Below are 72,089 nucleotides of genomic sequence, written 5' to 3'. Positions count from 1 at the left end.
CTTGGATTATGTGGAAGGAAACCTGGGTGGCTCTGATCTGCTCACCATGATAAGCAATGAATAGGAAAGAAGTTGGAGGTTGGAGGGCATTGGGTTGGCTTTGCAACCATGAGGCCTTGGGTGTGAGTTCTCCCACATGGCTGCCTTTCCTGATTCTGTGTTGTGGGTATCCCTCCAGAACTTCCAGGACCACAGGCTGTCTCCCTTTTCTGTTGCAGTCTCCACTATGGCCTGGGCTCCTAAATCCTGGCCAGATCCTCAGTTCAGCCCCACTGGGAGCAGCTGAGTTCTGGCCATGTGGTTAGACCCTCCCAGTATCTTAGTTTACTCATCTATAAAATGGGGATAAAAATGGTGCCTACTTTGCTCGGTTATTGGCAGAATCAAGTGACCCACTTTTGTTAAAGCAATTAGAACAGTACCTGAGACACAATAAATGCTGCCTATTATTTAATATTACTTTAATGGAAGGGAAGGAGACCACTTGATTAATAGGAGTCCTGTGCCCCTAGGTTGTCCCATCCATCTTTCGGTTTGGTTCTTATTGTCAGAGGTAGTTCTGTGTCTCTAGCAACTTCTAACCCCAGCCACTCTTGGGTTTCTTTTGTGCTATACTATGCCTCCCAAAGAGACCAGCCAGGGCCAAGTTCTAAAAAGGTTTCCTTTAATCGCTCTGATATAGTCCAATTCTAATTTTTTTGAATGTGTTAGTTTTGATCTCTCAAACCTCTGTGGGCTTCTTGGGGCAAGCAATTCTGTCTTCTGTAATTTATCTCCCAACTATGCCTAGCACAGTTCTAGGCACTGGTTGAGTGATACATTAGAACCTGGGAGAACTCAAAAGCAATTTTCTACCCTTGTTGCCAAGTGTCCATGAGACCAGAGAGAACACTGAAGGGAGTCCCCTACCCTGCCCTCTTACAACTTCATCTGGAACAGGCTGGTTAACACCTGCCTTGGACTTGGGTAAGTGGGAATTATGGAGCAACAATTAGGAGAACTTCCAGTCCTAGCCTCTGTCTACTCCCTGAGGTTTAGAATAAGCCAAAATAGTTGTATTGGGAGGCAGACAGGGAAGAGGCAGCCAAAGTCAATAAATAGACATCCTCTCACCCTCATTTTTATTTCCTCAGCAGTGCACTGTAATAATGCTGAGCTGAGAGTCTGCGGTAATAAAACAGACATGGGCCAGGAAGGGGCAATAATTCTAGGCTACAGGGAAAGCCCCCCAGGCTCTGCTGTTGTCCTCCATGCCACCCTCCATGGTCATGGCGTCTCTCAGGTCCTTCTGGCATTTTAGAGCCTTTGTTGGAAAATGCTTGTATATTAGCATTAAGTCTGTGTTATCCTTGAAAAGTCTGGCTGAGTAATAAGTGAGCTAACCTATTTTCCATAAAGAACTCTAAATTCTCCCTCTTGTCTGAACAAAATATCTATATTCCCACCCACACTCTCCACTACCTGCTGCAGAGGCTGAAACCCCAGGTTTTACTTTAGCACTACTGCTCCTGGGGATGCCGGCTGGTGCCCCATTCCAGCCAGGGTCCTCCTCTCTCTCAGTACTTGCTCTGCTCTGGTACAGATACAGGTGTGTCAATGGGGCCAAGAATTCCTCTGCCAGATGCGATGAAACACTATAGACGTACAGTCAGCAACCCTTAGAGGAGAGTCCAGACATTAAATGCTTTGCTGTGCAGAAACTGTCAGCAAACAGCAAGGCAGACCAGCCCCAGCCCGCCATGCACATCGTATTCCTGCCTGGGTGTCCAGGCTCAGCCCGTCCCTTGCCTGAAAGGCACTCCCTTCTCCTAGGCACCAGACAATCCTATTATCTTTCAACACTCAGCCCTAGCTCCTCCCTCTCTTCTGTCCATTCATTCAGGATGCATTTATTGAACACCTGCTGAATTCCAGGGAGTTAGCTAGGGATGGGGATACCAACTCATAGGACCTACCTGCAAGGAGCTCCCAACCTAGGAAGCCTTCTCTAACAACTCCAACCAACAAGCACATGCCCCTTTTTGAACTTCTTTGAACATCATCTGATTGGTCCAGCCTTGGCTTTCACTAATATTATCCCCAACTTACAGATGGATTAAATGTGTCCCTGGGAGGTTAAGAGCATTGTCTAAAGTCACTGAGTCAGTTGGTAGTCCTTAAGCACTCCACCTGTCTCTGTGTTGGTCTTATTTCCCCAACTGGCCTCTAAGCTTCCAAGGAGGTGGACAAGACACTTTAGATTCTCTACCCACAGCCTTTCAATCAATTCCTTTGCACACATGGAGAGCCCAATAAAGGCTGATGACTTGGTGACTGCTCTTGGGCCAGCTCAAGGTCACGGGGCTTCTCTGCCTGGGACAACACAAACTCTGCATCTTGAGAGGCTGAGTTTGTTCTCCACTGCTCTGGCCTCGTATTCACATTCCGTGGTGCGGCCTCCTTTTGACAAGCAGTAGCTTTCAGCCTCTTGTAGAGTATGTGCATCTCGCTGTTTACAAACACCTTTTGCTTGTTTACAAGTGCTATTCTCAAGACAGGCAAGAAGCCCTTAGGACAGGAGAGGTTTGCTTAAATAGGGGTTTTGGTTGCAGTCTTCTTCCTCAGAGAAAGTCACATAACCCTGGTCTCTTTTTTCCCCATGAGCCATTTGTGGGGAACAGGAGATAAAGAAGAAAGCTGAATTGTCCTCCTGAGGAAACTTCCAGGGCAGCTCCTCATGAGGGGCTGTGGTCTGGCCAGGAGAACACAATGTGAGGGAGGAATTGCTGGAACTGTGTAGGAAGCTCAAGTGGACCCCCCCCCCAACGGTGGGCCAGCCACGGTCAGGTCACCGAGGACCCTGTGGGCTGGGCCTCTGACCAAGACGGGTAAGCCTCGTCGTCATCCAGCCAAAGCCTGCTGCACCCATGAAAATGTTCATCTGTAGACACAGGCTCACTTGAAATCCACAGGCTGTAGACCAAAGTCTGCCTGTGGGTGTTTGTCCCTCCAAGGGCGGCCAGAGCAGGCCAAGGGATTTTGGAAGCAGGAAGTGAGGACTCTGCACAGGAATGTTTAGATTTCAGGATTCAGGTCAGAACCTCACTGAAGATTTGTTTGTTGTCTTTGTGGAAACGTAAGGGTCCATCTCTCCAGAGCCAGCTCTAGAATCTGGTGAGCTGGGAGAGAGGCCTCAGGGCCTTGAAATTAAATCCTGGGCATAGAGAATCAGGGAGGGAAATGCTCAGAGACAAAAGTGCCCCCCACCCAGAGGTGGTCAGTGTGGTGGAAGAATCTGACTAATAAGACCTAATTATGCCGAAGGGAAACAAACCAACTGTAGGGGCATCCTCCTAGAGCTCGGAGACCAGGGAGAAGGAGCAACCCACAAAGTGACCTTGTTTTAGGGGGATTGAGAGGACACACTCTGGAAGAGTATATTCAAGGCCCTGAGAACATCAGGATACAAAGGTGGAGGTCTAAGGGCTGGGCTAGGGATGGGCTTTCTCAAGGGCAGGGGACGGGAAAGACATAGGACATCTTGAGACAGACTCATAGCCAGTCAGCAGGACCCAGACTGGCTGGGTGGCTGACAGCCAGGAGACAGCCTGCTTCTAGGGCACCAGACACTGCCTCTTCCCAAAGACCATGAAGTGTCAGCCAACAGAAAATCCACCTGGGCCTTCTTGTGCATTTCCCTATTCTCAGGAGCCAGGAATGTGCCACTTCCTTCTGTTTCCCTGACCTCATCAACTACACTCAGCAGAACAGCTGGATATCCTCCAGAAGCTATTTGCCTCCCATCACGTGGCAACAGGCAGACTGAGTAACCATCACCTTTAATTTTTGTTTTCTTGAAGTGAAATTCCTTAGAAAGAGCTCTGAAAATGAGAAGAAATCCTAATTTGGTAACACCGTTGAACGTTTCCATATTTCAGAGCAATTCAATCTCTGGATTTTTAGAGAAAGAAAGGAAGGAAGGAGGGAGAAAGGGAGAGAGAGAAGGAAGGAAGGAAGTAACTGAAAAAGACTTTCACAAGAAACTAAATTAGCCCATGCAGTTTGATAATGAAGACGAAAGCCTTAGCAAAGTTCTCACTTCCCCAGATCACACATGTGACAGGGCCAGGTGGCATCCCAGCCTCGCTCACCACATCACCTGACTCTGGGCCCATTTTGAGGGAAGAAGAGCTTAGCAGTCTCTCTAAGCCCTACCACTGCTATTGGGCCTAGCCTGAGGCTGGAATATGCCACTCACCAATTCGGGGAAGTTCACTCTTGTATATTAAAAGTTGCCTATATGGCATATGCAAATTAAAAACGAAGTATGCTTGAAATAACAAAGCGCATTTATACATTTCCTGGAAAAATAAAGGTATTCTTTGGCTTGGCCCTCCAGGGCTGCCTGCTATGGCTGACCCCAGGGTCCACATCCAGAGATGGGGTGTGGGGCTCCTAGGTTACCACCTACCCTGTTCCAAGGAGAACACCTAGTTCTGTCAGACTCTCCTTGCCACCCCCGGCAAGTCCCCTCCCACCCCCGACTGCTCCTTGATTCAGCTCTCGAACAGCCACATTCCATGAACTCCTGTCCTGTAGGTCAGATGGCTGGCACACAAGAACATAAGCATCTTTGGATCTCCCCATGTGTACATGCCTGTTCTGCCTCATCAGCTGGACTGGAAGGTTCTCGTAGTGAGGGATTTTACTCTCCAGTTCTCCCTGTTTATAGGTGTGTCTGGGATGAACAGTCTCCACTCTGACAACCCTCCACCCCCAACACCCATCCATACACACACCAGTTCCACACCCAGGAACTTGGAGATTTAAACATGGAGGTGACAAACACAGGAACAGCCTAAGTCAGGGCCCCACTTGGAGTTCTGCTGGAAGCTACTGGTTTTTTAAGGTGACAAATGACTATGCTTTGGACTTTTGACTAAATGTCAAAGATGTAGAGTTCCTGATTCTTTCGTTTGGGGGATTCTTTTGCCCCGGACCTTGAGCCTCTGACAGGGTGAAGGCCGGTGTGACAATGTGCGTCACCTCCCACCCCATACGGTCTCAGCCCCCACAGCAGCTTCTTCAGGAAGAGCACCCCAGCCAGGGATGACATGGAAGGGACCTTTCATAAAAGGAAAAGAGATAACTGTAGCCCCTGCATGTTGACCAGGGCCACTTCAAGTCCAGGCTCTCCTCAGCTCTCAGGCTGTGGTGACCACGAGTGACCCCAAGCCTTCAGAGCTAGACCTGGCCGACCACCGTACTGAGGGTGCTGACAATTTGTTTCCTCTCAAAGAGGTCCCAGGTCATACACACCTGGTTTCACCACGAGCACGTGCTCTCTGGATGGAAAAGAAAGACAACAGACAAGGCACGTAAAAGCCCAGCAGCGGACAGGACAGGCACACCTGTCACTCACTATCTGAGGCCCTGCCTCCTGGTCCTTGGGGAGCATGAAGCTCTGGGAACATGTGGCCTCTGTGCCTCCAGAGCTGAGGGAGCCACGTGGGCCAGAAACCACCCCTCTCCCAGCCCTGAGCCATCATCGTCCCACCTGGTCCCGCAGGCAGAGAAGAGAACCACTGAATTTCAACCAAAGTGCAGAGAGCTTGAGAGGCTCCAAGCAGGGCTATTAATGAGCAGTCTTGCAATGAGATGAAGCAGAACTCTGCCAGGAACCAGAAGAAAATACACCTTCAGCTGGCACCTGGGGCAGAGGCCCATTCTGCCTCTGGGAGTCGTTGGCCTGGCACCAGGGTGAGGCTTCCCAGAAGTGTTTTGACAAGAATACACCAAAGGTCTCTGGAGTGCTGCCAAGTTCACATGTCCGTAGATTGTTAACATAGGACGGGACCTCTTGTGGAATGTTTGCAAGTCCTTTCTCCTCTCTGGGCCACAATTTGCTTATCTGTGCAATGAAGTCCTTGGACTAGGTCCATGGGTCTCAACTCTGTCTGTATACGGGAACCACCTGGGTGCCACAACCATGAGCTTGTGATTTCTGAGATTGCTTCCAAGTAATCTGGGGAGGGGGGATAGGTGTGAGGGCAGTCACTGGAGGGAGTGCGGTCACAAAACTGGCCAAGACTTGTAAATTGTTTAAGCAGGAAGGTGGGCAAATGGAGGGGGGACATTATTCTGTACACTCTATTGTTTCCAAGAATAAAAAAGTTAAAAAAAACAAAACTACTGACTGGTGTCCTCAAACTGTCTATTCCTGATTCTCACCTGGAATCTTTTAAATTAGAATGTCTAGAGGCTGAGCCCCAGGCATCAGGGTTTTAAAACGGAGTCCCCAGGTGATCCTAGTGTGCAGCCAGGTTGAGAGCATTAGCTACACACTCTCTGTGGTTCCCACATGCACCTAAGCAGCTGAGCCACCCACACCTTCCACCGGACCTAGCAAGTCACATTCAGATCTCATTTGCTCTAAATGTCCACTGCTGGAGCCCTTCCTCTCAGAGAGAACAAGATGGGAAGGCTTCAAGCAAAGGCCCCCAACTGTACTTCGAGCAGGGAGCCCCTGTTAGGCTGTAACCTCACGTCCTCTAGTCCACTCTGCCCTCAGCCTCAAATTGGCTGCTCCCTGAGACCTGCAGAGCCACCTGTATCAGCTCAGGGAAGGTGGAGAGCTGTGCCTCCCAGTGCACCAGGAAGTTCTGGACAGGTCCAATGCCTCTCACTCATGCAAGCGAGCTTGACTTGGAACTTCATTTTCAGTCTCCTCGTGTGGCCGAACGGCCAGGCCTCCCGCCTCTCTGAACACAGCAAGTCACATTCCTATCGCATTTGGTTTGACTTCCCAGCAGACACTGAATGAATGTTCCTGAACTGCCTCCCAGCATCCTTTCTTTCCCTGTTGCACTGCAGCATCTGGGACAGGAAGCAGCAAACAGGCTCAGTTTGGATTTCCCTTCAGGATGCTCAGATTCCTGGGGCTCCTGAAAGGTTCCACCTGCTTTCCTTGCCACCCCCCACCACCACCACCACCTCACTCCAGAGCACCAGCTATAGCCCCCTGGGCCTCCCTAATCCTATGCTATAGGCTGGATTTTCCTTCACTCTCTCCACTGGTACAGACCTTTACATTCCACACTTAGCAAACTTCTCAGAAGCTTCCCTCTCTCTGTTGGATCCTTTGTCCTTTGTTCATGACCAATCAGCTCCGCAAGGCAGTGGGACCCCCTTTTTGGGCCTTTCTGAAATGTGGGAACTTCTTAGGGTATATTGCTACTTTTTTACATAGGTACTTCCTACTGCCTTTTGTCTAGCTGAAGTTGTTTCTCCAGTTTGGCATTTGAGGCCTTTCCTGTCTCATTTCCCACTATTTCTCTATGGGAAAAAAAAAATTTTTTTTTAAGCCTTCTGCTTTGGTCTGGCCTGTTTATATCTCCCAGATGTTCCTTGTACTTTTAGGTCTCACTCAGGCTAATCCTCCTGCTTCGAAGAGTGGATTGCCCTATTCTCTACCTTAGTATTTGTCAAATCAAACAACAATAGAGGTTAAAACTTGTTGAGCACTGTGCCAACACTACTAAGCACTATATATCATTTCATTTATTCCTCATAAAACCCTCAGTCACTTTTAAAAAAATTTTAATGTTAATTTTTGAGAGAGACAGAGCATGAGTGAGGGAAGGGCAGAGAGAGGGAGACACAGAACTCAAAGCAGGCTCCAGGCTCTGAGCTGTCAGCAAAGAGACCGACATGGGGCTCAAACTCACAAGCAGTGAGATCATGACCTGGGTCGAAGTTGTATGCTTAACTGACTGAGCCACCCGGGCACCCCAAATCAGGCTCTTTTAAAAAAATTTTTTAAAAATCAATAAAAAACAATAAAACCTTGACTCCCAGAAAAGTTGCAAAAATAGTACAGAGAGTTCTGTGAAATCTTCACCTAGCTTCCCCTAATGTTAACATCTTATACAACCATAGGACAATTATATTTTTTTCTTTGTAACGCCCACTTTCTGGTCAAGGATCCCTTGTTTAATTTAGTTGTTGGGTCTCCTTGTTCTCCAATCTGTAAACAGTTCCCTAGTCTTTCACGGTCTTGCATGACCTTGCCTCTTTTGATGAGTGCAGATTAGCTATTTTGTAGAAAGTCTCTTAATCTAGGTTGGTCTGATGTTTTTCTCTTGTGCCAATCGAGGTTATGTGCTTTTGGCAAGAATACCCCAGAAGCGATGTTGTGTCCTTCTCAGTGTACCATACCAGGGGGTTCATGATGTTGATTCGTCTTCTTACAGGTCATGTTAACCTTGAGCACTTGTTTAAGGTGGTGTCAGCCAGGTTTCTCCATGGTAAAGTTACTCTTTTTCTCTTCATAATTCATAAGTACCTTTGGGGAGATACTCTGAGACTGTGTAAATATCCTTTATCTCCTCTAATTTCTGAGCACTGAGTTTAGACCCATCCATGGATCTTGCCTGCAGCAATTATTACTGTGATGTGGGTCTAAAGGGGATTTTGTATTTCATGAGGGTCTCTGTTTTCTCCACTTCATAGAGGGTAACACGGTGGCTCAGATCTATAATGTAAGCTGCCGAAGGTCCCAATGCTCCTATCGCTGGGTCAGAACTGAGGTGCCAAAACTCTGCTTCTGGCACTCTTTATTCTCCTCATTGAGGAATGAATCACGTTCTGTCCCATGACACCCCTTATAGTCATTCGATCTTCCATGTGTGGACTCCTCCCCCAGCACACCGTTGATATCTGGCAGGAAATGGGTCTCCTATCTGATTCCTCCAGTCTGCTCAGGGCAGAGTCTAGAGTTCGGCAAGTACTCGTGGACTGAGTGGTCCCAGAAGATTGAAGAGGTCATGTGTAAAAAGAGGAGGAGGTAGAACCAAAAATGCTTGGCGTCTTTCCTTTTTCCCAGCCTGAAAGGTACTGTGGCTGCACACACACACACACACACACACAGACCCAGGTCTGTGAACAAGGGGATAATGGTGGCAAGGGTTTCCCTGAGGGGCAGGGGCTCAGAAGAGCAGACACCTTCAGGGGGCATAAGCCTCAGGCAAACTGGTGGGAAGAGGCGGGAGAAAGTTTGAGAGAAAAGGCAGAGGGAGAAGAAGGGCCCATCTTATCAGGTCCATCATTTTACAGCTGAAATGGCCAATGCTGTGCTCTAGGGTCTCACTGGTTATCATCAGACCATCAAGTGCAAAGTTATTCAGGAAAGTTTACTGAACTCACTGGTAGCAAGTGCCTCCCCTAATTATTAGCATCTCTGTGCCTCCAAGTTCACATTTTTCCATAATACCACAAATATTTCCTGATCGCCTTCTGTGTGGCACCACTGTGCTAGCCGCTGGGAATAAAACTGTGAGCAAAACCAGGCTCCCCTGGCACAATGGGAGGGGTTGGTTTTGTCTGACTTGTCTTTTCCGGGCTGTGGGTGGACTAACTAAGCTAGAAGAGGAAACCAGAAGGACAAACATAGTAAATGATGTCTTGTACAGGCCAGAGAGGGTCAGGGACTTGTTCAAGTTCACACAGAGCTGCAACTCAGATCTTGCAATGCCAGTATCAGGGTTTTTCCTGTACCAACATGTTCCCCGTTGATCTTTGCTCACTTTTTGATGCAGGGGCAGAAGGTAGAAGGCCTTGAAGCCCCAGTGGCAGCAGAAGGTCAGGGGGACCGCAGCACGGTGTGGGAGTTTATGATGATGTGCCTGCACATAGGGTTTTGGCCAGGTAGCTGGACACATGGGAGGACCAGGGCTGAATGGAAGAGAGGATTGTTCATAAAGAAACTACTGGGTAAAAATACTGACAAACAGTCTTTCAGGCTTTAGTTTCCAACTCCTAGTTTCTCTGCTCCTATAGGAACCGTCAACCCACTGATCTGGCTACCAGGCCAAATGTCCAGGTCTTCACAGTGAAAGTGTGGGTCAAAACCAGTGGTATTGAATGTGGTGATGAGCACTGGACTAGGAGTGGTCTCGGGGTCTCTCCCTAGCTCAGCCAGAGCATCTGTCAGACTCCAGTCTACTCACTAGATGCAAAAGGAGGGCTGGCTCACAGGTTTTCAGTCCGAACCACCCAGAGAACTTATGACACAGCAGATCCCAGGCCCACCCCAGAGATGGGGTAACAGGGTCCTGGAAGCAGACTCAGGGACATGCCTTGTAACAAGTTCCTCCAAGTGACTCGGATATTCTCTGTCCTGCGCTACCATTCAACCGACAGTGCACTTGGTCACCTCTGTGTTCCCTCATAGCATTTCCCTGAAAAAGCAAGGTTCCTCGGGCCAAGTAGAGACGAGGCCACATTCTCCTTACCTGTCAGTGTAGGATAAGCCAGCAGAAGAGGCTGGGCTGTCCCCACCGATCAGGCAGGGGTAGCCAGCAGGACACCGGCCTACAGGAAACCAGCACCACCAGGACCAGCAGTCAAGTGTGGCAGAGCTGCAGGGACAGAACCTCCAGATGAGGGCACACTCTGCTGCCTCTCCAGGTGTCAGAGGTCATGTTCAACTCCATCTCCCCTTCCCAGGCCTGGCCACTGTAAATCCCAACCGGGCCAAAGCTCGAAGCAGAGTTCAGGGCCCGAGTCCTGAACATACTTTGTGTTTTCCTAAACTCCAAGAGATCAACAAGTTGAGGAGACTTGCCAGGAGTCCCAGGGACTAGCCAGAGACCCTAAGACCCAGTTCCTGTGTGGGAAATCACATACTTACAGATGGATAGTTGTGAATCTCAGTCTGCTCTCAAACCTCCATCTTTCAAGGGTTTCTTCCTCTACAGAGCTGTCCCTACACCCCCCGCCATAATTACCTTTTTCTTCTACAGCTGGGCTAGTCATTTTAGTGCCCATCTGTGACACCAGCTGGAAGTAGGAACTTCCATTTTTTGGGAAGAAAAATGGGACTTCACATTTTTTTCCCCAGAGAGTCTTAGCAGGTGTTTAGCAAATTGAAAATAGAATTGAGGGGCCCCTGGGTGGCTCAGTCAGTTGAGCACCCAACTCTTGATTTCAGCTCAGGTCATGATCCTAGGATCAAGCCCACACATTGGGCTCCGCACGGAGTGTGGAGTCTGCTTCAGATTCTCTCTCTTCCTCTTTCCCTCTGCCCCACTCACAAAGAAAAGAAGAAAAGAATTGAATGAGGCAATTTAGTCTTCCAGTTCAAACATTATAGAAATTATTGTGTGGTTTGTTATTATTTTATTTTATTTTTTTAATTTTTTTTTAACGTTTATTTATTTTTGAGACAGAGAGAGACAGAGAATGAACAGGGGAGGGGCAGAGAGAGAGGGAGACACAGAATCCGAAATAGGCTCCAGGCTCTGAGCGGTCAGCACAGAGCCCGATGCAGGGCTCGAACTCACGGACCGTGAGATCATGACCTGAGTCGAAGTCAGACGCTTAACCGACCAAGCCACCCAGGCGCCCCGATTATTTTAGATAAATCATTAATGTTAAAGATTGCCAGAGTTTATTAAGATAACCATTTTGCAAATAATGTGCTACATTTTCTAGCAATAGTAAACTATTCACAAACTGATTTGGGGGGGAGATCTAAAAGCTGAAAAGATGAACTACACAAAACAGTAATGGTGAGTTATGGTACTTAGCATCTAATTTTTTTGACCTTCAAACTGAGTGAATGGTATTCTACCTTATAAAACAAAAGAGGATGGAACTATTATTTTGGTAAGTGGGAAAGGGATTTCTCTCAGAAAGACACACAGAGTCACACGATTGCACGCACAGCTTGGAATTATGTCAGAGGAATGACCTAAGACTAAGGGAGTTCCCTTAGACTTAAGGACTCCTCTCTCTCACAAAAAACAGAGACCATTAAGAGCCTTGATGTAGGAGTGCTGGTGGAAGGCCAAACCTATTCACATCTGGATGTGCGATGGTGGTGCCTGGCAGCGAGGGAGGTTTGGGGACACAGAATTCTGCAGGCTAATGATAGTTCCGCGAGTCAGTGAGACTGGGGAGGGGTATCTGCAGCCCATACCAAAAGGGCTTTATCTCAGAGAAAGCACTATTTATGGAAATAAGGACTGAAGGGTGCATTTTTTTCAGGAAACCATACTAGTTCCTGGGTCCACCTGACAGAGCAACTTCTGAAGAAAGTGGAAGAAAATGAAAGAAGATGCGAACGTGGTCTATTATTCAGGAGTGAGGCTCAGGCCAGATAACTGGCTTCCAGGAGAAGAGATGCAAAGGCAAAATCTCTAATTAAAAACAGGAGGGTTGGGGGGGGGGGGCCTGAGGGGTAACCAATGGCCCTGGCATATTTATGACAAAAATGCAGGAACAGTGTGGCAGAAAGAAACCTAGAAGCTCAGTGACTGAGACAAAGACCCACAGCCGCACCAAGTGGGCACTCGGCCCTTGATTGGCTCGCCCCAACTACTAAATTGCAGCAAAGGGAAGAAGGACTAGCCTGCTTCAAGGAGCCTCAGTTTTGTCATCTATAAGACGTATACAACAACCTTTCTACCCATTGGCATATTCTGAGAGTTAAATCAGATCACAGTAGAGCTAGTAAATGCTTTTCCTGCGACCACAGCAAACAGAATTCTGGTTTGGCTACATAATAGGTAATTGTTTGCATTCTAGTATGAAAAACAGGACTGACCATTATAACTGAATAGGACATGAACCCCATCTCCCGCCATGTTTGTGATTTTTTGGTTTTGTGATTTGTCTTTATCGCTTTGCTTATTTAAGGAGAACTATTTCATCAGGACTTGAGAAAAATCTAGCACTCAACAATGTTTATGACAAGACGACATTTTAAAAATAATATTACAATGGCATTTGGGCTGACTGTGAACATTCTCTTCTCCCTCTGGTTAGAAGCTTATGCAGACCACATGAAAATTCAGTTTAGCAGTACAGTTTGCTTTGTAAGTTTGTTAGTGTGTAAGGCAGTTTTGGCATTGTTTGTGGAAATGAAGTGTTAGCCCTGGTTGATTGCTTACAGAAGTCTCTTGTTGTGACAGGCTGAAAAATGAACTAGATGAGAATGTTTATGTTCCACAGACGGACTCGGTCAAGAGAATTGGTCAGGAAGCAGAAACACGGGCATTGCATGAATGCCACGTGTCTATGACCCAAGGACAATTTTCAGTAGAAGGCCTCTAAATTCTGAATAACTCGCCTTCAACCAGTGCTGACAATAAGGAAGTTCCAAACAGCCCCTTAAGCCCAAACTGATAGAGATTTCAGTGACATACAATAAGGGCCTGAGGGGGCATGCCAAGGCCTTGCCTCTCCACAGGTGTAGATGTCCTAAACAGCCCCCAGCTCCCCACACACAGATACGCTATTATTCACAAAAACAACCCACTGGCTCCCAGTAATACCTGTGGCATTCTCCCTACTGTCACATCTGATTGAAATCTCTCCCGTGAGGGAAGCAATTCTCCAACTAGCTTACACTTTCAATCAGAAATTCTACAAGCAGGGAAACCACATGGCCTGAAAGCTACACCCCTAGATATCCATCTGAGAGAAGTGGAGTTGTACAAGGTTGTATGTGAATATTCATGGCAGCTTTATTCACAACAGGTTGTACACCGTTCTTAAAAACTGAGGTTACGTTTACTTTCCAAAGCAGAATTTAGTTTCTCCTCAACCTGTCTGCAGGATTCCATAATGGAAGTGTCTGAAGGTGCCTCTTGAGAGGGACTCTCTGAGTCAGCTATCACATTCACAGATATCCAGGAATCCTAAAAGCACCATCCCGGCCCCGAGTTTGCTGCAGACATAGGCATGTGACCAGCAGTTGAAAAACCTGTCCAAAAGGCCCAACTTATCTTGGGTTTTCTGCTGTAAACATCTTCTGGCCTCAGTAGCCAAACCCTAGGGTTCATCATCTGGAACCAGTGTTAGGTTGCTGAGGGCCACATGGCTGGCTTAGCAGCATCACACACATCACCTCTTGATCTTTATGATGTATCGAGCCAGTAGGTTATGTTATGCCCATTTTGCAGATGAGGAAGCCAATCCCCCCAGAGGTAAAAGTAATTTAGCCACGGCTGCACAGCTGGTCAATCTTGGGCTGGGATTGAACCCAGGTGGTCTGTTTCCTGCGATAACCGAAGTTGCCCCCTCACAGGTGGAATGAACCCCTGGAGATGATCTCTGAGCTGCATCAAAGCGTGAGGGTCTTATCCCATGCGGGCACACACTGCTGCACACTGCTCCATCAGCTTGGCCCGGCTATACTTCCCATCATGCATTGTGTGCTCACCAGGCCTCCATACACAGAAATTCCATCTCCTATCAGCTGGCCTGGATACCCTCCTGGGATGTCCAGACGAAGAGATGGGGTTTTAAAAGCCTTGAGTTCTAACCTTAGCCTTTTACAAGTACTAACTGATTCCTCCAATAGCTCTGTGCAGGAAGTTCTTGTTAGCATCCCCATTTAACAGGCAAGAAGACAGAGACGTAAAGGGGTGAAGACCTTCCTCATCATCTCACAGCTAATAAGCAGCAAAGTCAGATCTTTGCCTGACACCAGATCTGGGCTCTGATCTGTCTTCTCAGAGGTTAGAGAAATAAGCCACAGGGGGAAATGCTGGTGCAAGAAATGAAGGTCTTAGCTCCCTAGCGGCGGCAAAGCAGTGATCAGCCAGAGGTTGCTGGGGGGCAAGCCCTCAGGTAAGGCCACAAATAAGCAGGGGAGAAGCCAATAAGATTAAGGCCTTAATCATAAGCTTGGCTCAGAGCCTCCTAGCAAAAGCTTAGGGCAGCCTCCTACTGTGCCCCAAGGCTAAGAAGTTCCCACTGAGCTAGTTCAGCCCATCCACGCAGCCGCAGACACCTAGCTCATTAAAACCACAGTGAGACACCACTTCCACAAGCATGGCTAGAACAGAAGAGACAGGCGATAAAAGAGGGCAGCTCTTCCACTTGGAACCATGGGGACTTCGGAACCAGACAAACTGGCCGGGAATGTAATGTGCTCGATGAGAAACTCATTCCAAATCTCACAGCCTGAGGCCGCCGGAGCTCTCTGAGCTCTCAGGTCACAAAGAAACTGAGGCCCCTGACCCTTCCGCCTTTGTTCCTCGGGCCCTACCACACCCAGGCCCACACCCTTCCTCCCCCAGCCTTCAGGCAGGGGCGCTCCTCCTCCAGGCCCAGGTGAGGAGGGAGCCCCTTCCGTCCTCGCCCTCCGGCCGGCGCTCGTGGCTGCCACACCCGAAGGCCGTTCTCCGCCTTCTCTCGGGTTAGAAGCCAGGCGGGCCACCGACAGGCGTGCTAGGGTGAGAAGCAGAAAAGACACACATGGCTGTGCCGCCCAGGCGGTGACGCAGCAACGCGAACTAAAGGTGGCTGGGAGAAACGCCGGGGAGCGGGGAGCCCCACCTTCCGGCGGCGGCAGCGCCGCGAAGTTTGCGCGGGGGATGCTGACCCCTGCTGGCCGCATGCGAGGACGCAGCGGGGCTGTCGCCCTAACCGTGACCTGGGAGGGGCTGAGCTCTCGGAGCGGCCGCAGCCCCGCGACCCCGCCTGGAGGGGAGGTGGGGAAGAGGCAGGGACGGGGAGGACCTGGGCGTCGGAAGCCCTGAGTTCTCATTCTGTCTCCAGCGCCAGCCGGTAACAGTGCTGGCCGCCTCAGCCCCTCTCAGCTCTTAAATGCTGTCAACTCTTCAAAAGTTCTAGGAGGAGATGAGCAAGAAGAAAAAAGGAAGTCTGTCGTAGAAATAGCTCTAATATCCCTCCAGGGCCTACCTGTGCTTCTAAAGGCTCGCCTGCTCAGGTCTTCCTCAGCAGCCACCAACTCCAAGGCATGAGCCATGAGGCAGTGATGGTTACTGGCTGTAGTCGCTGAGTCCCGGCCCCTGAAGATATCCAGGTCCTAATCCTTGGAACCTGTGAATGTTACTTTAAATGGCAAGAGGGATTTTGCAAGTGTGATTAAATTAAGGGGGTTGAGATGGGGAGGTAATCCCGGATTATTCAGGTGAGTCTTAAATGTAATCACAAGCGTCCTTACAAGAGGGAAGGAGAGGGAGATTTTACTACAGAAGAGAAAGAAAACGGTATTACAAAGAAAGGGGGTGTGTGTGTGTGGAAGGAGGAGATTTAAGAGGCTACCCTGCTTACTTTGAAGATGGGTAAGGGGCCAGAGGCCAAAGAATGCAGCTCTAAAAACTGGAAAGGCAAGAACATGGATTCTCCCCTGGAGGCTCTGTTGATACCTTGATTTTGACCCAGTGAAACTGATTTCAGATTTCTGATTTCCAGAACTGCGAGAGAATAAACGTGTGTTGTTTTAAACCATCAGGTTTGTAGTAATTGGTTACAGCAGCCATCAGAAACTAATATATGACCTCCTACTCTCAACTCTTGTGTTGGGCGCTTGAGATAAAGCAGTTAAAAAACAAGATCCCTACTCCACCCACCACCACCAACCCCCAACCAGGGAAGTTTATAATCTTCGTCCCTTGGGATTTTAAGAAGCAACAGCCAAAGAGACATTTCAACACAGAAATAGTGAATGACCAGTAAGCACATGAAAGATGCTCTATCAATAGCATTAGGGAGGGCAGGCATCATTAAAACCACAATAAGATATCACTTCACACCCACTAGAATGGCTATAATAGAAGAGATAGACAATAACAAGCTTTGGTAAGGATGTGGAAAAACTGGAATCCTCATACATCTCTGGTTGGATGGTGAAATGGTTCAACCACTTTGGAAAATAGTTTGGCAATTTCTTTTAAAGTTAGACAAAAATTGTGTGACCTAGCAATTTCACTACCAGGAATCTATCCAAGATAAGTGAACATCTATGTCCAAAGACAGGTACACAAATGTTCACAGCTGCGTTATTCATAGTAGCCAAAAAAATAACTCAAGTGTTCAGCAGCAGTGAACGAAAATGTGATAAACACAATGAAATATCATTCAGCAATAAAAAGGCAGATTACTGACATGATACAATATGGGTGAACCTCAAAAACATTATACTAAGTGAAAGCAGACACAAAAGACCGCATATTATACGATTCCATTTATATGAAATCTCAAGATTAGTGGTTGCTGAGACTGAAGTTGGAAAGACAGAATGGCTACAAATATGCAGAAGGGATCTTTCTGGGGTGATGACGGTGTTGTAAAACTGGATTGCGGCTGCACAGCTCAGCTAAAAATAGGTGGATTTTAGGGTGTGTAAATTACGCCTCAGTAAAACTTAAAGAGAAGGTGCAGCCCAAGCACATAGCTGATGAGGGCTCAAATCTCTTAGGAGTATTTGCATTCTAAAAGGGGCTTATAAAGGGGCACCTGGGTAGCTCAGTTGGTTAAGCTCAGGATCTCACGCTTTGTGAATTTGAGCCCCACCTTGGGATCTCTGCTGTCAGCACAGAGCCTGCTTTGGATCCTCTGTCTCCCCCTCTCTCTGCCCCTCCTCCCTCCTCAAAAATATATAAACATTTAAAGCCAAGAAATAAAAGGGGTTCATAAAAGAAGAAGATTTCAAAAATCTCGAGTATGATGGAAGGCCAGGTGACAGCCTCCAGCACTTCTTCAAGTCATCCTGGTAAGCTGTGTCCTGCTCCACCAGCAGGTGCCCCGGTGTACTGGTGCCCTCCTTTACACTCTGGAGCAGAATGAGAACAAAGCCACACACTCATCTCCCATCTCAGCTGGGGTCCCATGTGGAAGCCAGTACCTGCCTTATGTAGCCACGTGCGTGCAGCAGTACCCCGGCTTCCAGGCCTCAACTCTCCACAAGGCAGGCATGGAACCTGCTCCAGCCCACCCCCCACAGCCAGTTCGGTCCAGCTGGAGCAGCTGAGACCCCCATTCATCCCACTCCTTCTTCTCAGAAGGTCCTTGCACCTCATCCCACCTGACTCTTCCTGGGCTCCATACAGCTGACAAGGCCACTCTTGGGAGAGGTTAGGATGAGGAGGCTAGGGCCAAGACCAGGGCAGAGATGCCAATCCTATTGAGCCTCGTATTTCCCCAAGAGCATGAGGTCAGTTTCAAAGCACCCCTTATTCTGCAGCTTTACTTCAAGTAAGGAGCTCCTCCTACAGACCAGGCCCATACCTGGCACTGCAGATAGAGTGGTTCTGCTTCTACAGACTCAGAACTTAGCCTGCCTCTAAGTTTTTCTTCTAGTCAACTTTACAGATTTCTCCCACTGTTACCTTTATAGGACACAGGCACCTGCAAGGACCTATTCCTTAATGTGTGTTCATTCCCTTGCCCATTTAGCTCAGTGTAATAAAAGCAAGCATAGTGGGGGCAGGAACTGTATCTAAGACTTCTCGCATTCTCTCCAATGTCTCCCCCACAACATGTCAAGTGTAGACAAAGATCTAAGGAATGTACCATATAATAGCTTAGAAGTATAAGGTGACCAAAATACATCTGTCAAGGTATATTTGGTCTTCATCCACAGTTCCTGAAAATGCTTCAGGGATACCAAGGTAAAATGGGTGTCTTGTTATTAAGGAAGTGACTTTTGGGTCCCACCGAGGTCAGGGGTTGGTTGCCAGGAAGACCAGCCATGTGATTAGGGAGATAGAAATCTCAGTTCCACCTCTCATACCCCTGGGAGGGGAAAGTGTCTGGAGGTTGAATCAGCCACAGTCCAATGACTTAGTCAATCATGACTAGTGATGGAGCCTCTATAAAACCCAAGGGGACAGCTTTTGGTCCTTTTTGGAGAGCTTCCACACTTAGGGAGCCAGAATGCTTCCATGTGACACCAAGACAGGCCTCAAGCCCCATGAGGTCAGAAGCTCCTTTTTTAGGGGCCTGGCTCTATGTAACTCTTCATCTGACTGGTGATTTGTATTCTTTATCATATCCTTTAATAAACTGGCAAATGTAAATAAGTGTTTCCCTGAGTTCTGTGAGCAGCTCTAGCAAATTAATCCAACCTAAGAAGGAGGTCATTGGAACCTCCACTCTGCAGCCGGTTGGTCAGAAGCACAGGTCACAGCCTGGTGATTGGTATCTGAAGTGGGGGTGAGGGGCAGTCTGTAGGACTGAACGCTTAACCTGTGGAATCTGACGGCATCTCCAGATAGGTAGTGTCAGAATTCCGCTGGATTCTCGTGTCTGAGAATTGCTTGGTGTTGTATATGGGGGAAGTCCTGCACTGGACTTAGGTCTAGGAAACTTTAAAACAAATGGTGTTTGGGGAGCCTGGGTGGCTCAGTTAGTTAAGCATCCAACTCTTCATTTTGGTTCAGGTCATGATCTCATGGTTGTGGGACTGAGCACGTCAGGCTCCTCCACGCTGAGTGTGGAACCTGCTTGGGATTCTCTCTCTCTCCCTCCCCCATCTCAAAATAATAAAAAAACATAAAAAAGTCGTGATCACCTCATTTTTAAAAGACAAAGAGCCTGGGGTGCCTGGGTAACTCAGTTGGTTAAACATCCAACTCTTGATTTCAGTTCATGATCTCAAAGTTGTGGGATTGAGCCCCATCTTGGGTTCTGTGCTGAGAGCTGCGAACTGAGCATGGAGTCTGCTTAGGATTCCTCCCCTTTCTGTCTGCCTCTCCTCTGCTTTCTCTCCCTGTCTCTCTAACACACACACACACACACACACACACACACGACAAAGAGCTAAACCTTAGTGGTAGATTTAAAAAAGATGATCCACAGAGTTGTATTTCTTTTAATATATAAAAGGTTCCCTTTTTTTATTTAGGGTCAAACTGTAGGGCTCTGATACCAACCTGGCACATGTAGTAGCCAAAATAGATGAAGAACAGAAGACAGAATCTCTCCATAAATACAATTTTATAATCCAATAAAATGCAACCAAGTATGAAGGAAAAAGAATCAAGAGTTCTCACCCACTACTTTTAGGGGAGTTTCTTTTCCCATACAAAGGGAGAAAAGTCCTGAGGTTGAGTTTTCTAAACTATGTTAACAGTTCTCTAATCTGTCCACTGATAAACTCATTCAACTTTGGAGGTTGGTACCATGTGCTTCCTGCTGCCCTGGACACTTCCTGTGGACCACACTCATCACCTGAAGTGTCTGGGTCACCGGAAGACTACCTCAGTCCATTGCTGGAATTATAGGCTGAGTCTTGAGGCAAGATACACCCCCTCCTCTGCCCCCCAGCAAATAGGCCTTCTGCCCAGGGAGAGTCAGGAACCACAACACAGTTGGAATCAGAGAACAGAAGTGACAGAATCAGAATCAAGGTACTTCTTCCTAAGTTCATGAGTGTGTGATTTGATGGCACAGTGAAGTTTCTACCTCCAAAGGACAAGGTCTTCTACTCCCACCCTTTCTAGAGGCAGCAGCCACCCTCAGAACCTCTCTGATTGCTCTGCCCACAGCTGCAGTTCCCTGTTCTGAGAAACATTCTTGCCTTGAGCACCATGTGGAACCTCGGCATGGGGCTTAGGCTGGTAGGGGTTGAAGGGAAGGTGTTTGCAGAGGTCCATCAGGTCAAAGGCAGGTGCTATAGGCAGGCACTCCTGTGGTGCCACATTCTGACCCAGAGAATTTTCCTTCTTGATGTAGGTTCTAGTCACAAGCCACATGAGACCAATAGTCAACATGAGCATGACTGAAGGGAACCAGCAACTCCAACCAGCAGGTCCAGGTCAACTCCTGAAATACAAAGAAACATTTTTTTTTTTAAAGAGAACTAAATGATAGGCTTATATTCCATTACCTAATGGGCTCTCAAAAGTGCCTTCAGAGATTTATACTTTTATTCCCTGTCCCTAGCATATTGCCTGACACATTAGTAGGTACTTATTTTTTGAGAGAATAAACAAATGAACTGTTAATATTTTATCAAAGCCAAAGATAGACTTGGAACAAAATGAATCAGGTAATGTAAGGACCTTTCACCAACTTTTGCTACATAGCTCCCTCAAGAACCCTATTCATACGCAGAGTTAACTTTGAAAAATGTCCCACATCCTCTTGTGATATGGAATCTAAATTGCCTAAGAGCTAATGACTAAAAGTCTTCCATGTTAGGCATATCAGAAATTTATTTTGTCTATTTTCTCTAAGTAGGCTCCATGCCCAGTGTGGAGCCCAAACAGGGCTTGAACTCATGACCCTGAGATCAAGACCTGAGCTGAAATCAAGAGTTGGACACTTAACCAACTGAATCACCCAGTCACCCCTAATTTTGTCTATTTTTAAAAAGACAGAAATCATTAAAGAGACCAGAGAAGAACAAGAGCCAGCTGTATTCCAAAATGTATTCTATCATCATGTAACTTACTATAGATCCAAAGAACTAGAACTAGTTTGCATACCATCTAGAAACTATCGTTGGAGCAAAATCCACAGATGTCAGATTTCCAAAACTTCAAGATGGCTGCCTCACAGAACTTATTTCAACTTAACTCTTGTCACTGCCTACAGTGGACTGAATGCTTATATCCTTTCCAGATTAATACACCAAAATCCCAACCCCCAAGGTGATGGTATTAGGAGGTGGAATTGGGAGGTGATTAGATCATGAGGGTTGAGCCTTTGTACATGGGATTAGTATCCTTATAAAATAGGCCCAAGAGACACCCTCGCCCATTTCCTCTGTGTGAAGACACAGCAAGAATATGGCTAAGAACTATGAAGCAGGTTCTCATCAGACACTGAATCTGCTAGAGCCTTGATCTTGGCCTTCTAGCTTTCAGAACAATTTCTATTGTTTATACATCACCCAGGCTATTCTGTAATAGCAGAGTAAATAAAAACATTGCCTTATCTGGATACTTGGAGGGTGCAGGAAGAGAAAAAACATGAAAAAACTACAAATTGTATAGTCACAAGTAGATTCCTAGCCATAAGAAATCCATACTGAGTCTGTATTTTGTGACATATTCAATCTTCCTTTGAAATATGACAACTAAGAAACACACACACACACAAAAACCCAAAGAACTACGCAAATAGCATTGCAAGTTCACCCACCTGCCCTTGGGGTCTAATGGCATCTTTGCTGAAATGTCAACATCTAATATGCAAAGAGCTAGACGAAACCTTTGATGTCTAGTTGAATCCTTTGTTTCACAGGGATATTTGAGAACCAAAGACCAAGGTCCCACAGCAAGTTAGCAAGTTGAGAAATAGAAATCATGCCTATTGACCTGCCTGTGGCAGCACCAGGAAGTTTATATTATTTCAGAGGTCCCAAACGAATTACCATCACCAGCAATAACTCCTTCAAAAGGCTAAGGGCATCCACTAGTTCATTACCAATTGCTTTATGCCACACCTGTTCAGAAGAAGCTCACTCAATCCTGTGCAAGTTCCTGCCCAATTTCATCTTTGGTAAGAAAATGTCTAAAAGGCTGAGTCTTGAGGCAAGACACACCCCCTCTGCCACCCCCAACAAATCGGCCCTCTCCCCAGGGCATGACAGATGGAGCTCTGGTGAAACAACCAGATGTTCAAGTTAAATTCTACACACAACTCCTTTGATCGGAGTCAGGAATGGAATCCTTATGGAAGTATTCCAAAGCTAAAGCTTGCAAAAGAAAAATCAGCACAATGAAGATCCTCCCAGTAAGTGCTTTGATACCACGTTCCAAGCTCTAGAACAGTTTCTGGACTTTGTATGCTTCAGAGAATGTTTGCTTTGGTGTTTGTGGCCAGAGGCATCAGAATGAGAGCTCAACCCTGACCTGAGGATGCTACAGGTCTCACAAGTGATCCTGGCAGCTTATAAGCATACACACAAGAGGGCATCTGGGCAACCAGTGCCTTTGTGAGGAGTGTGCACACACAGCGTGCCAGGCTGCATGGGGTATGGTCTTCATACTCCTTTTGGAAGTGACATTAGTAAGAGCCAGATCTGTTCACACATTCTGCTCCATCATCACAGAGCTCCAGGCCAATTTTGCACTCATTCGCATCTAAAAATAGAAGAATAGACTACTCTGGTTAGTCTCACTATCTGGTCCCTTCTGCTGTACTATCCTCCAGACTATTCCAAAGACTCATCTTCTGCCTTTTTCCCACTCTTGTTGGTCTAAGCCACAAGCCTGCCTCAGAGCCTCAGCAACATCTATCTGGAGGCCTCTTCACCCTGCTGGCTAGCTGCACAGCTCTCTTCCACATGCCTTCTCAACAAGGTTTTCCCTTACCACCTTCAAAGAACATTTCTCAATAGAACAGATCAACTTATCAACTAATATACTCTGCAATTTTCTTGCTTGTCTCCTAGCTAGACTGTAAAGTCCATCGGGAAGGAATTAGTCTTTTAGGTTCACTGTTGAACTCCAAGTACCCAGGACAATGCCTGATCCATAGTAGGAGTGAAATAAAATATGACATAATTAGATGAACTAATACAGCCAACCCTTCCTTAGGCCAGAAGGCAAGCATAACTCTCCCATGATGATGACTGAGAAGGAGCAGCTCTCCATGGGAAATGACATGGACTAGCACTGGGGGACTTTTCCTATTTACTCAATCCAGGCTGAATCTTGCCTAATCTTCCAAGCATAGTAAATACTGACTGCCACCAGCAGCCAAGAGACCCATCAACAGCTTCAAGAAAGGGGAATCTTTTCTCCACCTCATGGGTTCTTAGTGCATCCTCGATGAGGGTCCTTAGCTGATAAGACAGAGAATCAGGCACACTCACTGCTTGAGATCTTAATTAAGCGTTACCAAAAAATATATGTGATATTCACGGCATCTTTTCTAGGAATGTTTTAGAAGAGAAGAATAGAGGGGCCCCTGGATGGCTCAACTGGCTAAGCATCCAACTCTTGGTTTCAGCTCAGGTCATGATCTCACAGTTCATGAGTTCAAACCCCACATTGGGGGCAGTGCAGAGCCATCTTGGGATTCTCTCCCCCTCTCCCTCTCTGCCCACCGCTCTCAAAATAAATAAATAAACTTTAAAAAAAATAGAGGGGAAGAATAGAAAACACAATCTAGATACCTCTTGGTAGAGAAATGTTAGTTTTTGAAGAGACTAAGATTAGACCATAAAATTATAAAACTATATCGTAGACTGTTGAATTCATTAACTTAGTTTGTTATCCAAACTCTAGTCCTTTCCATCAGGTAACAAGTCTTTGTTCTTGTCTGTATAAACATCTCTCTCTCCCATGAAAATTTAGCCTGAAGAGGTGGTTTTTAATTACATTCCCTGGGATGTTAATGGCTCTAGTTTACTGTATTTTACCAGGTTGTTCTCCCATTTACAACAAGGCAAGGGAAAGTTGTGTCAAAGTCTTATCTAGCACTCTAGTTTTAACACTTGATAGAATTTCCCCCATTTCGGGTACTTGGACTATATGTAAATTAATTAGGCTCCCCTGCCCCTGCCCCAGATGGAATAGCTACATATCAACACATCTCGAATAAACAACCAAACCTCCTGAACATACTTTTCCATTCCAGTCAGCCTGCCCTCCTCATTTGGGGATGAATAGTAGTCCTTTTCTCCAAAGATCTGTAAACAAAAGCAGAGATTGTATGAGACCACCTTATTACAGCTGGTCAAGACTCAACACATTCCTACCAACTGATTACGGAGGCTGCCTTCAGCCCCAGAACACAAGGGAGTGTTGTACCCAAAAAATCTGGTGCACCGCAGCCCTAGGTAGATAGCTGTGGCTTATTTCTAATGGAGTGTCTTTTTCTGAGTAAACTTTAAGAACAGGAGTTAAAGGCAACTAATCTGAGAAAAGAACCGCTAAGTGATAATTATCATTAAAGTCAAGTCTTCCGGGGCACCTGGGTGGCTCAGGTGGTTAAGCGTCCGACTTTGGCTCAGGTCATGACCTCGTAGTTCATGAGTTTGAGCCCTGCGTCAGGCTCTGTGCTGACAGTTTGGAGCCTGCTTCGTATTCTGTGTCTCCCTCTCTCACTACCCACCCCCCCTGTTTCAAAAATAAATAAACATTAAAACATTAAAAATAAATAAATAAATAAATAAATAAAGTCTTCCTGAGATAAGGAAAGAAACTTATTATCTTGTGCTCCCATTTTTTGACTATCTTTTGCATCTGCTACAGATCTCCTCCTTTTTAGTTATGAAAGAAAAGGGAAAACCCACAATACTACACATTTCACACTTCAGTGTGTGCACTTCATTTCTCTTATGGAGTTACGTTGTATGCACACAGGTTTGCAGATTTTCAGAGATTTGTATTGCTATAGTCTTTTAGTGGCTGTAAAGGAGTCAAGTAGAGGGTACCATAATTTATTTGATCTTGCTCATCACTCATATTTCTAACTTTCATTGTGATAATCTTGTGATAAATATAATGATGTATGAGTTTTCCAAGTTCCATCTTTCTGGGATTTCCAGAAGTGGGATATGTGGGCCTGAGAACCATTTGTTCTCTTGATGTATGTTACCCTGTCTTCCAGAAGGGGCATGATCATTTATAGTCCTCTGAGCAATGTCTCATAACCACTAACACTTGCTAGATTGTATTACATGCCAGGCACTGTTTTAAACTCTTCATATTAACTCATTTAATCTTCATAACAATCTTATGAAGTAAGTACTATTATTCTCATTTTATAGAAGAGGAAACTGGGGCACAGAAATTATGTCAGATCTTTTTACAGGAAGAAAATTAGTTAGAGGAAGAATCATATTATCAACTGAAGGTGAACAAAGCAGAGTTACCACAATCACTGAGGTCTATTAACAGCCTAAGGCTGTATCCAGCCTTAGGAGACAAAGAGTGTGAGATGGGTACTCCTTTGCACCATCTCAGTAGCTACGGTCCTTCCCCCAAACAGCTCAGCAACCAGTTGAGACATCCGGCAATAACACAGATATAGTAGTAGTATCCCAGTCAATTTAGGTCTTAGTAAGTTAGAAACTTTTAGAACTGGAAACTTTGTTAAACTCACATGCGGACTTTATAGAGCTAAGAAAACAGATTTGGAATGGGGACTTTGTCCAAAACTCTATTAGGGATGCAGCAGCTGGAACTAGAGCATAATCACCTAAACCCCGGTCTGACATCCCTCTTTCATGTGTCCCCTGATCCCAGCCAGAAAGCAGTCAGGGTATGGAGCACAGCTTCCCACCTGGGGGAGGGAGAGGAAGGCGGTGGGCTGGGGAAAGGAGGATGGAGTGGGGAGAGGGAGAAAGAGAAAATGAGAACGTGCAGGGGTGGGGATCCCCACCAGAGACTGCTGACCTTGTCACTAGAACAGGAAGGGTCTGTGGGCACACAGGTACTTAGTCCAGGCCTCATCTCCCCTCCTGCTTAATTTCTCTCACCACAGATTTTAACACTTTGGAAGGGTCCCCACTCAAAGACTCTTTGAGGAGCTCTGACTTAACCATCACTTTGACTAAGACGTCTGCCAGAGAGAGGAAACAAGAAACCCCTATCAACAAAGCATACCAATAATGCTTTAGTCTCATGAGCCTCATTGGGACTTTTAGCCCCGCCCTGCACCCCACCACCTGACCAGAAGCATGCTCTTGTTTGCATTTATGTTTGCGTTTACACTAGACTTGGGAATGGATTCTGAGACAATGGCCCCAGGGTCATGCTGCTATTCAGTTTAAACCTGATAAATACAAAAACTTAGACCCAATACACTAAAAAAGTATTGAGTTTGAGTATTTGGAAAGTTGAGGGGGGGTGGTGGCACATAGCTTGAAATCTGGATCAGAAAGGCTGATTTCTGATCAATTTCCTGATGGGACTAGTGAAAACAATTCTTTGTGAATATTCCCAAACATACAGCCTCTCTCCTGCTATCAGCTTACAAGATGGCTTTGGAGGATTCAGGTCTGTAAACATGATTCGTGGGTTTAGAATATATCTAATACTCTTCAATTTTGAAACCTCACCTCTCGGATTATGTTGAAATGCTAGAACAGAGCCATTTCCAGAAAGGGAGAAAAGTATCATTATATCTTCATGAGTCACGAGAGAAAGTAAAAGAGAAATTAGTTTGACCTTCCTATTTATATGAATCAAATTCCTATAGTGTTTCAAACTTAGTGCGGACATTGATAATGGTTTAAATAACAGATGAAACATAGACAACTCATATTCTGTGCCAGGGTACTAAACATTCAATATGCTCTGTATAATTAAATCAGTTAATCCTCACAACCCTATGAGGTGCTATCATTTCCATTTTACAGAGTATAAAACAGAGAGGTTAAATGACTTACCCAAGGTTGCACAGCTAGCAGGCTCCAGAGCCAGAATGTAAACCCAAGCTGTCTGGTTCCAGATGCTGCACTTAAGCCAAAGCACCTTGTGAGATTATACGTGTGCTTGACTTTCTTCTCAGCCTCGGTTACTTTACATATAAAATGGAGAGCCTATCACCCAATGTCAAGATTCTTGAGGGATTAGCAGCAGAACAGTATGAACATTTTATATAGTGGAGTCTCACTTGGAATTCACTCTTTCTCCCATGATTAAGATTTATTCTTTATTTCTGAGAAAAACTGAGTCAGAGAAACAATCATGACAGATTGGAAGAGACCCAAGAACCTGCCTACCACAACCACCCTTCCTCCCTTGTCTGGAAGGTCAAACTCCTTTCTCTGCTTTCTTTGGTCACTTATAGCAATGAGAATGCTGCTCACAGTGCAGTCTTATCCATTTCAGAATAGGGAGGTAACTTTTTCAACAGTAAAAAACAAACAAACAAACAAACAAACAAAACTTCCAACAGCTTTTCAAATACAACAGCTGCCAAGTTATCCCTTTCAATAATTTTCAAGACTCTCCTCTCCCCTTGATAACACTTCCTGGGTTCCAGCTTGACAAAGCTTGTCAAAGTTACTTTCAAAGTATGACATTCAGGCAGGGTATAAGTATAGCAAAATAAAGGAGGTTTATCACCTCCCTTGATCCACATCTTCTACTTCTATTAATATGACCTAAGTTTGTGTTCTCCAAACAGTGCTAAAATAGCCATGCCTGTGATACCATATCTCAACTCCTAATCCCAATTACCTTACACCCGCTAATGTTGCCTCTTGATACTAACTGACCAAAAAGAGGCTTTTGAGAAAATAAACACAGTAATAGCTCTCTAGGCCAAAGCAGAACATGGCCATGAAACCAAACTGTTACGGCCCTCAAGCCCAACAAATGATTGAAACAATCACAAGTCAGCATCTCAAAGGTTTGAACTGTTCTGAAGTCCAATTCAGTCAACTCCTGTTGCTAACTTTGAGGCTGATCTGTTTCCAACTCTTCCCACCTTCAGACTCTATAAGATTGTACTCCTACCCCTCTTGTGTTTGGGCATGCTTGAGCATCACTTCTGGACCACAGCACTTAATGGTCTATGCAAGGCAGACCCCCCACCCCAGAACTCTTCCTTTTTAGTGAGGCAACCAACAGCCATCAGGCTGGGTACCTGAGGGCCTACGATAAGCAGAGGTCACCTCACCTGCCCAATATGACAGACTATAGCCTCAGTGAGAAATATATCTTCCTTTATTTTTAAGCCACTGAGATGAGATGGTGGTGGTATTTGTTACTGCAGTATAACTTAGTGTGTTCTGACTGATACAACTCCATTATTAAATTATTAAAAGGAATGGAGTCTCCCCCCAACATTTCCTAGATCCTTCTTATACCACCTAGTATCTCAGAAGAGCTGACACCACCAAATACTTTTCCTTCTTTTTTCTCATTGGTCTTAATAGCTTTCTTGGAAGTGAAAATGCTTAGGATTATAGAAGCCCAAGTGTTAACTGATAAACCAGAAGGAAAACCTCATCCTAAGGTCTTAGACAACAGCTCATTCCAGCAGCTGTAGCAACAACATAGGCTATTACCACCCTCTGTGAGTCACTGCCCTCCAGCCTGAGAGATGAAGGGGCCACCTGACCCATGAGCCCAGAGCAGGGAAGGATAGTTGAAGAACAAAGAGAGAAAGATATTGTCAAGAACAAACTAAAATTCTATCTGGCCCTGCCATTAAGTTAAAGCTGTCTCTAGAAATAGCTCTCTACTGGGTGAAACTAGTTCATGGCAAGGAGAGCCGACCGGGAAAATGAGAAATTCCATAAACAGCCTCCCAGCAGAAACACCTCTAGCCACAGATGTGCAGTCACTGTTCTCATACAGGGCATGATGGGAAACAAATAGTGCCAACTTATTTAAAAAGTTACCAAATGTGGGGTGCCTGGGTGGCTACGTCAGTTGAGCGTCTGACTTCAGCTCAGGTCATGATCTCATCGTTTGTGAGGTCTAGCCCCGCATTGAGCTCTGTGCTTACAGCTCAGACCCTGAAGCCTGCTTTGGATTCTGTGTCTCCTGCTCTCTCTGGCCCTCCCCCACTTGCACTCTGTCTCTCAAAAATAAAGAAACATTAAAAAAAAAAATTTAAGTTACTAAATTGCTATAATTTTGCTTTCTGCTCTGCAGAGTCCCCAGAATGCCCAAGTCACAGGACTGTGTGGGGTTTGCCTTCCTTTCCATGAATTACATAGTCACTTCAAGGGAGAGACCCTCCTCTATCCCCCCACACTTGGGGAGTCTAGAGTATTCAGCACTTACATGGAGTACAATCAGCTTCCTGGGCTCCCCTCTGACCCCTGAAATGCCCCAATTTCAAACCATGGGATTTGAGGGAAAGAAGTTGAAGTTCAACGTGATAGGATTCTAAAACCTAATATTTTGGCAGGATGGGGTAGGGAGTTGTCAAAAGATGGAAAAAAAAAAACAAACCAAAAACCTGTACCTATTTTCCAGGAAGATATTTGGGAGGGAATAACTGGTACTCATGAACTAATTGGATCTCCCTGATGGAAATACACAAAGCATCCAGAACTGAGAAAATGCCTCTAGAGCATTTTTAAAAGACTTTTCCCCTCACTCAAAGACCTTCTCCACCAGGATTCCACAAAGTCTCATCATAAGCTCTTACTCAGTTGGATTTATCATTGTATTTCCTGAAGTTCCTAAGAAGATACTCCAAGGAGAGGGAACATTCATCCAACTGTTACAAGCTATGAGCCAAGAATGTTCTGGGCCCTAGCAATAGATACACTAGTGAACACATCAGGTGACCTGTCCTCATGACACTCACATTCCAGCGAGGCACACAGTAAACAAGAAAACTGCTGATAGCAATGAGTGCTCTGAAAGAATTAAACAGGGTGATGTGACATTAACTGTTGGTGGCATCTGAGCTGAGACCTAGAGGGACAAAAAGGAGTCAGACAGGTGAAGGGCTATGGCCACTAACAGAAGTCAGGAGGTTAGGCTCAGTGCGGGACGTAGCACAGGTACGTTTTCAGGAAGGGAAGGGAAGGCAAGCAAAACCTCGGACCTAGTCCTCTCAGGCATGCCTCCTGCAAAGCAGCACTTCAAACCACCTGATGTGAGGTTTTCGACCTTGAGTAGCCCTTCCACGATCATGCGCAACAGGATGGCAGTCCCCTGTGGCCAGTCCTTCCCACTTGCCGCTGTCCACAAGCAAGACTGTGAATGAGAAGGCATCAATGATTGAATTCTTCACCACTCAGCTGGGGAAGGAAGCACTGGGGGTTTGTGCCTTGTGTCCTGGGCTTGTGTTGGGACAAGGGTGTGGTCCCGAAAAGGACTGCTGGCGCGTTACCTGCAGCCCCACGGAGCAGGCCGTGGAGCCGGGTGACAGCCTGGTACTTGGTACCACCAGCTAGAGGGGCTGGTCCTGTTCAGTTTGATGTCCAATCCCGACTTCCTCAGCACTTCTCTCCAGGGGCTCCTCTTGGAGAGATCTGCTTCCCCAGAGGTTAGGTGAGGAGTCCAGGCTGTCTCCCATGGTTGACCTGTACAATTTCTAAGCCATTTCTCTAGCATTCTCTTCAAGGGCAGCTGCAGACCCTAACACTGTATCCTCCATACTTGGAAGGAATGGAGAGGACTTTGAGGGCCATTCTGAAGGAGCTGACAGCCGACAATTCACCAAACCATCTGACATAGGTTTACTCTACAATTTGGGGTTCCAGAAAGCAGTAGTGAGCAGGACTTCCGTTAGACCCCTTTCTCCATCCAATGCCTTGTTTAGCTGTAGCCTTGGGGCTATTAAGGTTTCATCTATGAACAAAAGATCTTCCCCAACAGGTAGAAGGGGAAAGGGGGACAGATGTCCTCTAGCCCCCAGGGCTTCCTCATCCGTCATCCTAGCAGGCCCCTCTGCCCTTCTGCTGCTCAGCCCCATGTTGGTGACACTTGTGTCTGAGATGGTTTCTAGCTGCCACTTTGGGGTCAGGACAGAGTGAGGTTGTAGGGAGTACGAAGAATGAAGAAGGAACCAGGCTGTGGAAGACCCAGCTAACGAGTCATAGAGAAGAGCACTATAAAGGCAACCTTATTCGGACAATGGGCTTGTGCTTTAGGGACAAAGCTACTCACTTTTCAGAAGGCTCTCAGCTGACGTGTCACCACCTCCAGAAACTTCTCACCTACTTCCGCCAAACTCCTCCCTTCTCTGGTTGACCGCAGCGCCCTGTGAGGCTTTGCAACGGACAGTAGTCACACAGTATTTGTCATGTTGCTTTTGGGCATCACTGGGTTGTCTCTAACACCCTCCTGTGAAAACCTGACAGTAGAAACTGGCTGCCTCCCAGTGGCTGCTGCCCAACAGCACACTCAAATGCCTGCTGGGTGGAGTGTGGCTGTGCAGTGTTCATAGCCTCTGCTCCAGAACAGAGAGGCAGAGATCTCAGGGGCTGATTGTGCACTCATTTCCCACCCTGACTCACACCTGGGAAGGTGATGAGGGAAGCAGACTACCCAATCCAAGGTTTATCAGCAAGTAAGGCAATGGTAACACCTGGAATACATGGCAAGGTCTCTAAGAGGCTCCTCATGGGCCTTCCACCATCCTGACGCAGGGTAGCATGTGAGTCTTTGCTGACTTCATTTACCATTTGCCTCTTCCTTACCTCTGCCCCTTGTCATATTTCCCTGGAGCCTCTCACCATGGCCTCAGTTCTCAGAGACCTACACTACTAATCCTGGCACCAAGTAGCTTTGAGAGAATAGGCACGGCCCAACATCTAGGCTGTGTGAGAGCCCATCTCTACCGTGCAGTGAAGCGGGTCTAGGCACTCCAGGAAGGAATCCCCAGACACCTGTATAGTGCTGAAGCAGAGCACCCTGAAGAAAGCTGGCTACAGCCTGATCTCCTCACAGACACTGGGAGTTTTATTCAATTCTGCAGAAGTTAGAACAGCCAAGTTTAAGCAGACATAGCAGGAAAAGTGAGAGAATACGTGCCTCTGGCACTCTGGCTAACCAGGAGCTCTGAAGGACTGCCCCACTTACAGAACCAGATCCTGAGTAGTGCAGACACAAAATTTCTCATTTGGAAGGAGGGGGGCTCTATGCAACCCTGCCCTGCCTTACTCTCCAAAGAAAACCAGGAAGGGGTTAGAACAGCAAGACCTTACTAGAGACATGTTGTCCTGAAGGGGGTTATGGACAATCCTGGCACAGCAGCAAGGTGGGGACAGGAGTCTGGGACTCCTGCTATGAGGAGAGCCCTGGAGGGGCTGGTGTGCTTCCAGGTTGGTACATATCAGCCTACAAACAAAAGTGCATCTTCTTTGAATGAAGGCCTGCCTGCTTAGGCCTAGAGCAGGAGTCCACAAACTGTAGCCCTAGGACAAATTCAGTTGCTACCTGTTCTTGTACATAAAGTTTTACTTTAGAGGCACCTGGGTGGCTCAGTCGGTTAAGCATCTGACTTCGGCTGCTGGCAGCTGGAGCCTGCTTCAGATTCTGTATCTCCCTTTCTCTCCCCACACCTCTCTCTCTCTCTCTCTCTCTCTCTCCTCTCTCTCTCAAAAATAAACATTAAAAAAATTTTTTTAAGTTTTACTTGAATACATTAAGCCCATTCATTTATATGAATGTTGGAAGTATTCTACAACTTGTCCTGCCCTATGCAGTAGCCACTAGGGACTCATCACTACATGCTTGCCCCACTTCATCTCAGACCAGAAGCAGAAGGGCAAGCCCAGGTTATGAACATTCCCTAGGAGGGCTCAGAATCATGGCTGGAACAAGATGCCACACAACCTGCTGCTGTGTGCCCCTACTACCTGGGGATGATGTCCAACCTCAGGAACTCTCAGCTCACTAAGTATTCCTCGGGGGTATCTAAGGAATCCCAGGACAGGACTTCATTCTGGGTCAGCTGGAGACAGAAGGGAAGGACAGTAGAAAGTTCACTGTCTACCTCCATGGCTTCTAAATCCAATCTTGCCAGAAAATACACCAAGAGCTGTCTTCTCTTTTGTCCCTTCTCCTAGGGCCAACACAACAGATGTCCAAGGCAGAGTGGGTACCAGAAGCCAAGCAGTTGAGGGTCAGCCCCCTCATGCAGCCACCAGATGGCCATGCAGGTGAGGACAGTGGTCCTCAGCACTGGCTATGCCTTAGAATCATCTGGGAAACACGTAAACATCCAAATGCCCAGTCCCCACCCCAAACTAAGTCAGGATCTCTGGGCATGGGACCCCGGCCTTGGGACTTTTAAAGCTCCCCAGGTAATTCCTATGTTTAGCCAAAGTTGAGAAAAGCTTCTGTATTCTCTCCTGACTTCAGCCCCTTAGAAAGGTCAGTGTGGACATGGTAGAGTTCTCCATCTTACCTGAATCATTCATTTGGATGATGGTCTTAGTGCTTGGTTGTCCCAGGTTGCTCATCTCTGAGATACAACCCCATACAGGGTAAGAATACTTATCATGATACCTCTAAGACCTAACTGGAAGATTTTATCTCTGCATTGAATAGTGTTGTCAGCTTTGAGTTTCTTTTTTTTTTTTTAATTTTTTTTTCAACGTTTATTTATTTTTGGGACAGAGACAGAGCATGAATGGGGGAGGGGCAGAGAGAGAGGGAGACACAGAATCGGAAACAGGCTCCAGGCTCTGAGCCATCAGCCCAGAGCCTGACGTGGGGCTCGAACTCACGGACCGCGAGATCGTGACCTGGCTGAAGTCGGACGCTTAACCGACTGTGCCACCCAGGCGCCCAGTCAGCTTTGAGTTTCTAAGAAGGCCAAGAACCATGCCCCCAGCCCTGACCCTTATGACAGAGTTTGGTTGGAAGCAACACTGTGTTGGAAGCTGGTGGAAGTTCCTTGGGGGACAGAACAAGGAGACTCAGCAGTCAACAGCAGGGCTTGGCAGGGCTCTGATTTTTAGTTCCTCATGATTTCCTGCAGTTTGGGGGTAAAGACAGAACTAGAAGACACCAGAATAAAAGAATGGATCCTGGTCTTAGGGGTGTCATGACTTGATGACTACCTCCTTGCTCATTTCCTCAAAGGCAAAAGTCCCCAAATGTTGTGACAACATAGACTTTGTACCCATTTTGTGAACACACCTGACTTGTTTGTGTCCCTACAGTGTCATGCACCTGTTCTTCAAGAGCTCTTCTGCCTGTGGCACTATTTCTCTGCCTGACGTGTTAGCCTGAGGTCAGTGGCTAAGTCTTACTGGGCTGTACCTCCTGGAGCCATAACTCTGGAGGGGCTCCAGGAGCATTGAGGGGTTGGTAAAATATATAGGCAGAAATGTTTGGAGAAGAGGAAGGCTGTTCTTCCCCTCTCTCAGGGCTCTTTTGAGAAGTAAACACGATTAACGGGATGGTGGGCAGCATGCTGCAAGAGTTCAACTTGGAGTAGATATTACGAGTGTCACTCACCACTATCCAGGGGCTGGAAATCCACAGGAGACATGCCTCACAGTAGGAACAGGAAGCACTTGTTTTCCACAGAGGCCTTTTCTCCCCCTTCTCCCCCACTGCCTCACTTCCCCACTGATTTATCTAGCAAATAGCCCCAGGAACCTACCACTCTGCTTCACCCCCCTTGTCTGGGGTAACTAAAGGGGCTCTGAACAAGTTGCTGATAATGCTGTTTGGAGGTCTGAGGCCAGCCCTGCCCCTCACTCGAGCATAGCCATGAACCACCCACTCCTGCATGGCCCCTTCAACCCAGGCTTCCTAAGAGCAACTGGGTGGCAGGCGGGCTCTCCCTGCAGCAGGAACTGGATGGTTCCTGCATATTCACCTCCTTCTCCTAAGGCCTGAATGCCTGGCCAGACGTGGGGCTGGATCTGAAGCCTGATTGTGGACATGGGCCCGGCCCTGGCTCTGGGGAGCTTCAATTCCAGCCATCAGGCAAGAGAGGGAAACCCAGGGGAGGAAGGTGGGGGTGGGGGCTCCCCTACCTCTCCAAGCAGCAGAGGCCTGAGGTCAGACACAGCCTCCACTAGCTCCTCCTTTCAAGCATCCTTGGCCTGAGGGGTGACTAATGGGGCACCTGTTCTGCATGATCCAGCAAAGGGCAGGATGCCCCTCCACAGGTGGACTTAATCAGTACGGGGGGAATGTATGTCAAGAGCCACGGGGGATCATGTCAAAGCTAAGGGAGTCACTTCATCCCACCCCCAGCCTGTCAGCTCTCACCAGAGGCTGAAAGGAGAGGAAACAAGCCTATAGACTCCTCCTTATTTACTCCTCAGCAATCTTGCACCCAGACTGGGCAGGGCTAAGGCTGGGGATTCCCCTGCAGTGAAAACAAGATGGATCTGCAAATTGACCAGGGAGTCACTTGGTCCCCTTCCTCCCTGCCCAGTGCCTCCTCATCCATCAGCTCTCCTCTGAGACATCTGTATACCCTCTCCCACAGGAACCTGCTGGCAGGAAACCAGGGGCATCCGTTGTTGGCACCTTTGTGTGATTTCAATCCTTATGTCACCTCTCCCACCATGCCTTGGCCTCTGATTGGAACAGCAAAGCCTCGTGGCCACACTTTCCCTGAACTGAAGAACTCCAGGCATGGTGAATCTCTGGAGGAGATATGGGAGTGGGAATGGGGTGGGAGGTGCAAAGGCATCCTAGGGCCCTGAAACTGTATCATTGAAGTGAATCTTGTCAGCTCAGGCTCTGCCCCCCTGAAAGTATGGACATTCCTCACAGTTACATCCTTGGTCAAGGTCGCTCCTCCCTCCACACTTCTCTCGGGGTCATCTCTATAGCATACAGCATGCTTACTGCCATCCATGCCCCATACCTTCAAATCCTTACCTCCACTCTGAGGTCCCCGAATATCATGCCTGCGTATTGGGCTGATTTCCACCCAACACATAGATCTTCTTCCCCACATTTCTGCTCCTTCCTCTAGAGCTTGATCAACAGTACCCCCACCCACCCTGGGATCACCAGGCCTAATGCCGTGAGCCATCCTGACCTCCTGAGATTCTCTCCCTTGCTTTCCACAGCTGTTCTACCTTGCATGACACCTGCTGTATACACCCCCATCCTCTCCATTCATTCTGCCATTGCCTTAGTTGGGGCCCTGGAATGCTCACTTGCCTATGGTAATATTGCATGTTCACTGTGACTTTGGGGACCCCTTGCGCATGGTTTTTCTGCTTCGTTAAAGATTATTCAAAAATAACTTTGGTTTTTCGAAATCAATGTAATTTTTGTTATCAAAAACTTTCTTTTAGCTTTTTAAAAAAATATTTAATTTTTATTTATTTTTGAGAGAGAGAGAGAGAGAGTATGTGTGTGTGTGTGTGTGTGTGTGTATGTATGTGAGTGGTGAGGATCAGAGAGAGAGGGAGACACAGAATCCAAAGCAGGCTCCAGGCTCTGAGTTGTCAGCACAGAGCCTGATGCGGGGCCTGAACTCACGAACCACAAGATCATGACCTGAGCCGAAGTGAGATGCTTAACCAACTGAGCCACCCAGGAGCTGCTAGCTTTTTTTTAACATGAAGAATTTAATATAAAGAATCAGTAAGTAACCTAAACTTATGGACTCTATCACCAGTAATTATCATTCAGAGATAATTTTCAGCAAGTAGAGCTTTTAAAGGTCAAGAGCCAAGCACTTTCAGGTGCCATTAAATATATATTCTGTCTTCAACCATGTTTAAGTGGCACATTGCTCATTCAGGGACATTAAATACATTCACATTGTTGTGCAATGGCCACCACATCCATCCACGAACTCTCTTCATCTTGCAAAGCTGAAACTCTGTACCCATGAAACACTAACTCCCCATTTCCTCCCTTTTTGGCCCCCGGCTCCCTCCCTTCTACTTTGTCTCTAGGAGTTTGACTGCTTTAGGTATGTGCTATAAGTGGAGTCATGTGAAGCCTGATGAATCCATCTCAAGCCTTTGGCTTTGACCTCTCCTTTTGCCTGTAATGCCCTCTCATGACTTTCAGACTCCCACTCATCCTTTTTTTTTTTTTTTTTTAAATTTTTTTTTTCAACGTTTATTTATTTTTGGGACAGAGAGAGACAGAGCATGAACGGGGGAGGGGCAGAGAGAGAGGGAGACACAGAATCGGAAACAGGCTCCAGGCTCTGAGCCATCAGCCCAGAGCCTGACGCGGGGCTCGAACTCCCGGACCGTGAGATCGTGACCTGGCTGAAGTCGGACGCTTAACCGACTGCGCCACCCAGGCGCCCCTCCCACTCATCCTTTAAAATCCAGTGGGTCTCCTCCTCTGAAGCATTCCTTGACAATCAAGGTCAAGTTCATAACCACCCTCCCACCCCTTGGCATTCCCCACTGACCTAGCAAATACTTCAGTTTGCAGCTATTTACTTACATAGACGGAGCTCTATGAGGCCAGAGACCTTGTGTCTTTTGTTCATCACCACGGCCTCAGCACCATACAAAGCCAGGCTCATTAACTGAATGATGACCCTGTCTCTTCCTCAGCTCCATCAATCAAAGACCAACAGATGCCCTGGGGTACCATCCAGGACCTCTCTACTGCCCTGGGTTCACAACCTTTGTTTTTCATTTCACTGGGTTGGGAAAGGACAGTTTAGCTGCTTCCCAGGGATCTGTGCAAAGTGCCCTAGTGGCCAAGACAGCTTCTTCCCCAACAAGTATGGTGACCTAACTATGGCCACTGGCCAATGTCTTTGTTCTACAGGGGAAGTGCAGACAGGGTGCCCACAATCAACAGATCCTGCCATAGATGTGCAGCACTAATTGTCTCTCCCCAGCCTGGCCAAGAGGGAGAGCATGTGAAATGCCTGAGTGAGGCCTAAAGCGACTCTGGCCTGCGCACACCTGCTGGCTCTGGGGTGGCCTGCGGGCTAGACTCGGGCCCCTGCAGTTGCTACCACTCTCCCAGTCCAGTGTCAGGCTGGTGACTGAGCCACTTCATATGTCAGCAGCAAGCCTCAACTGCTTGTTCCAGCTTTCTGTTTGGAAATGCAGCAATCTCCGTTAAACTCCACACTGGACAGAAGCAGCAAGTTTCAGATTATCAGTTCTGGAGCCTAACCTTTCTCTCTGAGGGATCAGTCCTTGCCAGAACTTCAAGCCTCAGTGAAGATTTATTTCTATTCAGGCCCAGTGTTGGAAGCTCAGGGGACAGGCCTTCACTTACTCTCTGGCTAAGAGAAATGCTTGGAGGCTGACGGTATGTCAGGTCAAGCAGCCCTGATTCTGGCTGGGGCAGAGGCTAATCTTTGCTAAAAGAGTGGCCAACGATAGATGGTCTGCATCAGAACTGCTGGGCAGAGAGAGGTTTGTTTGCTAACACACAGATTCCTGGGCTCCACCCGGAGAACCCAATAATCCAGTTCTGAGCCTCTGGGGAATGAGGGTCCATAAAGCTCCCTAATTAACAAGGTCCCACCCTACTCCCAGGCCATTTGTGTGCTCACTAAAGTTTGCAAAGCATTGCCCGCCTAGTCTAGCAATAAACTCAACATGCTTCACTTTCCTGGAGCAGGAAGAGAGAACTCATTTCTGCCCCAGGGTCCAGATTTCAGCAAAGTAAGTGTCACAATCATTGAATCACCTCCACATGAATGCAATGGTCGTGTATTTGTTTCAGAAAGCCCATGCATGGGTGCACATGCGTGGGTGTGTGGATAGGTGGTCTTTGTCCTTGAAGGGGGTAATAGAGGAAGATGCAAAGGAGGAGACAAGAGGAAGAGAATGAGAAAAAAAAAGGGGGGTCTCCAGTGCGACTACTGGAGACAAACTAAAAGCCCACAAGCCTTTAGCCCATAGGGTCAGAGGAAAGATGAAGATTGACAAAGGTCCTGGCTAAAATATAAAATTGCATGTCACAGCAGAGCTAGATCCCAAAAACATAATACTGAGTGAAAGAAGGTGTCACAGAAGAACAACACAGTAAGTTCCAACTATATGAATTTTTTAAAACTAGCAGAAGCAAAGACCATATTGCATAGGAACACATACATAGGCTGTAACACTGTAAAAAGCAATAAAGGAAGGAAGGACCCGGAATCCAGATGGGTCCATTGCACCTACCTCAGTGAGAGAGGAGACCACAGGGGACTTCAAAGGTACTGACACATTTCCATTTCTTAAACAGTTGGTGGGTAGGCACTTAGATGTGGTTACATGTACCTAATGTGTATCATTTTGCGTAGATGATACACTAAGGTTCTTAAACACACATATGAAGTAATGAATAGCATGAATATAAACATGATTGGTTCATCAAACTTGGAAATACTAGGAAAAGGCAGCACCTTCTAGAATTTGTGGCAGGTATGGCTTGAGCGAATAAGAGGAAGTCCCATTTACCAAGGGGACTGTGAATGATCAGCACTTGTTACTGACTGATCTTGCCTCCAGGACAGGGATGGGCAGGTAAATGAGGTCTTGGGGACATGACTGGGAGAGGAAATACAGCGTCTAGGGCCACAGAGCATGGGCTGAGAGCCGTGAAGCAGAGCTAGGTCCTAGGGAGATGGAAGGCATGCCAGGATCAGCAAATCCAAAAGGGCCAAAATGGGAAGAAGGAAGTCAGACTGGAACCAAACAAGTGAGACAAGAAGGGGAACGGGAGGGGGTAATCTGAAGGGGCCAGCCTGTAGGGATTCTCTGAGCTGCATTTGTGCCCCGTCTGGGACTAAGGGTGACCTGGTCTGTGACAAACTCCTAGAAGCAGACCTGACATGAAATGGATGTCAGCCCCAGAAGTGGCACCAGTAGACAGAGCCACAGATGGCCAAGAGCAGCCCCCTGCAGTGGCCCCATTAGCCACCCACCGTCAGGGTCATAAGCAGCCCCAGAAGGAACCTGTCCTCTCTCTGGCTCAATGTAGAAAGCCCTTCTCCATCCTGCCACCAATTCCCACGCTCTGAGTATTCCAGAGGCTCAGGACCTCTGGAGGGATTCTGTCCCATTGTAAATAGTCATGGTCTCCTATCAAGTCCTCTGTTCTGAGCTGAATTTCAGCAGATCCTGCTGAAATGTCACTTCTGCTTTCAGGAGCCATGCAAAATTAGCCAAGTCCCTCTTGCACCCACCAGGTTAGCAGGACTATGGGTCCTGGCCGATAAGCAGAACAAGGTCCACGGGGAGGCGTGGTGCAGCTGACACAAGATGTGCCAACCTGACTGCCCCTCAAAGAAGATCTTGGCGCAGTCGGCAGACAGCGCCCAGCTCCTTTGGGGCTGGCTGAGAGTTGCCTCGCCTAAACCGTACCTACATCCAGCAACTGATCACGAGCAAGGTGTCTAAACACTGGCCGCTGAAGCCCCCACCAGCAGTTCTAATGGGCTACACCTGGCTGTGGGCTCGGCTTTGTCAGGACCGCATCACGGCATCACCACCCTCCATGCTCAGTCCTGCTTCAGCTCCCTGACCTCCACAGGTGTTTACCCCTAACGAATGTCTTGCTCACCAAATGCCAACTCAGCACCTGCTCCCAGAGGGTCCTACCTGCTACAGAGAGGGATTCTTTACTACAGATTGAAGAGGAGGTCATTTTGGACCCTCTAGCAAAGAAAAAAAAAGGCTGTTTCCATTTTCAGATACCTTATTCTTCACAGCCTTTGCTAAGAGTCTGGGGGTTTCCGTTAGAGCTCCTTCAGAGCAAACAGGAAAGGATTTTATTTAGGAGAGAATCCTCTGCCAGTCTCTAACCTGAGCAGATTGTTCCAGTGAACAGTTCAGAACGGGCCAGACTGCTCAGCTCCCTGCCCCTGGCAGGGGTTGCAAAAGCCATCAGCCTCTTCTTTCTACTTATTGATGTCAGAATGGGATTTGCCAGCACAAACCAGCAGAACAGCCTGGCAGTTTCCACTTACTCAGAAAGGGTTGCAAGTTCAATTCCTCTCCGGGTCCCAGAATTCTCAAAAGCAGCAGCTCCGTGGTTCTCCCTCCTCTGGACCTAGAGCACTGATTGTTCTTGCCCCATTTTGTACAATTATTTATGCACCGCTGTAGGACCATTCTCAGGCTGCTGGCTGGTCGGGTCATTTACTTATCCCTTGTATTATTATTTTCTTCCAATAACAAAACAGCAGCCAGCTAGGAACTCCTCATCCAGATTTTTTGTAGGAAGAAGACTGTGCCAGGCTTCCTCCCAGTGTGGCTGCTGGGTTAAATTATAAGGAATTATAAGGATTTTTAATCCTTTCTTTTTAAGTGACTTTTACTATCACCATCTCTCTTTTTTTTAATTAAAAAAGAAATTCATTGTATTCATTTCCTATCGCGGCAGTTACCAATTACCATGCATGAAGTGGTTTAAAACAATCCAAGTTTATCATCTTACAGTTTTGTAGGTCAGGAGTCCAACATGGCTCTCGCTGGGCTAAAATCAAGGTGTCAGCAGGGCCCTATTCCTTTTCCGGAGGCTCTAGGCAAGAACCCGTTCTCTTATCTTTTCTAGCTTCTGAGGGTCACCAGCATTTCTGGGCTCCTGGGCCCCCTTCCATCGGCAATGGCTGGTGGAGTCCTTCTCCTAGGGCTCCGTTCTCCTGTGCCTGTGCCTGTGCCATCCCCCCATGGTTAAAGACTTCTGTGATTACATTTTTTTTAACTTTCTTTTTAACGTATATTTTTGAGACAGAGAGAGACAGAGTATGACCGAGGGAGGGGCAGAGAGAGACAGAGGGAGACACAGAATCCGAAGCAGGCTCCAGGCTCCGAGCTGTCAGCACAGAGCCTAACATGGGGCTCGAACCCACAAACTGTGAGATCATGACCTGAGCTGAAGCCGGACGCGCAGCCGACTGAGCTGCCCAGGCACCCCAAGACTTCTGTGATGACATTGGATCCACCTGGATTATCCAGGCTAATCTCTCTTTCTCCAGGTCAGCTCATTAGCAACATCAAGTTCACCTGGAAACTTGATTCCCTTTCCTCATGTAACCTTACGTGTTCACAGACTCTGGGGAGTAGAGTGTGGCCATCTTTGGGAGGCCATTATTCTGCCTATAACATATATGTCCATTGTAGAAAATTTGGAAACACAGGAAAAGTATAGAGGAGGATATATAAGCCACTTCCAATTCCACTGCCCAGAGAGAACCAACAGTTTAGTCCTCGGTTAGTCCTTTTTCTTTGTAAACTGGATTTGGATAATACTATAGGACAGGATTTCTATGCTGTTTAATATTTTGCTACATTCCACTTTTTATTGGCTATCTAGCACTCTACTGTGTGGATATACTATAATTTATTGAACTTAGTTAATCCTCTGGGGTAAGACATATAATTTATCTCTAACTTCTCTTTATGCCTAGTAGGCCTGTAGTAAACATCCCTGAAGCTATGTCTGTGTATTCTTAGCATACATTTCCTAAAGGCATCCGAAGACTGGGTGACCATATCATTTGTCCTGCAAAGTGGGACATGTTTTGAGAATGAAAAGGGGTAAATTCCAAAAATTAACAGTAACTCATAACGACCAACAAGGCAGGACTGACCTGGGCATGATACATCCTGCCCACCTGACCTCCTGGAATGTTGCAATGATTTACATTCGCACCAGCAGCACCCGAGTCTCCTCGCTCGAAGTCTTTGCCGAGATTGCCAGGACTCGCCCTGCCCCCCGTCGTATCTTCCTAAAACTGAAAACCACACCAAGGCGAATGCATGCTAACTCTCACTGGAGAGGTGGCCGTGGCAGGCCCGTTTCTTGTGGCAGGGAGAGGACAGCCAAGTCATTCTTGGCCCTCGTTGCCAGGGATTTTAATTGAGGCGAGTCTACTTTGGTTTCTGGTCCAGGTACAGACTGGACTAGCTTCAAGGCAGTGGCGACTGACCTCCCTTCCCTGCACAGGGAGGCAGGTACAGCCTCAGCTAGAAGAGGCACTTTCCCACACAGCTCTCCCCAAGCCCGGGCAGGTGTCCCTGGGGAGCCCCACAACAAGACAGTATTACCTGAGCAGATTCACCTGACAAACTCACCTGAGCAAGAGACACTGACCCTGAAGAGCCAATGGCAAGAGCTTGAAGCTGCGGTCAGGCAGTTTCCTACACAGAGAATGTAACAAAGACCAAGTTACACTTTCTCTTCAGAGGACTTCCTCTTGGATAGAAGCCTCTGAAACCATCAAGTGTCAAGAAGATACCCAAATAAGGCAGTTGCTGAAACCACAAAAACTAAGAGACTAAATTAATTGTGAAGATGTTTTCTAACGTCCAAATTGGGATTCTTTTTTTTTTTTTTTTTTTTTTTTTTTTTTTTTGGTATTTGTTTGTTTGTTTCTTTGTTTTTTCATTTTAGTGGAGGTTATTTGAATCTGGCCACCAAGACTGCAAAATGCTTTCTGGGAAAGAAACCCAGGCTCATGCACCAGGCTGCCTCGCTTGGCTTCTGGATATGTGAAATGGGCATCATGAAGGGGAACACTGAAAAAAGATCTCACGTCCTCAGACTTCTTCCACAGACATTTCTGACCTTCTGAGTCCAGTAACCCGGAGGCCACTCAGGAGACATTTGACTCATTCTTGTTAACTCACGTGCTGGAAAAGCAAACTCAAATGGGCCCTGAGAGCAATCTAGTTTTGGAGCAGTTTTACTTGTAAGCAACTGGCTCTCTGCCCATGGAGAACATAAGCCTTCAGAAACACAGAAAAATGTTCCAGGTGATATTTTGTAAGCATACCTGCAAACTGTGCTCCGTTAACCTGGAAAATGAACAAAACACAGGAAACGGCTCTGTTAATGGGCAGGAGGCAGAGCAAACTAGCCTAGAATAGGAACTGGCCAAACACCAGATGTCTAAAGCTTGGGCATTCTCTCTGAAAGAATTGCTCTTTTTACATTTCAACTCTGGGCGTGCCTGGGTGGCTCAGTCGGTTAAGCATCTGACTGTCGATCTCGGCTCAGGTCATGATGTCACAGTGGCCCGTGGGATGGAGCCCCACGTCAGGCTTAGTGATGACAGTGTGGAGCCTGCTTGAGATTCTCTTCTGTCCCTCTCTCTCTGTCCTTCCCCCACTCACGTGTCCCCCCTCTCTTTCTCTCTCTCTCAAAATACATAAACTTGAAAACAATTTTTTCAACTTTGATGTCTTGGTGAAAATGTTCATTTGGAAATCTAGGCTGTTTGATATAAGCAAAGCAGAGTTGTGGGATCACCACCATCCTTAGAAGGGAGCCCAGCAATTTGGGGAAAGAAAACACTGGCTCAGATGGTGAGTGTTTTGGATTTCTCACATCAAAAGTCAGCTTCTGGGGGCACCTGGTGGCTCAGTTACTTAAGCATCTGACTCTTGATTTTGGCTCAGGACATGACCTCACAGTTTGTGAGTTCGAGCCCTGAGTTGAGCTCTGCACTGACAGCACAGAGCCTGCTGGGGATTCTCTTTCTCTCTCTCTCTCTCTCTCTCTCTCTCTCTCCCTCTCTGCCCCTCCCCCACTCACACGTTCTCAAAATAAATAAATAAACTAAAAAAAAAGAAAAAAAAAAAAGGTCAGCTTCTGTATTCAGAAGGTTGGGAGCCAGAAGGTCCTGAGTCCAGACCTAGAGCATAGTCTCCCCAGAAGCATGATGGGCCTTTAGCAGGTGGATGTCTATAAAGATATCTTTGGATGCTAAAGACAGGGCTAGCTAGAGAAGGGATAAATGTTCCATCTATTCTTAGATGCTAGACCCTAGACCTCTAGATTAGCGTACATGTGTCATCTCCTATAACTGCTTACCCTGGGAGAAGACTCACAGAGCCTGCTTCACGCCTTTGCATCCTTTGCATTTGCAGTCTTACAATCCCTTTTCCCCCTCAGATATCCACTGGCCTACTCCCTCACACCATTCGGGCCTCTGCACAAATGTCACCTGCTTATAAAACTTTTGCCTGATCAACTACTCTATCAGAAATAGCCTTACAATTCCCCTGCCTGATTTCCCTTTGTCACACTTATTACTACTCCCCATTATGTGATATATTTAAGTGCCTAATATCTGTCTCCCCAGTTAAAATGTAAGGTGCAGAACGGAGGTCCCCAATGACAGTACTTGGCACATAATAAGAGTGCAATAAATATTCGTTGAAGGAGCAAGTGAAACTTAAAGTTAGGGTTGAGTCAAACACCAAACAGCCAGTCTTTCACCAGGCAGATGTGAAGTCACTTAAGAGGTACTTGGGAGAGACACAGAGCTTGGAGTGGCTTTGGGGATAAGTGGGGGCGGGGAGAATGCCAAGATCCATGACTTGTGCCGCTACAGTTGCAGACACCATGGGTGAGGCACAGCTCAGGGACTTGCTTGTTTCATGCCTCCTTCTGGGTTTGACATCAGCTCTTGTCAAACCCTGGCACGTAACAGCCTGGTAAAACTGGAAAAGTCTAGAGGAATTATCTGACCGAGGAGCAAACTGAGGTCCAGAGAGGCTTCAGTGGCAGAGCTTGGGTTCACACTCAGGTCTATCTGACACCCAGTCTACTGTTTCTAAAATACAACACTGCCCCCATCAATTGCTGAAGCCCTGACATTGGGAGGAAAGGGTCTGGGGGAAAACTGCTCTGCAAACCTTTTACCAGTGGCTACTCTGAAGGTAGAAAGCAGCGCCTAAACTATATTTCCTCTGGATTTTTACAATCCTCTATCAGATGACAACTCTGAACTTTCTATAACAGCATTGTTCAACAGAACTTTCTGCAACAATGGAAATACTCTATTTCTGTGCTGTCCAATACAGTAGCCTCTAGTCACATGGGACTAGTGAGCATTTGTGGCTAGTGTGACTGAGGAAGTGAATTCTAAATTTTAAATTTTATTTCATTTAATTAATTTACATTTGAGTATGATGTGTGATATGTGGCTAGTGGTTACTGCTCTTGGACAGTACCATTCTAGAAACTTGTATATAGAAGTCTTACTCTGGAATATGAAGAGGAGGGGCATGTGGGCGGGAGAGATTGAGAGGGAAGGAGAGAAATGGGGGGGAGGGTGATTAGACAGAAAAAGAAACACAAGCAGACACACACACACAGAGGAAGAGAGGGAAAGGAAGAGAGAGGGAGAGGGAGGGAGGGAAGGAGAACACGAGTGCAAGTCCTGGTGGTAATTTCTCCTCACAGCCACAAGATGGCACCATTGTTCAGAGTCTTTGCTCTGAAAAGCAAAATCAGGCTGGTTTGGGATTCCCGGCTTTCCTGTCTCTGTCTGTCTTCCATCTTTCTTCTTCTCCACCTCCTCTTTTCTCTCCTCTCCCCCTCCTCTTCTTCTTCAATCCTGACTTACGCCTCGCTGGTGGCCTTGAGCAATGTGATAGCAGAGGACCTTGTGTGAAGCTGGGAGCAACAAAGGTCCCTGACATTGATATTTGGGTACCGAAAGCACAGTGGTTGGCTCATTGAACAAGACTTGGAAAGAGGCTCTCTGGGTCCTGCTGTAATTGCCCTGGACCTGGCCTGCGCCGGGGGAGGCCTTCCGGGACAATCTTGTTCACTCACCCTTCCTCTTACCACCTTCTCCCTCCCCCCCACCTCCCCGAACTTGGAAGCTTCTGCCCTCAGATCCGGTCCCGGAGGTCATCACCGGAATGTCTCTGGAGAAACTATAAACGCGAAGAGAATGTCCCCTGGTGAGGGTTCTGAGGTCTCCTTTGTTATTCTAGCCTAAGGACAAAGCAGCCAGAGGCTTGGGGATGGTGGGTGGAGCTTGCAGTATTTTCCTAAGATTTTTGCAGTTGGGGAATAAATCCCCAGGGATGGGGCAGGGCTGCAGGCTAATACCCGTACGGCAAGATCAGGGCAATGAAAACATGCACACAGATGAAACTTCAAAGCTTTTCCGGGAATCTGAATGGGGAAGGGCCTGCGGAAGGTCGGATGTTAACTCTGCAGGAACCGCCCTTTTGCTTTCAGCTGGCCCAGCAGCTCTTCAAACGCCTCCAAACTGTCCCCTCTCAGCGGATTCGGGATCCCACCAGGCCCTGAAGGCAAACACTGGGAGGGCAGGGCCTTTCCCATTGGAGTCCGGCTCTCTGTTCTCCTGAGGAGCTGAGGCCGGTTTCATCTCTGCCAACTGAGCCTGTCACAGCAGCAACTCACCCACGTCAGTCCTGCCTCTTCCCCAAACCTGGTCAAACTTTGCCACAGCTACTTTGCAGGGAGTGAGGAGAATTACTAATGCTGGAAGGTCACTTGAGGTAATAATTAGGACAATCATTAATTTCTGAGGCCTCAGTGACTCATTTATCTCTGATATGCACAGGGATCAAAGGAGGGCATTTATAGCTTAGAAACAAACCTCCTATTCTTTCCCATTCTTTCTTGCTATAATAAATAATAAAAAGCTCCCAGGCCTCCTTCCTTACCCATCTCTTTCTTGCGGGTCCTGTCTCAACGGTCCCCGGTCCCCGTACAAAAACCAACCCACCTCTCCCTTCTCTCTACTATCGTTCTTCCCTCTTGAAGAACCATGGCAGGTCTAGCCTCTCTCTGCCCAGCTCCAAGAGTCTTGGCTGCAACTATGTTATGGAGAGTGAGTGGTGCTGGTCCCTCTGTCCCACGGGAGGCCAGGAGGCCCCTGACCTCAGACAGGCCCCTTGTACATTTACCATCTTTACTTTGCCTCAGTATGTATATCAGTGCTAGAGTCAGACTGCCAGGGAAAGGCACAAACTTGGCCCTGTCATTGATGAGCTGTGTGACCTTGAGCAAGTTACTTGACATTTGTAAGTCTCAGTTCCCCAATCTGTGAAATAGGGATGATACTAGTATCTAAGGCTGGCTTATGAGAATTATACATGACAAAATATACAAAATGCTTAGCACAGAGCCTGATACAAAATAATGTCAGCTACATTTGTCAGTACCTCAAAATCCTTGCTGTATTTCTAAGAACTTGTAGCTGGCATGCAGACTGGATCTTTCATGTTCTGCTGTGGCCTCTGAGAGATGAAGTGAGGATGCATGGAGCCCCACTAGGACCCTGGACCACCACTGTAATAAGAATCAGATCATGTGTGTGTGGCGGGGGGCAGGGGGTGGTGGTGATGGTGGTCGTTAGCCTTAAGGAGGCTGTGAGATGGACCCAGGCCAGTTTCTCAACCGGCACACTATTGACATTTTGGTCCAGATAATCCTTTGTTGTGAGGTGTCATCCTGTGCATTTTAGGACGTTTGGCAGCATCCCAGGCCCCTGCTCACTAGGTGCCACTAGCAGCCTTCTACTTGTGACAATCAAAATGTCTCTAGACATCACCTCTTATCTCCAGGAGGCAAAATTGCCCTTGGTCGAGAACCATTGGTCTAGGCAGATGGGGAAGTGCAGAGACATCCCCCCAGGTACCTGGCTGAGCTAAGGTGAGGAGGCAGGAATGAGCATGATCAGAGAGGATACCCTCCTGCCCAAGGCAGGGCTCAGGCAGGCCTGCAAGGTTGAGTACAGAGGTTAGTCTTGGAAGATGAACAACCCCATGGTTTTCCTTCTTAAGGATGTGCCTAGCTTATTCAGGACACTGCCCTGCTTGGATGTGTACCTCTGGATTGCCCATAGCCAGGACTCAAATACATAACCTTGTCCAGCCCCAGGAGCCCTGGCCAAAACAGTGCCCCAGAGGCACAGAATGCTCACTGAATAGACATTGGGTCAATTCTCATCTTAGAGCCAAGCACCACCAGGGTGTGAATCCTTACTCTGCTACCCACTCACCGTGTGACCTTGGGCAAATTGCTTAACATCTCTGTGCCGTAGGATCCTTATTTGTAAAATGAAGACAACAAGAACATTTACCTCATAGGGTCATTCTGAGGATTAAATGGCTTAATATTTGTAAAGTATTTAGAACAGAGTCTGGCACATAGCAAGTACTAAGGGTTGATTAAGTAAGCAAAAAACCAAAAGGAAGCCGCTACAGACCAGGAGACACTATCTTTTATAAGTCAGAAGTTGCCTCTGCTGTGACCTCAGGCCCAGAAGCTGTGTGTCTCTGGGCCCTGGCCATCTGAACCAGGGTTGAAAGGGCTGTGAATCCCTGGGGCATCTCCCCTGCAGAGGTGGTTGCTCTTAAACTCAGTTCCTTTGACCAGACAAAACTCAGTGCAGAGGGCCTCAGAACTTCCCATTGGACGGCCCCTGGGGATTTCTTTGATTTGAAATTGTTGGAAGGACAACTTTTTCCTCTACTAACTCAGGTTTGAAGGTGGGGGTAGTGGCCAGATTCACAGGAGAAAAGAAAAAGTGTGTGCACACACCGAGTTCCAGAGCACCGAGTAATGGGTAAGTCACAGGAAAACCAGAGGTAAAGATGTATATCCCAATTTAATAAAAGGGGTAAGGGGCTAGTGCTTCAAAGGATGGCAGGTTCTGATGAGGTGTGTTTACACCATTTCTTTGGGAATGTCCCTGTACCAGTCAGTGCCTCCCTGACTGAAGCCTCCCTGGAGGGGTGGGGGTCGGGTGTGGTGGCTCATTCTCCCAAAGCTCTGTGCTAGTCACATCAGGGAAGTCTGGACGAGGTTCTTCTGCATCTGCTGTTGGGTTATTGGTCACTTCAAGGGAAGTACCTGGGGAGGGAGGAATGAAGGAAGGAATTGGGGTGAGTGGGTGTGGCCTTTGGGGAACCCCAACACTTCTGCCTATCAGAGGAGACAAAAGCCTCATCAGGAAGCCTCCCCAGACACAAGCAGGAAAAGCCACTTAGAGCTACCAAGTATACTTTGTTAGTTATCTATCACTATGTAATAAATTACCCTAAGACATCATGGCTTAAATAGTAAGCATTTATCATCTCTAACAGTATCTAACAGTCAGGAATTTGGAAGCAGCTAAGCTGGATGGTTCTGGCTCAAGGTCTCTCATGAGGCTGTGGTCAAGATGTCGGATGGGGCTGCTGTCATCTGAAGGCTTGGCTGGGGCTGTGGGATCCGCATCTACAATGCCTCCTCTCGTGGCTGTTGGTGGGAGGCCTCAGTTCCTCACCCCGTGAACTCGTGAGCTGCTGATGTGTCTTTACAACATACACTAGCTTCCTCCAGAGTGCACAGCCCAAGACGGAAATGAACGCAGAAGTCATAATGTCTTTATGGAGCCACGCTTAAAGGCATGTCCTGTCACTTCTGTTACATTCTTCTGATCATACAGATCAACCCTGATACAATGTGGGACACTACACAAAGCCATGACAACCAGGAGATGGGGCTCACTGGGCACCATCTCAGAGGCTATCTACCACACCCTCCCAGAAGAATGCTCACCTGGGCACTGGTCCAGATGTCAGCCTGGCTCAGGTACACAATTGCAGAAGCCTCTCAGACAAAAACCTAGCGCACTAGGGTGGGATTTGGTGCTTCTACCCCCTGCCTCAGTCTGCCTTCTCACGGAAAAGCTGGATCACGAATCCACTCCGAACTGGATCATGAGTCATCTCCATGGTGGAACAAAGGCTATAACGCAAGGCAACGGATGGGAGAAGCACTGGGCTCATGTGCCCTTTTGTAAGTTGAAATACAGAAAATAAAGCCTTCACACGAAAATAATAATGATAATAATAATAATAATAATATGCAATTTTTGATTGGAAGATGTTGGCGCAAGATTATAGAAGAGGGGTACATGATGGGGCTGGGGTAGTTCTGCAAGCTTCAGGGAGAAGATAGGACATGAGTTAAATACTAGCACCCAAGACCCTTCCTGAGCCCCAAGTCCAGATATGGTGAACTGGTGACAGCTTCCCACTGCTTCCTGCTGTTTCATGCCTCCTAGCCATTCCACATGCTCTTTCCTCCAGCAGGAATACCTTTTCCCTAACCTTCCCCTGCTTGTTAACTGCATTTATCCTTTCAGACTCAGCTCAAGGAGCACCACCTCCAAGAAGCCATCCTTGATATCCTCTCATCTGATGTAGCTGTCCTACTCTGTGGCCTCAAAGCATCCCCACCCCCCACAGATCTCTACCACGCTTGACCCTGCTCACTTCTTGCTCCCCACTAGACTTAAATCTTCTTCAGGGCCAGCAACAATGTCAGATTCAAATTGTATGGTGCCTAGCACAGTGCCTGGTGCATATTCACACTGAAGACATGTTTGTAAAAGGAAAGGAGGGAAGGGGAGGAGAGAGTAGAAGAATGGGCTCAGGAGACAGCAATAACACATCATCTTTCTTTCTCCCCTTCATTCCCAAGAGTGGGGTTTCAAGCAAAATCAGGGCTGTTTGCCAGAACCACTCTTCTCTGCCTCTCCACAGCCCAACCAAAGAAAGCCGGGCAGTTCTAGTCTCTATCATACAACGCACTATCTGAAAAGTAGCTTTTGGTATTGAAGGCATGTAAAAACGGGGGGAGTTGCAGGAGTATTTGTACCCAGGATATCTTGACTTTACTGGAGGAGCTGGAGGCTATTAACAAGTTGAAACCACTCCATGGCGACAATCTCTGTGACCCAGCAGGTTACCTGAGAGCAGCCAACAGTGCTGACAGGAGGTGAATGTCTGTGATTAAGCAACTCAAGGCCACAACAGGGGTGACCCCAGAATGAGATCAGCTTTTGGAGAGAATCACAGGAGACTGAAGGTTTGGGGACACCTGCTGTCCCCTGAGGTGGCCCAAGCCCACTGGCCCCACTCTGCCTAGAACCCTAAGTGATAGCTCTCTCTGCCACCTCTGGGCACACATTAGCCTCCTGGTTATTCATAGCCACTCACTCACGTGCTCTTTCCACATGCATCAGGTTAATATTTTAAATATTAACTAGTATTTTGTTTTGGTTTGATTTTCTGTTTGCTGAAAGCTCATGTGCTGGGAATGAATCAGCCATACTCCTTGGTTGAAGGCACACCACCTTTATTAGCATGTGTAGGGCTCACCTTGTAAGATTTTATTTTTAAGCAAGCAATCTCCACAGCCAACATGGGGCTCAAACCCACAACCCTGAGATCAACAGTCACATGCTCCACCAACTGAGCCACCCAGGCACCCCTATAAGATTTTATTTTTAAGCAATCTCCACAGCCAGCATGGGGCTCAAACCCACAATCCCGAGATCAAGAGTCACATGCTCCACCGCCTAGGCCAGACAGATGCTCTCAGGGCTCACTTTTATTTTACTCTCTTTTTTCATCTTTTTGTCCCATCTCCAGCCTCATTTTTTTCCCTCTTACCATTGCTGTGATTCTGTGTGCCCTGCCCATCTATATTCCTATTTGTATCAAGACCCAGTAGTGGTATTATTTTGTGCATATTTTTTTAAATATGCTGATGTGGCCTTTTGGTATATACGTATCATTCTCTTCTCACTTTTGTCCAGAGGTGAGATTTTGTCCAGTGATGAAAATCCCAATGATGAGATTTTGAGATGGCTCCAAGTTATAGGATAAACATGAACCAGAACACTTCTTTTATCTGCTGAACAGTCCTCATTGTTGGATACATTTTATGTATCTGCTTTTCTATTAATAAACTTCTAATCCAGGTGTGTCCAAATTCTCACTAATACAAATGATTCTACAAGAACATGTTCACAGGTGTTTCTCTGGGGGCTCAGTCCAGAGTTGCTCTGGACTCCGCATCCAGGAGAGCTGGGTTGTAGGGTCTATCTGTATTGCTTCACTTAACCCTTCCAAACTGCTTCCCGGAAAGTTATGCCCATTGACACTCCTATGAGAGTTTGTTTTCCTTCACCTTTGGCAGCACTTGACATTACCCAACTTTTTAATATTCACCAATCTGATATTGTATAAGACCCGTATCTACATCTTAACCAAATGTTCCCCGGTTTTTCATCCAGTGTCAGGTTGTTCTGTTCTCACTCCCTCAGGGAAGGGGTGTAATGGCCAAAAGCAGAAGATGGGGAGGAGGGACAAGTGTTTCCTTCTGGCTTTTGAGTTTCAAAATCCTAGACCCTTGGAGGCCCAAAAAGAATAGCACATAGCACAGAGAAAGGATTTGGGGGAAAAGCATCATAAAAAGGAGAGGAAAAACAGGTACCCTCTTTGGCACAGCCCCACCTGAACAACAGTGAGTGACCTGGGTGAGGGGAGTGTTGGAAGGAAATTTCCTGTAGGTTGCAGATTAGAACACTGATGGCTGAGGCAGGTACCATAAACATGGGAAGTGAGCCAGGTTCAAGGACAACAGGGATGGCAGGGACTATAGTTTCCTGGGTGCCTATCCTGTAACACTGCTCAACTCTGGCTGGTTGCTGCAGTATGGTGGTCTATCCTCGTGTTACCAGCTCTGTCCCTTTTTCCAAGAGAATCCAAAATCAGATGTTTTATGTGGAAGCTCCCCTTAAAAAATGTTATAATGGAAAACTTCAAACATATTTAAAATAGACAAAGTGCTTTAATGAACTTCCTTGTACTCATCACCGAGTTTCCATAATCATGGACTCATGGCCAATTTTGTTTCATCCATAACCCCACCCACTTCCCCCCATCTTCAATTATTTTGAAGTAAATCCCAGATATGCCTTTTTTTTGGTAAAGATAAGGGCTCATGTTTCTAACTATAACACAATATCATAACTAAACAGAACTCCAATAATTACACATCAAATAGCCTGTCAGTGTTAAAATTTACAATTTTCTCATGAAGGTCATAAATGTTTATTTTATATTACTTTATTTTTTACAGTTGGTTTGAAACAGGATCCAAAGTCCACACATTGCAAGTGATTGGTGTTTTTAAGTTTCTTTTAACCTACAGGTGTGATCCCCATCTGTCTGTCCTTACAATGTACTTGTTAAAGAAGCCACATCCTTTGTTATGTACTTTCCAATAGTTGGGATTTTGCTGGTGTCATTTAACATGCTTCTCCGTTTTCTGTACTTCCCAGTAATTGGTAGTTGGATCTAAAAGCTACAGCTCTACTTCAAAAAAAAAATGTTCATAATCTTTTCAGAAGAATCTTTAAATACTGTCTGAGCCAGACAAAATACCTGCTGGACTGGACTTGACCTGCAGGCTACTAATTTGTTCCCTCTGGCTTAGATGTTAGTGATCACGGACAAAAGGATTCAGGGACCTCTGTCCTGAGCTGAGCCCCCAAGGAGAGAGCAAAATCCCAAATGAACACGTAGGATCTGAGAGCAGGAGTGCCCGAGTCTCACTTTCCAGAGAGAATCCCAGTCAGAGAGGTAGCAAGACTCCACAGAAGGGCTTGTTGTGGCCTGGTGGAGTGATTGGCAGGTGCTCAAGAGCAACACAGAAGTAGAGAGATGCCCAGTCCTGAGGGACCTGCGTCTCCATAGCAACCAAGGAGCGTGTGCCCTGCTCCAGCTGCGTGCCCTGCTCCAGCTGCGTGCCCTGGGAAGTCCTCCAGAACTAGACAACCCTGGGAAAAGGGGGTAGATTCCAAATGACTAGGATGAAGATCAGGACTCCTTGATGGACTGGGAGCCTGTATTAGAAGACCAGTTGTATTAAGGAAAACAGAGAAAGTTAGGTTTCTTCCTCACTTGAGTTTGTGGACTGAGATTTGTACCCACTACACATGGGAGCCTCTGGGGACCCCTAAAAACCCCCTTGCAGCATCACTCAGAGCTGAGCATTTGGGGGCATTGATCTCTTCCCTGTGGGAGAACTGGATGGAGGAGAAGAAGCCTCAGACACCACTATTGATTCTGGAAATTCTCCTTTCCCTTTCTTTGTTTGAGTTTGATGGAAACATTCATCTAACTTTCTAGATTTTGTCTTTTTAAAAACACATTTGAGTGCACTTCATAACCAATTTACTAATGGATTGTATTTTTCAATCTCAACTGAGGCTCTTGTTTTTAGTAGAAAAATTATAACTGCATTCATTTACCATTATATTTAGTCATTTCCTGGGCTCATCTTTTGTTTTAATTTTTGCAGGCAAATTTTTTTTTGTATTTCCTTGCCTCTTTTCCATTAGGCCTTTTGTTTATTTGTACCTTATAAGTAAGTATGTAATGTAAGTCATATTTTTTTTTCCAGCATTGATGGGCAATGAACTTAAAGCAATGAAGAAAAATCAAACTTATAAAAAGTGAGATCAGACCTGTAGTTACCAGAGTTGGGGGGTGGGGGGAGGCGGGGGCGGAGTTGGAGGAAGGTGGTCAAAGGGTACAAACTTCCAGTCCTAAGCGTAATAAGCACTGGAGATGTAATGGACAACACGATGACTAGAGCTAACACTGCTGTAGGGTATATAAGAAAGTTGTTAAGAAGGTCAGTCCTAAAAGTTCTCATCACCAGGAGAACATTGTTTTCCTTTTTTTTCTTCCGCTTTCTTTTCTTTTTATTGTATTTATAGGAGAGGTTGGATGTTACCTGAACCTACTGTGGCAATCATTTCACAATGTAAATCAAACCATCATGCTGTATACCTTAAACCTACAGTGATGTATATACCATTATTTCTCAGTAAAACTGGAAAAATAAAGAAATAAAGGTAAAATTTCAATTTTTATGGCTAATTTTTTAAGTTAGTTGACTGATGCTTGTTTTGACTATTCTTTTTAGTGCTTAAGACTCTACTGAAAGGAATTAGAAAGTTTATTGTTTACTTTTCTATTGGATGTACAACACATCCTTTCTTCACAATAACTGATTTCCTTCAAAGGCCAATTATTAAATGTTCTAATATTTGTGGCAGATTGAGTATGGATCCATAGGAAGTTTGTACATCACGGATAGATAAAGACATGAAGTTAAAAGTTTTATTTTCCAGAAATCCATATTCCCGAGATCTGTCTAGCAAATCAGCTGAATATGCATGAAACTACATTATCATCTGGTTTACATTTTTCCATCTGGTCCAAAGAATAGTGTCTGTCCAAGCTCTTGCTAAAATATGATATATTGTAATTTGCTATTCTCTGTATCTACTAGGTTAGTAATTCTGTTAAATTGGAAATTTGGCGAGTTGGATATCCATTCATTTATTTATTCACTCAATTATAATTTCTAAAGAGAGACAATGAGAACAGAAAAAAAACCTTTTTCTTTTCTATATTTAGTCCTAACAATACTCAGAACTTTTCATTCTCTTCTATGAGAAAAAAATTTTTGGCTTTTTACTGCCTACAAAATAAAAGCAAAAAGTATTCGAAAGAATGAGAAAGATTATCATATAATGGAAAAGATATGTGTAATAATAAAATGTTAAGAACAGTGAGCATATATCACCCCCATATACGGTTATAAAGCAAAGCAAAAATGGGCATAAAAACAAGGACATTTCATTCCAGAAAACACAATTATAGTAAGAAGTCTTGCTGTCCTATCCTCAGTTAGGCTTAAATTCAGTTGCACAATAATAAAATTGCAAACATGGCAACTGAATTAAATGGAATAATTTTCCCCAATAATAAGAAGTCTGGCACAAGGCCTGCAGGGCCAATGCAGAGGTTGTGGAAATTATCTGGTATTCAGTCTCCTCCTAACTTCATGCTCTGCTACAGTGTTCTGTTCTTGACCTTGAAGGGCAGCAGAAAATCCCACTTTGGCATAAAGTTTATTTTGAGCTAAAGGCAATTGAGATCTGTTCTTGACCTTGAAGGGCAGCAGAAAATCCCACTTTGGCATAAAGTTTATTTTGAGCTAAAGGCAATTGAGAAATAAACACAAGAAAAGTCCTCTGCCCTCCCTCTATTTGCCTAGAAGCAGGACATAAATTTGTAAAGGTGTCCCCTCCCCACCAGAACAGAAGTTAATCACTGGAGACAACTTTAAACCTTTATCAGCCTGGAGACAGCACCAGAGGAAATCTATGTAACAAACCTTACTAACTAACCCTTATCTTCGATTAGTTTCCCTCATATATTTACCTCCTCACAGTTTGCCATCCTAGAAACTGAAAATCCTTTTCCTTCCTCTTGTCATTTCTCTAAAAACTTATTGTTCTTTTCTTGAGATGCTGGATAAGCTCAAGTTGTAACTACCTCTTTGAATTACTCATCTTTGAGCGCTCCCGTGTGTATATATGATGCGCGCACTGATGGTTTTTCTCTTGTTAGTCTGTCTTTTGTCAAATTTATAGGGCCCCAGCTGGAACACCTAGGAGGTAGAAGGAAGAAGAGTTTCCTCCTCTACAACCTCATTATTCAAAATGGCCACTATACCTTCAGGCATTGATTCTGTATTTCAGGCAGGAAGAAAGGGAAGGAGAGAGAGTAGAAGTCATGTGCCAGCTGAACTAGTCTTTCTTCATTAGGAAACCAACAGCTTTCCTGGAAATCCCACCCAATAGCTTCTCTTTTATAGCTCTTCAGGCCTCAACTAGGTTACCTGATCACTACCAGATGCAAGTGAGGCAGTATTTTTGCCTGGGTGCATTGCCATCCTGAACAAAATTGTTATCTTAGTAAAGGAGAATGGAGAAAATGTATATCAGATTATATATCAAGTAGCAGCGTCTGCCCACACACTTCAATAAACAACGTTACTTGCTGAATTTTGTGTCCTCACCCCAAAATTCATATGCTGCTGCTCTAGGCCCCACTCCACACCCCCCCACCCCACCCCATGGGATGGTATTTGTAGGTGGGGCCTTTGGGAAGTTATTGGATCTAGATGAGGTCATGAGGGTGATTTCCTCATGTTGGGATGATGCCCTTATAAAAAGAGGGAGAGATCTCACTTTCCATGAGTACTCATCAAGGAAAGGCCACGTGAACATACAGTGAACTGCCTGTCATACCAGCTATTGTTTAACTATTTTGGTAACACTTGCAGGTTGTTTGAGTGGTGCCCTCCTCAGCTCAGCATAGAAGCAGTGTCCCCCTAGTAACTACACCCATGGATGTTCCTCTACCCTTAGTTTGGACCCTGAGGCTGTCCCAACCAAGAAAAAAGTATCCTGAGATAGAATTAATAGATAACTTGTACTATGTATGATTTCCAACTGTCCACAACCATTGCCCATTTGGTCTCATATATCACCAGGCCACAAACATAATCTCAACTAGTTCAGAAAGATCAGAAATGACACATGTTAAGTTCTTTGACCAAAATAAAATGAAATATAAAGCAACAACCAAAACAAATAAAAATAAACCAACTACTTGGAAATTTAAAAATTCTTACTGAATCAACAATTGAACTGGAAAGGAAATCAAGAAAACAAAAGGAGTTTATTCAGAAAACAATAATGACTAAAATATACCACGGTAATCTCTGTGGAGTATATTCAAAGCACGACTTTCAGGAAATTTTATGATTTAAAATGTTCTCTTTTTGGTGGTTGATAAAAAGGGAACATTTTATAAATAATTCAACTGGAGATATTAGAAAAGTAATGAGAAGACAAGCCAAACTAAAGAGGAAAAAAAATATGATAAAAGCAGGAGATAATTTTGAAAATGAAAAATAATTTCAATGGGCTCAATAAACAAAGTCAAACATATTTAAAAGTAAAGCCATAATTCAATGAAATTTGAAATGAGAAAGGAGACACCAGGTACTATATAAAATGTTTAAAGTAGAACACAACAATATATGCTAATAACATTGAAACATACAAATGAAAAGAATAATTTTCTTACAGTATAAAACTCCAACCTTAATCTAATATATATTAAATAATAACTTGAGAAGGGGGAAGATATGTAGAAAGTTATTCATCTAGAAGTGTCTAAGTATACATATACATGTGTTAGTTTTTTTGTTGCTATGTAATTATCACAAACTCAGTAGCTTAAAACAACACAAATTTATTATCTTAAAATTTTCCTGGCTCAGGAAAACTGGCTCATGGGTACAGCTTAGCTGAACACAAGGCTGAGAGTTTCACAAGTGACAATCGAGGAAGTGGCTGCACCATGTTCTCATCTGGTGGCTTGACTGAGGAAAGTCTACTTCCAAGCTCATTGATTGTTGGCAGAATTCATTTCCTAGTGGCTGTATGACTGAGGGCCCTGCTTCTTACTGATGATTGGCTATCCTCAGGTCCTTAGGCCACCTGCAGTCCCTTCCCATGTGGCCCTCTCCATAAGGAGTTCACAACATGGCACTTTGCCTCTTCAAGGCCAGCAACAGAATCTTTCCAGTCTACTTAGACAGTCTTATATGATTAATGTAATCATATACTGATATCTCATCACCTTTCCCATGGTATATTGGTTAGAAGCAAATCACTGCATTTAATGGGACAGGATTGATTATACAGGAGCATTACTCATCGGAAGTCACCTCAGGTGCATCCACCACAGTATGGGTGAATGCTAAACCCTCCCAAACTTTCAAAGGCTTGTTATCTATCTTGAAAAGTGCAAACAAGAGTTCTGTCTCCTTAAGATAAGACTGAAGCTCCCAAAGAGGCATGTGTGGCAAGCAAAATAAACCCTTGAGAACAAAGCCTCAGACTTTCATTCTTTTTTTTTTTTTAATTTTTTTAACGTTTATTTATTTTTGAAACAGAGACAGAGCATGAACGGGGGAGGGTCAGAGAGAGGGAGACACAGAATCTGAAACAGGCTCCAGGCTCTGAGCTGTTAGCACAGAGCTCGACGCGGGGCTCGAACTCACGGACCGTGAGATCATGACCTGAGCCAAAGTCAGCCGCTTAACCGACTGAGCCACCCAGGTGCCCCTCAGACTTTCATTCTTAGGTATCTTAATACTTATTGTTATATCCTTGATCTTCAGCTCAGCTTGTAACTCCAACCTCTGCCCTCCACTTCTCCTCCCTCAATTTAAACCCAGTCACTGTGCTGTCAATCCTTGGCTTTACTTTCTTGGTTTGACAAAGAGCTGCCTCAATGGAGTCTTGCTCTCCCTGGGTGCCTGGCTCTCCCGCTCAGGCCATATGTGCAATGCATTCAGCTTTGAGGATTTAGTGACTTTCTAGGCCTTCACCCTTTGGTCTCCCCTCACATCTTATAACCTGTCCTTGCAAAACTGTTACAGATATTCTGAATCACAGATGGTCAGAGAGGAGCTGATGAACAGACTTGGTCTTTACTAAAATGTATTGGCCTTAAAGTATCTCTGCTATTCCATACCTCATTTCTGAACCTTGAAAAATGTAGCCTTTTGCATAGTTCTTTCCAAGATGTAAAACCATATGGCTTGATCCTGAAATCTAATAAATATAATGTACAAATAAAGAATACTATAGGCCATATGTTCTCAGTGTGGTGTAATCTCAGTGCATTCCAAGGGAGCAATTTGGTTCTTGAGGGGGCTAAAAAAGTCTTCATCTTTTTTACGTAAAAAATGAAGATATCCATAGAGTATATTTACTAATATACAGCATATCTGTGGACTTGAAATTACATAGAGGGACAGCTAAGAAAAAAAATACCTAGAAGTTCTCCTTAGGTGGGCAATAGTGAGAAAAACTTTAAGAGCACATCTCTAGGAAATATTCACCTCAAGCCACACACAAATCTTATATTAAAATATACAAGATATTTTATCAAGGGCATTATGCTAAGTGAAATATATCAGACAGGGAAAGACAAAGATCATATGATCTCTCTCGTCTGTGGAATCAATCAATCACTTAAGCTCACAAATACAGAGAAGAGATTGGTGGTTGCCAGAGGCAGGGAGTAGAGGCAGGAAACAGGGGTAAACTGTTTTTGTTTAAGTAGGTTGAATTTACAGAAATATATATGTAGGGGCACCTGGGTGGCTCAGTCGGTTAAGCGTCCAACTTCGGCTCAGGTCATGATCTCATGGCTTGTGAGTTTGAGCCCCACATCGGGCTCTGTGCTGACAGCTCAGAGCCTGGAGCCTCTTCAGATTCTGTGTCTTTCTCTCTCTCTCTCTCTCTCTCTCTCTCTCTCTCTCTCTTTCTCTGCCCCTCCCCCACTCACACTCTGTCTCTCAAAAATAAACATTAAAAAAAAAATTTTTAATAAATAAATATAATATATATATATTTACATAAAGTCGTTTTCATTAATATATTATGGGAAACATTACACCATGACCAAAGAGGCTTTATCCCAAGAATGGTTGAAATGTTTGACACAAAGGCAAGTATTATTAATAATAATAATAGGGGCGCCTGGGTGGCGCAGTCGGTTAAGCATCCGACTTCAGCCAGGTCACGATCTCGCGGTCCATGAGTTCGAGCCCCGCGTCAGGCTCTGGGCTGATGGCTCAGAGCCTGGAGCCTGTTTCTGATTCTGTGTCTCCCTCTCTCTCTGCCCCTCCCCCGTTCATGCTCTGTCTCTCTCTGTCCCAAAAATAAATTAAAAACGTTGAAAAAAAATTAAAAAAAAAAATAATACCACCTACATCACTGGATTAAATAATGAAAAATACAATGATTTCAACAGATGCTGAAATAGCACTTGATAAAATTCATTAGGTACTTCTCATTTTTTAAATGTTTATTTATTTTGAGAGAGAGAGACAAAGATAGAGTGTGTGTGTGTGTGTGTGTGTGTGTGTGTATGAGAGAGAGAGAGAGAGATAGCAGGGGAGGGGCAAAGAGACAGGGAGAGAGAAAATCCCAAGCAGGCTCCACACCACCAGCTCAAAGTTGGATGTGGGGCTCAATCCCACAAACTGCGAAATCATGACCTGAGCCGAAATCAAAAGTTGGACACTGAACTGACTGAGCCACCCAGGGGCCCCTAGGTACTTCTTATTTTAAAAAGAGGAGGAAATAAGGGCACCTGGGTGGCTCAGTCAGTGAAACGTCCAACTTCGGCTCAGGTCATGATCTCACAGTTTATGAGTTAGAGCCCCACGTCAGGCTCTGTGCTGACAGCTCGGAGCCTGGAGTCTGCTTCAGATTCTGTGTCTCCCTCTCTCTGCCCCTCCCCTGCTTGTGCCCTGTCTCTCTCTGTCTCTCAAAAATAAATAAATGTTAAAAAATTTTTTTCAAGGGAGAAATAGAAATATATTACAATAGCAAAATACAGAACTATTTAAAACAAAGCTAGTTTTATCTTTAATGCAAAGCAGAAGCATTGTTCTTAAAAATAGGAACAAAACAGAAAACCTTGATCCCAGCCACCTAAAATGATCATCTGGCATTGCAGCCATGAGGAGGTCTCATCCCACTACAAGTCAGTCTGCAGCTAGTCCGCTACTGACTTTTGTCCAGAGTGGCTGGAGGTCAACATCAACCTCCATATTAAGAATGTTTTCTGATGGCAGCTTCCTGAATCTTTGGCACCTGGGCATATCTATCTTTCTGGTATTCAAGAAGGATCTTGAATCCTGGGTAAGTCTGACTTCTCTTGCTGTATTCCTATAAATCTTATTGCCTTAGACCCTACTTAGCTTAGAGCATCATCTAATTTCCTTGGAATTATATATCTCTGCATTGGGCCTCAGATGTCAACTCTGATCAGGACTTGGGTTCCCCCTGTCCCTTTTGTTCCTGTCTGTTTGCACTCTCTCTGGGACATCAACAAGATATTACTGCTCTTTAAGATTGTTCATGCTGACTCATTCTCTTACACCCACTGTTTACTTGTACATACTTCCATAGCTGGTGATTTGCCAACACCCTTTGGGAGCTTGTACTAGTCATGCATCTTAGTTGCAAACAACAAAAACTAACTTAAGCAGAAACCAAATTTATTCAGAGTATTCTACTTGTTTGCTAGGGCTGGCATAACAAAGTACCACAAACTAGCTTAAACAACAGAAACTGTCTCAGTTCTGGAGGTTACAAGTCTGAAATTAGGGTGTTGGCAGGACTGGTTCCTTTGGGAGGCTGTGAGAGAATTGGTTCTGTGCCTCTTCCCTAGCTGCCAGGGGTCTGCTAGCAATCTTTGGATTCTTTGGCTTGTAGATCTTTGCCTTCAACTTCACATGCCACTCCCTCTGTGTGTGTGTCCATGTCCAAGTTTCCTCTTCTTATGAGGGCAATAGTCATATTGGAGTAGAGGCCCACTCTACTCCAGTATGACCTCATCTTAACTAATTACTTCCACAACAATCCCATCTCCAAGTAAGATCACATTCTTAGCTATTGGGGGTTAGGACTTCAACATGTGAATTTCTGGGGGACACAACTCAACTCTTAAGAGATATATTATCAGTAGCCCGTAGGATCAGCAGCAGTGCCAACACACGAAGTTTGAACAGGAGCCAAAGGAAGAAGACTATCAAGATGATGCGTCAGGAGCAAACAGCCTAGAACTCTGGAGCTCACCAACAGGGCACATCTGCCATGACCACTGCGGGCCCCACTGCAGCTGGTCATTGCAGCTGCTCTGCTGAGTCTGGTCCCTAGGACTCCTCCTGCTGGAGCCTCAGGCTCTCACTCCTACACAGCTTTTTACAGTGCAAGTCCACGTGAAGCATCTGACTGGCCAAGTAGAGGCCACAAGCCAGTACTCTAGCTGCTGGGGGGGGACAAAAAAAAAAAAAAAAAGCAGACTACACTCTCTGTTTCTGTGGTGGGAGGCAGAGTCTTGGCTCCACTGTATAGATTCCCTAACAGTAACAAGGGTGTTGGGATGCTGGACAGATGTGTGTAAGTCTTGGTTCTCCAGAGAAATAGAACCGATAGATGATAGATGACAATAGATTGATCAGATAGATAAATGGAAGAGAACATTTATTATAGGAACTGGTTCACACAATTGTGGAGGCCAAGAAGTCCCACAATCTGCCACCTGCAAGTTGGAAAACCAGAAAAGCCAGTGATATAACTCAGTCTGAGTCTGAAGGCCTGAGAACCAGGAAAGCTGATGACATAAACCTGAATCCAAAGGCCCAAGAATTGGAGGGCCAAGAATAAATCCCAGTCTAATTACAAAGGCCAGAGAGCCAGGCATGCCGATGTCTGAGGGCAGGAAAAGATGGATGTTCCAGCTTATGCAAAAAGAACAAATTCACCCTTCCTCTACCTTTGTCCTATTCTGGCCCTCGATGGATTGGATGATGCCCACCTCATTGGTCTTTACTCAGTCTACCAATTCAAATGCTATCTCTTCCAGAAACACCCTCACAGGCACACCCAGAAATAATTTGTTAACAACTATCTGGGCATCCCATAGCCTAATCAATCTGACACAAAAAATTAATCATCAGCGCAAATGAAAAGACAAATGTCACCACAAAGCTGTTTGCCAAATCCTGTATACTGGTGATCTTCAAAGTATGGAACATCAACCTGAGCATCTCCTGGGAGCATCTTAAAATGCAAATTCTTGGTCCTACCCTAGATTTGCTGAATCAGAAATGCTAGGGTGGGGCCCAGCAAACTTTTCAATGAGTCTTCCAGGAGATTTCTTCCTTTCTTCCTTTTTTATTTTTTTACAGCTCAGTTGAGGTTTAATTGACATACAATACGTTACACATAAAGTGCACATTTTAATGAGTTTAACATATGTATATACCTATAAAACCATCACCACAATCAAGATAATGCACATATTCATCATCCCTAAAGTTTCTTCAACCCCCATCGTCATCTCTCCCTCCTTCCCCTTTCCAAACACACTCTCAACAGCCTGAGGCAACCACTGATCTTGTGTTGTTCTAGATTCGTTTGCAAATGTTTATAATTTTACATATATAGAATCACAGTATTCTTTGTCTTCTTTGTTTTTAAGATTTTATTTTTAAGTAATCCCTACACCCAACATGGGGCTCGAACTCACAACCTGGAGATCAAGAGTCACACACTCTACTGACTGAGACAGCCAGGCGCCCCTTCTTTATCTTCCTTTACCTACCATAATAAATTTTACACTCATCCATGTTGTGTCAAGATTCCTGTCCTTTTTATAGCAGTCCTTTTTATTGTTCCATTATGTGGATATACTCAATTTGTGTATCCATTAACCTGTTTATAAAAACTTGGATAGTTTCCAGTTTGGAGCCATTATGAATAAAGCTACTATGAACATGTATGTGCAAGTTTTTGTGTGGATATATGCTTTCATTTCTTTGGGGTAAATACCTAGAAGGCAAATTATTAGATTATATGGTAGTTGTATGTTTATCCTTTAAACAAATTGCCACACTCTTTTCCAAAGTGGTTGTTCTATTTTGCATTCCACCAGTGTATGAGCTTCCAGTTTCTCCACATCCTTGTCAACAGTTGGTAAGGTCATCAGTCTTTTTAAATCTTAGCCTTTCTGAAAAGTGTGTAGTGGTATCTCATTGTGGTTTTTATTTGCATTTCCCTAACGCCTAATACCGTGAAGTATCTTTGTGTGCTTATTTGTCATCTGTTTATCTTCTTTGGTGAAGTGTCTGTTCAAACCTTTCACCCATTTTTTATTGGGTTGTTTATCTTATTGAATTACGAGAGTTCTTCTTATATTCTAGATACGTGTCTTTTGTCCAATATATATTTTGCAAATATTTTCTCTCAGTCTGCGGCCTACCTTTTTTTTTTGTAACAGTGTCTTTTGAAGAGCAAAAGTTTTAAATTTTGATGAAGTCCAATGCCTTCTGTGTTTGTGCCTTCTGTGTCTTTTTTTAAAAAATCTTGCTAAACTTAAGCCTACTAAGATTTTCTACTAAATTTTCTTCTAGAAACTTAGCTCTTAAATTTAGGTCTATGATCCATTTAAAGTTCATTTTAAGAAACGTGTTATTTTGAAATAAGTTTATACAGAAAAACTGCAAAAATAATACAGAGAGTTCACATGTATGCTTTACCCAGTTTCCCCCAATTTAGCAACTTACATAAGCCATACAGCAATTACCAAATGAGAGAAGTTAATATTTATTGACTAAGCTACTGACTTTATTTAAATTTCACCCATTTCCTCCTACTGTCCCTTTTTTGTTGCAACTCCTAGTCTTCTCCAATCTATGACAATTCCTCAATCTTTCCTTGTCTTTCAAGTTAATTTTTATATATGACATGAGGTAAAACTCAAGGTTTATCTTTTTTGCATATGACTCTTCAACTATTCCACACTATTTTTTTTTCAAAGATTATCATTTCCCTCATTGAATTGCCTTGACAGTTTTGTCAAAGATCAATTGACTATGGGGAGCCTGGGTGGCTCAGGAGTTAAGCACCTGACTTTGGATCAGGTCATGACCTCGCAGTTCGTGAGTTTGAGCCTCACGTCAGGCTCTGTGCTCACAGCTCAGAGCCTGGAGCCTGCTTCAGATATTGGGTGACTTCCTCTTTCTCTGACTCTCCCCTGCTTGTGTTCTCTCTCTCTCTCTCTCTCTCTCTCTCTCTCAAAAATAAATAAACATTAAACAAATTTTTAAAAAAAGATCAGTTGACCACATATGTGTGAGTCTGTTTCTGGACTGTTCCACTGTTCTATTTGTCTGTTTTTATACCAATATAATATTGCCTTGATTTTTGTAGCTCTATAAGTCTGAAATCAAGTGGAGTTAGTCCTCCAACTTTATTCTTCTTTTTCAAAGTTGTTTTGGCTGTTCTAGGCCCTTTAAATTTCCAGATGAACTTTAGAATCAGTTTTTAAATTTCTACAAAGAGTCTTCTGGGATTTTGATTGGGATTGCATTGAATCCACAGATAAATTTGGGGAGAATTGACATGTAACAATATTGGGTCTTCTTATAAATCCATGAATTTATAATTTCTCTTCACTTATTTAGGTCTTCTTTAATTTCTGTCAGGAGTATTTTACAGTTTTCAGATTCTGTAAGTATAGATCTTGCAAGTTTATCCCTAATAAGCCTTCCAAGTGAGTCTGATGCATGATAAAGTCTTAGAATCACTTCTCTACATTAGCACTGTTACTTAAACACAATATTGGGAGGGGAGCCTGGGTGGCTCAGTCAGTTAAGCATCCTACTTTGGATCAGGTCATGATCTCACAGTTTGTGGATTCAAGCCCCACGTCAGTCTCTGTACTGGCAGCTCAGAGCTTGGAGCTTGCTTCAGATTTTTTGTCTTCCTCTCTCTCTGCCCCTCCCCCACTCACACTCTCTCTGTCTCTCAAAAATAAAATAAACATTAAAAAAACATAATAGGGGCGCCTGGGTGGCTCAGTCGGTTAAGCATCCGACTTCAGCTCAGGTCACGATATCACGGTCCATGAGTTTGAGCCCCAAGTCCGGCTCTGGGCTGATGGCTCAGAGCCTGAAGCCTGCTTCCGATTCTGTGTCTCCCTCTCTCTCTGCCCCTCCCCTGTTCATGCTCTGTCTCTCTCTGTCTCAAAAAAATAAATAAACGTTAAAAAAAATTTAAAAAACAATTAAAAAAACATAATATTGGGAGAAGTAAATATTAGAACAGAATATGCAAAACCTTGCATAGAATATGCAAACATAAATGGGAACTTAGGAAAGTCATGGGTTATAATTCATACCAATTGATAGAACAGTTGAATAAAGTAGATGAAAATAAAATATACTATATATTCAAGGGGTGACTGGCTGGCTCAGTCGGTAAAGCATAACTCCTGATCTCAGGTTTGTGAATGCAAGCCCCATGTTGGGTGTGGAGCCTACTTAAAAAAAAAAGATATACTATATATTCAAAACACAATATAATTCCTTTCGACTGATTAAAAGTTTTAATAAAAAATGAGATCCTATTCACAATAGTAACAAAAAATAAAATATCAAATGAGAGTTTTAATCATTTTCAGTATAATCTATGCCTTCAAAACTCATACATGTTCACATGTTTATGTATATGTATGTAAATGAATAGAAAATAGCCTGAAAATCTGAGATAAGTGCTTTTCCCAAGGGAGGGGAAGAGAATGGAGAGAAAGTAAGAAATGGCTTGTCTGCTTCCTTTGAGTTTCTTCCAATGATAAAGTGTTAACACAGTGCTTATGTAATTAAACAAAAACTTGCCTAAACAGCATCTATGATCCTGTTTTGTCAATTATACATACATTCATGTATACTTAAAAAATGTCTCAAAAGATGATTACACAAACCTAATAGCAGTTATGTATAGATAGCAGAATTCCAGATGATGTTCACTGTGATTCTTCTTTTTTAGTGTTGTTTAATGTTTTATGATGAACATCTGCTATTTTTATAATAAAAAGTAATAAAGGTATCATCATTTTGAAAAGAAACAAACAGAATATAGAGTGCTGTTCATGACATAAGCAAGGACACTTAAAGCTAAGAAGAATATAAACAAATGGAAAAATACATCATGTTCCTATTTCTAATCTATTATATATTCACATATAAATATAATAAAGATAAATCTTCCCCAGCTATAAAAGGATTTATTATAATACCATTTTAAAACAAGAAACTTCCTGTTAAAATATTTATCCCACTCTTCTTTTATGAAACCCACTGAACATAAAAAAAGAAATGAAAAATAGACAAAGGGAGGCCTCCACTTTCAAATAAGCAAGGGAGCACCAAAGCAGAAACCATGAAGCAAACTTGCTGGTTACTGTGGGATCAGAACTGGAACGGGAAAAGAGAGATGCCAGGTGCCTCCTTGGATGCACAGTAGGACCCAGATCTCACCAAAGGTCCATGGTGGAAGTTTAGTTGATGACCACTTTACTCCACCCACTAGCTGTGGTATCAGGGGCTGACTCTAGAAACTGGGGGAATGTCCCACAGAGAGCATGACTCACTGTGCAGAGTGGCCTGGGTGATGGGGCTGCAGGAACCACCTTACCAAACTCACCTCCAGAGAGGCAGATATGTGGGGATGATGCATGGCATGATGCAAGGGGAAGGAGGAGGTAGAGGCAGGAACCACCAGTTTGTACCACCAGGAGCCTATGAGTCTGAGCCACATGGATTTCCAAAACACCAAAAGCTCAGAGGAGATGGTCCCCAAGGAAAAGGAAATAACTGAGAAGGTGTTTAAGACAACAAAGTCTATTAAAATTTAAGTCTCCTACATGTTCTCCAATCTCACCAACTTCTTCACGTGTTATACCATTATTCAGCCAGTAGTGTCTGCCATTCAAACCAGGTTGGGATTCACATAGAAATTGTAGAGGAAGGGAGGGGCACCTGGGTGGCTCAGTTGGTTAAGCATCTGACTCTTGATTTTGGCTCAGGTCATGATCTTGCTGCTGTGAGATGGAGCCGCATATTGGGCTCTGCACTGTCAGTGTGAAGCCTGCTTGGGAGTCTCTCTCTCTGTCTCTCTCTCTCTCTCTCTGTCTCTCTCTCTCTCTCTCTCTCTCTCTCTCTTTCCCTCTCTTTGCCCCTCCCTTCCTTGGGCACTCTCTCTCAAAATAAGTAAATAAACATTAAAAAAAAAAAAGAAATGGCAGAGGAAAGGAGTATTACACAAAAGGCTGATCAAAAAGAAAAAGAAAAAGAAAGAAAGAAAGAAAAAAAACACAAGACGAATTATCCAAGGCATGGTATTACCCAAAGATGTTCAAATAAAGTCTCCATATTCTCAGAGAAATTTCAGACAACACTATCTAGAAAAAGACCCCAAAGAAAAGACATAAGAATTCAAAAAAGAGATTTCAAAAATGAAAAAAGGAGAGTAAAAAGCAATTCAGGATAAAAATGGAAGCATAAGGGGGCGCCTGGCTGGCTTAGTCAGTAGAGCATGAGACTCAATTTTTACATAGTTCTAGAGAAAATTGCTATTGTTATAGAAGACCAATAATAGGGATCCTTGGCATTTCTGAAGGAGAACAGTAATTTCTGAAGAAGGAGAATAAAAGGAATTAAATATACATTATTTTGAAAAATAAAATAGAAGAGGACTTTCTTGAAATGAGGATGACTTGAATCAAAAGGGCACATACATCCCAAGAAAAATTGACATAGACTGTTCAACATCAAGATATATCCTAGTAAAGTTATGAAACACTAAGGATAAAGAAAATCTCACATGGATTTAGCCATGTAGTTAGTAAACCATGTTCAGAGAGAAAAATAAAATTTCTTTGGGTTTCATGTCAATGACACAAGACAGCAGACCAACATCTAAAAAGGTCTGAATGGGGGCGCCTGGGTGGCACAGTAGGTTAAGCGTCCGACTTCAGCCAGGTCACCATCTCGCGGTCCGTGGGTTCGAGCCCCGCGTCGGGCTCTGGGCTGATGGCTCAGAGCCTGGAGCCTGTTTCCGATTCTGTGTCTCCCTCTCTCTCTGCCCCTCCCCCGTTCATGCTCTGTCTGTCTCTGTCCGAAAAATAAATAAAAAACATTGAAAAAAAAATTTTTTTAAATAAATAAATAAATAAAAAGGTCTGAATGGAGAAAACATGATTCAAGGATTGTGTATGCGTCAAGTTACCTTCAAGAATAAAGGCAACAACAGCCAAGCATTCTCAGGCATTTGAAACCTTAGGGAACAAAGCACCCAGGAACTCTTCTTGAAAAACAACTTATGTATGAAATCTATCCAACAAGGGGATGAGTCAAAATAAATTCTGGAATAGGGCGCCTGGGTGGCTCAGTCGGTTGAGCGTCTGACTTCAGCTGAGGTCATGTTCTCGCCGTCAGTGAGTTCGAGCCCCACGTCGGGCTCTGTGCTGACAGCTCAGAGCCCGGAGCCTGTTTCAGATTCTGTGTCTCCCTCTCTCTCTGACCCTCCCCTGCTCATGCTCTGTCTCTCTCTGTCTCCAAAATAAATAAACATTAAAAAAAAATTTTTTTTAAACAAAATAAATTCTGGAATAGAAAATCTAGGTGTATCAGTTTTCTGGGGCCACCATAACAAAGAACCAGAGACTGGGTGGCTTAGAACAATAGAAATTTATTGTCTCATAGTTCTGGAGTCTAGAAATATGAAATCAAGGTGTTAATAGGACCATGTTCCCTCTGAAAGAGCTAGGGAAGCATGCTTCCATGCTTTTTCCAGCTTTTTGAAGCCCCAAACATTCATTGGCTTGTGGCAACAGAATTCCAATTTTCACCTGGTGTTTTCCCTACATGTCTTCATACAGTCTTCCCTCTGTGCATGTCTGTGTCTAGATTTCCCCTTTGTAAAAACACCAGTGTCTTGGATTAAGGCCTGCTCTAATGACTTCATTTTAACTTGATTGCCTCTATAAACACTCTATTTCCAAATAAGGCCACTGGGAATTAGGACTCCAACACACATTTTTGAGGGGAAGATACAATTGAACCTGTAACACTGGAGTTACACAAAGGGGTAACATAGTTAAACTGAGTCCGTTAAACATAGAGCCAAAACTAAACAAGAGTAAGGAGTATGGTTAGAGAATAAAATGAAGGGAGGTAAACATTGACAATAGAAAATAATAAAAATCAAGAGACAGAGTGGGTCAGTGGGATAAAGTGTAAGTGTGAGTAAATCCTCATTGCTAGCAGGAAGTCAAGAAATGCCATGTAAAATTGAAACTTGTTTCATTTTTAAGCTTAAATTTAATTTAAAAAAATTTTTTTCCAAGGATTGTTGACACACAAACTTGTCTTTTTAATTAAAAAAAATTTTTTAATGTTTATTTATTTTTGAGAGAGAGACAGAGCAAGAGCAGGGGAGGGTCAGAGAGAGAGGGAGACACAGAATCCAAAGCAGGCTCCAGGCTCCAAGCTGTCAGCACAGAGCCCGATGTGGGGCTCGAACCCATGAGTTGCAAGATCATGACCTGAGCTGAAGTCGGATGCTTAATGGACTGAGCCACCCAGGCATCCCAAACTTGTCTTTAAGAAAAAAAAAAAAAAAAAAAAAAAAAAAGAGCATAGCAAATTCAATCAATGTTTTTGATTCTTTTTTTCTTAATTCTAAAACAATTAATCTTTTGAAAACTTGTGAAGGAACACCAATTTAGTCATTTCTAAATTTGTCTTCAGTTTTTCTGATAATAAATTAAACTAAATCAATATTAATTTTTTTCATCTAAAATAGTATGCAGAGTGAGATCCTATTTTCACAAAATTTCATTGGTTGTTCTATCTCTCCATAGGTATGGAGTCTTTAGGGATATTTTAAAGATGTTAGGAATGGTTGTCTCTGAGCAGTAGGGTTTCTAAGTGAGGTGGGTTTTTTTTTTTAACTTTCTTTGTTGTACTTTTCTGTATTACTTTAATTTTTATAACAAACAGCTGTTATTCTGAGCAAAAAACAGTAAAAATTATTTTACTTTTTTTTTTCCTAACAGCTTTCTTTGTAGGCATTGGGGGTGGGACTCAACTTCAGGTTCTAGGTAGAGGTGGGTCCAGCAGGCAAAAGGTGGGGTCCAA

The 72,089-nt window shown here is 44.9% G+C and overlaps 1 long non-coding RNA gene across 1 annotated transcript; it reads right to left on the bottom strand.

Moving 5' to 3' along the window:
• Positions 1–20,449: 20,449 nt before the first annotated feature.
• Positions 20,450–43,173, bottom strand: LOC122496896. Its single transcript, XR_006300982.1, has 3 exons — positions 43,106–43,173; positions 24,318–24,382; positions 20,450–20,562 (listed from the first exon to the last, which is right to left on the bottom strand). It is a non-coding gene; the product is annotated as an uncharacterized LOC122496896 (long non-coding RNA).
• Positions 43,174–72,089: the final 28,916 nt, after the last annotated feature.

The sequence above is a fragment of the Prionailurus bengalensis genome, chromosome A3, assembly GCF_016509475.1.
Source record: "Prionailurus bengalensis isolate Pbe53 chromosome A3, Fcat_Pben_1.1_paternal_pri, whole genome shotgun sequence".
Classification (NCBI taxonomy): domain Eukaryota; kingdom Metazoa; phylum Chordata; class Mammalia; order Carnivora; family Felidae; genus Prionailurus; species Prionailurus bengalensis.
This window is presented reverse-complemented; position numbering and strand designations above follow the sequence as displayed.